The sequence below is a fragment of the Microtus pennsylvanicus genome, chromosome 11, assembly GCF_037038515.1.
Source record: "Microtus pennsylvanicus isolate mMicPen1 chromosome 11, mMicPen1.hap1, whole genome shotgun sequence".
NCBI lineage: Eukaryota > Metazoa > Chordata > Mammalia > Rodentia > Cricetidae > Microtus > Microtus pennsylvanicus.
Genome location: NC_134589.1, coordinates 58,695,668 through 58,760,853, shown reverse-complemented (window position 1 = coordinate 58,760,853; position 65,186 = coordinate 58,695,668). Strand labels below are relative to the sequence as shown.

The 65,186-nt window shown below is 42.5% G+C and overlaps 1 protein-coding gene and 2 non-coding genes across 6 annotated transcripts; all 3 read right to left on the bottom strand.

The window, feature by feature from the left end:
- Positions 1-6,495: 6,495 nt before the first annotated feature.
- Positions 6,496-6,567, bottom strand: Trnaw-cca (transfer RNA tryptophan (anticodon CCA)). The gene has a single exon. It is a non-coding gene; the product is annotated as a tRNA-Trp (tRNA).
- Positions 6,568-30,934: 24,367 nt separating this feature from the next.
- Positions 30,935-31,061, bottom strand: LOC142832056 (small Cajal body-specific RNA 4). Its single transcript, XR_012907147.1, has one exon.
- A 3,289-nt stretch (positions 31,062-34,350) lies between these two features.
- Positions 34,351-45,932, bottom strand: Znf286a (zinc finger protein 286A). Of its 4 annotated transcripts, XM_075992172.1 has the most exons (7): positions 45,686-45,760; positions 45,205-45,372; positions 44,674-44,818; positions 44,244-44,329; positions 40,497-40,611; positions 39,373-39,465; positions 34,351-35,746 (listed from the first exon to the last, which is right to left on the bottom strand). In XM_075992172.1, exons 5-7 carry the CDS (start codon positions 40,603-40,605, stop codon positions 34,497-34,499), a joined length of 1,452 nt encoding a protein of 483 aa, XP_075848287.1. In that variant the 5' UTR covers positions 40,606-40,611; positions 44,244-44,329; positions 44,674-44,818; positions 45,205-45,372; positions 45,686-45,760; the 3' UTR covers positions 34,351-34,496. The 4 variants fall into 4 exon arrangements, with proteins under 4 accessions (XP_075848287.1, XP_075848286.1, XP_075848288.1 ...); XM_075992171.1 differs by lacking the exon at positions 44,674-44,818 and having other exon boundaries at positions 45,686-45,932; XM_075992173.1 differs by lacking the exon at positions 44,674-44,818 and having other exon boundaries at positions 44,244-44,315.
- Between the last annotated feature and the right edge of the window lie 19,254 nt (positions 45,933-65,186).

The window sequence follows — 65,186 nt, the reverse complement described above, 5'->3', positions numbered from 1 at the left end:
CATGTGATAACCATGTCTTTCTGCTTAAAATTGATTAGTAATTGATTATAACCATTCTGATCGGCATAAGAGTAGCTATAATTTGCTTTTCTATATTGATTAAGGGTCTGAACACTTTACAAAATGTTTGCTATCAATTTGTATTTCTTATTTGGGGAAAAATCTGTTTAATTCTATAATTAATTTTCTGATTGGGTTGGTTGCTTTCCTGATGTTTAGTTTCTTGAGTTCTTTGTATATTCTGTATACTAGTTCTCCATCAAATGGTGAAGACTCCTTTCCTTTCTCTCAATTAACTTGACTTTGCTCTACAGAGGTCTTCTAATTTCATAAGGTCCCACTTGTTGATGGCTGGCCTTAATTTTTGTGCAACTAGCCTTATTTTCTCAGAAATTCCTAACTGCATACCAAATACGTATTCTTATACCCAGAGATAAGCATAGTCCCCACCCCTCATAAGAGAAGCTTTAGTTTTGAATAGATGAAGCATTACAGCAAACCACAACTGATCAAAATGCAGAGAACAATTGATTATGGCGTGTCCAGCCCCAATGGATCCATCTACAACACAACTCCTGACCCCAAGGCTCAGGGAACACTGCAGAAAGGTGGGGTGGACAGACCGCAGGAGCCAGAGACCAGGACATCTGTGAGAGTGGGCTGTTTCTAAATGACAAGAAAGCTTTACACGTGACATCCAACAACATGGCTTACCTAAACAAGACCTGAACACGGTCAACACCAATAGACAAGCTAACAGAGAATGGGTAAACATCACGGGTATTCACTCTTAAAGAACTACGGACAACCAGGGAATGCTGAGAAAGGGAGCATTCGTCTTACCCAGGGATCTTCCCCTTTAATTGGTTATCAGATATCAAGTGGTTAGCCCTGGAATCATAGACATACAAGCAACACTAGAACAACTCAGCAGGTTTTATGTGTGTGTGTGTGTGTGTGTGTGTGTGTGTGTATGCTTGTATGTGTGTGTGTATAACAATTAAAAAACAGGAGGCCAAGCATTTGAAAGGGAGTGGGGGGTCATGAAAGGGGTTAGAGGAAAGATAAGAGGGGGAATTATTTAATTATATTTTAATTAAAATAATCAGGTGGCTGTAGATGTGTGGGCTCCTACCTGGCTCCTCTATTCTAGCCCGCAGACCTACCTGTCTGTTTCTGGTCAGTACAAAGCTGTTTCTCCTACGACTGTAGTATGGCTTGAAATCAGATAGCATGCTACTGCTCGCATTATTGCTTTTGCTCATGGTGGTTTTGGCTGTCTAGATTATTTTATGTTTTCATTTGATGCTTTTCTTGGATACAGGGTCTCACCATGGGGCTCTAGATATCCAGGAACTTGCTGTGTAGACCAGCCTGGCCTTGGACTAAAAAGGATTCCCTTGCTTCTGATTCCTGAGTGCTGGGATTAAAGGTATACATCTCCACACCTGATACTCCGTATGGACTTTAAGATTGCTTTCTCTCTTTCTGTGAAGACTGGCCCCAGGATTTTGATGAGTGTTGCTTTAAATCTGTAGATTGATTTTGGTAGGACGTCATTTTTAGAGTATTAATTCTTCCAACCCATGAATATGGGAGGTCTTTCCTGTGTTTCCCTCAATTCCTTCCTTTGCCATTTTAAAGTTTGCTTTGTATAAAATTTTCACTTCCTTGGTTAGGTTTATTCCAAAGTGTTTTATTGTTTTTGAGGTTATTGTGAATAGAATCATTTCTCTGATTTCTGCTTCTGTATGCTTAGCATTGGTGTATATTAAGGCTTCTGATTTTGTATGTTAAATTTGTGCCTTGTCAGTGTACTAAAAATGTTTATTGACTCTTGACAGTTTCCTGGTGGAGCATTTAGCATTTTACATATAGAATCATATCATCTGTGTCTTAGTTAGGGTTTCTATTGCTGTGCAGAGACATGGTGACCATGGCAACTCTTATAAAGGAAAGCATTTAGTTAGGGCTTGCTTATAGCTCAGAGGCTTAGCCCATTATCATTATGGCGGGACACAGTAGCACACAGGCAGACATGGTGCTGGAGAGGGAGCTGAGAGAGGAGGGGCTACATCTTGATCCTGCAGACAACACAAAGTAGTCTGAGACTCTAGGTGTGGCTTGAGCATATGTGAGACCTCAAAGTCCACCCTCATAATGACGCACTGTCTCCAACAGAGCCACACCTCCTAATAGTGTCACTCCATATGAGCTTCTGGGGGTCAATTACATTCAAACCACCACAGTCCGTAAGTGTCCTTGAACCTCGCCCTTTCCTGTGTGTATTCTCTTTATGTTTTCCTCATGCCTTGCTGCTCTCAGACTTTAAGGACTATTTTGAACAGGGGTGGAAAGTTTGGACACCCTTGTCTTGTTCTTGGTTCTGGTGGAAATACTTCCGACTTTTCTGCCTATAGAATCGTCGTAAATAGCCTTTATTATGTCTATATGTGCTCCTTCTCTTCCCAGTGTCTTTTTTCTTTAAGATGAAGGGATGTTGGAGTTTGTCAAAGGCCGTTCCTGCATCTGTTGAAATGCTTGTGTGACTTTCATCCTGGAGTCTATGTTATTATGTTATTTATTATAGATACTAATTAGGTTGTCTCTGCAACCCTGAAATGAAGCCAAATTGATTGTGGTGAGTGCTCTTTTTGATGTGTTCTTGAATTCAATTGTATTTTATTGCATGTGTTTTTAATCTCTGCTTATCAGGGAAGATTGTTGTGTGATCTTCTTTTTTACTGTGCTTTTATCTGCCTTTGGTATCAGGATAATACTGAAAAGAGTTTGGAAGTAGTCCTTCCTTTTCTGTGTTAGTTCTTTCTAAGAGCATGGTCAGATTTTGTAGTCTATCTGGGCTGAGCCTTTCTTTACATTTCTTTATTTTGTGTATGTATGATTATATACACACACACATGTGTGTGTGGTATGCGTGTGTGTGCATATGCATGTGTGTATGTGCATGTCACACACACCTATAGCATATAGGTAAAGATCAGAGGAGCTTTTGGGAGTTATTCTCTCTTTCCAGACCTGAACCGGGAGGATCTGACTTTTTCTTTACTGGTTTGGGTCTTGCTTTGACGCGATCGTTCCTTGATCTGCCTCCATCCTTCCCTTTTGGGATGAAATGCTTATTCTACACCACTGTATATCATAACTATGTAGCTTACTTTTGACTGTAAGGTATTCACAGTTCAGGAACTGCCTTAGCTCTCAGGTGAAACGGGGACTTTTGAAGAGTGTTGAACTTAAAGATCATGGGGACTTTTGATGACTACATTTTGCATTGTGAGATGGATGTGAGCCTATGGGGACAAGGGTGGAAGGTGATTATTTAAATACCATATTGTTTGGGTGTCAAGTTGACAAGGGATGGACAACTTACTGTCAACTGGAGAGGATCTAGACCTCACCTACAAGACAAACTCTGATCCCTGCTTGTGAGAGATTATCTAGATTTAGATTTAGATTATCTAGATTTAGATTATGGGGGTAACCAACCATTCTGATTGGATTTAAGACCCACTCCATGAGAAAGAACCCATACCTGACGCTATTAGAGTGTCCAGGAGCCTGAGACTAGACAAAGCGCTGGGCCTAGGGGAAAAGCAAATACTGTTAAACTCTGTTAAAGGAACATAGCAATAAAATGACTCCTACAGACGTACCGCCATACCTGTAGATCAGTGCCTTCCTCAGTTCACATTAGAGAAGCTTTTCCTTGCTGTAGATGGGAATTAACACAGGGACTCACAATTGGATACCGTGCAAAGATGGACTTTGGAGCGCCCTCGGTCCTAAATGGGATGTTTTCATCAAATCCCGCCCTACAAGACTCAGGCAGCCGCAGAGAGATTGTGAGAGCCAGAGGCAATGAATGATTCCAAGGAAACAGGCTTCCAGACACAGCAGAAGTCATGTTCACATGAACTCACAGAGACCGGCAGCATGCACACGGCCTGCACAGGTTCAGGTTAAACCGGGTTCTAGCACTGAGAGGGGGAGCTCGATAAGACTCACACTCTGAACCAGGTCCCTACCTACAACTGACACCCACTGGCCAAGGGAAAACCAGTGTTCTCCAGTGGAGCGTCACGGGGCAAGTCAACCACACTGCAGGGCAGGTGCTATGCCGAGGAGTAATTGATGGGTTAACACAAAATGAACAAATCAATTCAGTGGATTTTTTGTTTCATTTTTCTTTTTTCTTTTTGATTCTCTCTCTCTCTTATCTTATTGATCTTTTGCTTGTTAATTTTGACTTTTATTTTTGTGGGGCTTTTTCTGGAAAAACAGAACAACGGGCTATAGCCTCCTGCTAGCAGGCAGTCTGGCTCAGGGGGATACCTTGCACCTGAGAGATTGGCTTATGCCCTGCCCAGAATGAAAGGAGACAGGCAAAGTGGATCGTGTAAGGTGTAACCATACACAGCTGTGATGGTAACCAGGCCCCGCTAATTCTGTGACCCAGGTCTTGACTCTGGTTCTCATAAATTCACTCTGACAGACTACTTTGGAACAGTGGCTTCTTCTAGAAAGCATTTCTAAGACATTGAATCTTACAGACTTGGAAAAGATGTACCAGCAGACAGGTGAGGATACCCTGGTGTGCAAGTTGGTTCCGTGTGTTGTTAAAACCGTGGGCAAGCCTAGTGGTCATGTCGTTTTCCCATTAGCCACCAGGGGGCAGTGCTAGACTGCAAGTTGGGCTCTCTTCAGCTTCCGTCTTAAACCTTAGAGAATTAATTTCACTTGGAAATACTCAGTAGTTTTCCCACCTTTAGTATAAGTTGGAAGCTCGAAATCCCTCCAATCAAAAGGTCATAATGTCAACCACTCACTGGGCACCCGTTGAGGCGGCTGCCCTGGCTCAGAGACATAAGCCTGAAACGTGTTCCTGCGGGGGTGTATCTCGTCCTCAGTGTGGTGGGATCGGAGGGGCAGAACGGAACGCGCTTTGCAGAATGCATGATTGGAGCAGGGACAGAACCTTAGGAGAAGGGGCCTTGTGGAGGTCTGGCAGCTACTGGAGATGGGAATTGTCCTACAAGCCCTGGGTAGTTAGTTCTCATGACTGCCCTGGCAATGCTGAAGCATGCATGGGCAGCCCGTATATGGCGGTTCTTTTGAACTGTCCATATTGAGTTTCATGGTCTAAGTTGATGGGGATGACTGACAATTTTCTTCCTAGTTCTCATGACTGCCTTGTTATGAAAGGAGTGAGCCTGTCTCTCTCGATCTCTCTGAGTTTAGTGCTTAGAAAGTGACCATTCCTCTCCTACACGATTCTGGGACCTCTGTCAGAGTTCCTACTATACTGTTTGCACCTTCAGCCTCCGTGGCTGTGAGTTAATACGTCGGGTTTTTTTTCTTTATGAAATTAACCCCTTATTGTAGTGATGAAGCTGACTAGAGTGCGTGTGTGTAAATACACATTTTTGTTTCGACTTTTATAAAATGTATGATTATTTTGATATTTGTATAACCGGGAAACAAATCCTTGCTAATTTTAAATGAGTTCAAGTTTAAAACCGACTACTGAAAACCTGTACACACACATACACACACATACATACCAGCAAAATCTGCTTTTGTAATAAAGAGGAAATTGCAAAGATAGAATATTATCTGACGAGGCCTTCTAGAATCTCATTTATTCATAAGAGAAGGGGAAATTTTTATCAATTCACAATCTTGAACATTAGATATTAAAAGCGTTTCCACAGAGTTAATCCTTAGGGTAGAACGCTGAAGAGAGATTCATTGACTATAAAAAGTTTGAAAGGTTGAAGAGTCTAATGAATTTAGAGTTTATATTTAGCACTGAATTAAACATGAATTATAGGAGTTGTGAAGGAATGCAAAGCTGTTTCCTGTCTTAGGGGACCAAGACTTAGAATCCACTTAAAACCTGCTACTTTAGTTATGCTAAAGAAAACACCAGCGTCACGAATGTGCCAGAAAACCTCCCTAAGCCAGCTGAGTGAAAAAAAAATTCTTTTATCATCATTTTAATTCCTTTCATTCCTGTTTTAGTCTCCGCTGTACTCCACAGCTTGGAATGTGGAGGACTTGAAGTGGAGAGCAAAGGACTTCAGCGAAAAACTTTTGGTCCCCAACCTCCGCTTAAATGTATTAAGCCCCGACACCCAGAATAAACCTAACCAGCCAATCTAACACAACTCAGAGTTTAATTTAAAATTTAACTTCCATTCTGTTGTTTCTGTTCATATAGTTTTTAAATGACTTATACAAGCACTCTGCCAACGTTTCTAGCTCCTGTTTGTTTCACCTTCGGTGAACTGATTTGGTCTTTTCGCTTAATTGCCATAGTAGTCGGTGGGGGGAGGGGGTTTGCATTAAGGAGTCAAGTTCTCTGTCAGGGTAGAGAAACTTTAGGTAAGTCTTTTCTATATATTTGAAAATATCACCACTGTGGCCTCTCTAGTTCACTGAAACAACAAACTCTCACGGGAAAAGAGGTACATATGACCCCGACGTGATTTGAACACGCAACCTTCTGATCTGGAGTCAGACGCGCTACCATTGCGCCACGAGGTCCCAGACGCAAGAAGATTTTTGATCCTCTAACACTCCAACATTCTGGCAGCTTCCTGGTGCAACTCCTCCTCCTCCTCCTCCGGGACCTGCGCGGAGAGTTGCGGAGGCAGCCGGGAGGCAGGTTCTGTCCCCAGGGCGGGGGAGCAAGGAAAACTGCCCAAGATGACTGAAACAGCACTGGAACAGAACGCTCCGAGTTGTGCCATTTTTTTTCTCTTCCGTCTCTAGCTATAAAACTTAAAAGTGCTGAAAACTGGATATCATGGAAAAGAGTAGCATCATAAAAAATAGTAACCGCACCCACCGCCATAAGCGTTCCGCTGCTGACAGCCAGGTGAAGGGGCGGAGCCAGCTCTGCAGTCTCAGCCCTGCCCGCCAGGCGCAGCCACCTCTCAGGGCGTGGTTTTACCGCCACGGGAAAACCGTGGCTTTGTCTGAGACGTAGCTCACTTTTAGTCTTCGGGAGGTTTACTATCCATCTGCTTTCCCTCACATTCTCCCCTCCTCATCCTCTAAGGGAATGGCGTGCCCATCTCAGCATCCCGAGGCGGAGGAGGTGCACGCCGTTAGCAGGCTTTACCACTTCGATTGCGTGGTTGCAAGGGGTCCGGCTGAGTTTCTGCATTGTAAAGCCACTCTCCTCCCTTTTACAATAATAAAGAGCTAGGGGTGGGCATACTATCGACCGCGCACGTTTCTTCGCACGCTTGCCGCCACGGATTGAGTATACATTTTGCGTGTAACAACTATTACTGTGGTATTTGACTAATGGCGAGTTTCATTTGCAGTTATTTTTATATTTCTCCTTTGAGAGAAAGCTGGCTTTGTATGTATTTGTACTGGCTAGATTTATGTCAACTTAATACAGTCTTTAGCCATCTGAGAGAATGCCTCCGTAAGATCGGCTGCACACCAGCCTATAGAGCATTTTCCACTGTGGGTGGTGCCGCCCCTGGGTGGTGGTCCTGGGTTCTATAAGAAAACCGGTTTATAGCAGTGTGGGTAAGCAGCACCCTCCATGGCCATGGTGCCTGTCCTGTTTGAGCTCCTATCTTGGCTTCCCTCAGTGATGGACTAGCCTGTGGAAGTGTAAGCCAAATAAACCCTTTCCTTCCCAACTACTCGCTTTTTGGTCATGGTGTTTTGCAGCAACAGAAACCCTAACTAAGGCAGCAATTCAATTACTTATTTGCACCGTACAGACCCATGGATATTGTTAATTCATAGAGTTTTATTCTTCATTCCGTTGCTGAAAATGTTTAACTCCAGCCATTATAAGCCCCTTTGGGTGGGCTCTTGTCCTTCCGGTATACCACCACCTTCTGACTAAAAAACAGTTCAATGTATTTTATGTTTTGGATATCCTTTTCTTTTCTAAATGTACACTACAAATTTTCTTCACAATAAGTGATTTGCCATTTCATTGAGCATCTAACCCAAGCTTGTTCTAACACAGTCTCTGTTTAACTGCAGTGTCTTCTCATCAGCTTCTAAGAATGTTTTCCCTTTGCCAGCACAGAGTGGTGCAAACTCTTCCCCATCCTGGATGCTTCTCTTCTTAGGAGGCAGCATCTTCTGCATCTCTGCTGCCACCTCAATAGAATCTCATCGTTTGACTGGCACACTTGCGGGCACAGCACGAGACAGATGCTAGCAATATCCTTTCTGTGAGCGAAACCCTACCCTCAAGGAAAGGGTAAATTTTTCCAACTCTATAAAGTAGAAGTTTCAGTTTATTAGTTTAAATTTGAATTTCCCTGAGTACTAAGTAGGTTAAAATCTTTTCATAGGCTCATAGTCCTTTTGAGTCTCATTTAACAGATATTCAGTCTAGATTTACATTTAAAGATGTAAATACTAAATTATCAAAAAATGTCAAACAAATCTAGATTATGTATAACTTAGGCACCAAAGATAGGCTTTCAAATAAAAAAATCAAGAACCCAAGAAGATGAAAAATTTCACTGTAAAAATGAAAAAGTTGAGACTTTACTATATAGGAGTTTAAAGACAAATGTTAAATTAAGAGAAACATTTGTTACATATGAGACAAAGAATATAGAAAAATATACAAAGCATTTAAGAAAAGACAAACCCGTAGAAAAACAGGCAGAAATATATAAAGGCAATTAACTTTAATTTGTTGAATAAGTAACGTATGAACTATGGATGAAGGTTTTCATTTGTCTATTTTTAATCTCTTTTGAATTATTTCTAAGAAAATAATTAAATTCTTCTAACACTCATATTTAGAGTTTTTAATTTAGTGTACAGGAGCTAATTAATTTCTGCTGATAAGTTCCCTAAAGTTATTAAATACAGCTCACAAGACTTTGTCATTGAATATTCCTATATTGGCTGAGTTCCTCTCTGATGTCGTTTCTGGTGCACGGCCAGGCTTGAGCTGCTCCTGAAGGCTTTCCCACAGTCAGCGCACTTGTAGAGCGTTTCTCCGGTGTGCATTCTCAGGTGCGCAGTCAAGTGGGAGCTAGTTCTAAAGGCCTTTCCACATCCCTCACATCTGTACAGCCTTTCCCCAGTGTGCCTTCTCTGATGCAGGATGAGGTAGGACTTGGTCAGGAAGGACTTCCCACAGTCGGAACACTTACAGGGCTTCACTCCGGGCTCAATTTTCTGATGCTCCCTGAGAGCTGTCATTTTGGAGAACGCTCTCTCACAGTGAGTGCATTTGCTCGGCTTCTCCCCAGAATGAACCCTCTGATGCACGGTTAGGTGCGACTGTATCCCGAAAGACTCCCTGCACTCCTTACACAGGTAAGGTTTCTCATCAGTGTGAACAGGCTGGTGTATAAGGAGCGATGAAGACCGCGTGAAGGCCTTTTCACACTGGCTGCACTCATAGGGTTTCTCTCCTGCGTGCATCCTGTGGTGGACAGTGAGGCAGAAAGAGTTAATAAATGCTTTTCCACACTCATGACACTTATAGGGCTTCTCCCCTGTATGGATTCTCGGATGCTCTGGGAGATTTGCTATCCGGCTGTGCACGACGAGGCCTGAGTTGCTCCTATAGGCCTGCCCACATTCGTTACAGGGAAAGGGTTTCTCTCCGGTGTGGACTCTTTGAGGGACATTAAAAACTGTGGTATTCTTGAAAGATTTTCCACACTCACTGCACTTGTATGGCTTCTCCTCAGTGTGGAGCTTCTGGTGGACACTGAGATAGTATTTACTTCTGAAGACTTTCCCACAGTCTCCACATTTGTAGGTCTTCTCATCGTTGTGTGCTTGCTGGTGTCGTGCAAGTTTGGATTTATCGCAAAACGCTTTCCCACGCTGGATGCACTTACAGGCTTTCTCTCCAGTTTGGACTCTTTGATGCTGATTAAGGCGGGCACACTGGCTAAAGGATTTTCCACAGACATTACACCGGTAAGGTTTCTCCCTAGTGTGAGTCCTCTGATGTACCGTCAGTGACGAAGAAGCAATGAAGGCTTTTCCACACTCACTACATTTATAGGGCTTTTCCCCAGTGTGGACTTTTTTATGCTGACTGAGATATGAGAGCTGGCCAAACATTTTCCCACATTCATTGCATTCCCAAAGCTTTTCTTTAGTGAGAGTTCTCTGATGCTGAGTGAGCAGTGACTTATAACAGAAGGCCTTCTCACACCTGTTAAATTGACAGGCCTTTTCTTCAGTACTGGATTTCTTTGTCAAAATTAATTCTGAAGTCTGCCTTATGGTTTTGTGGTCTTCTGTATCCTTGCAAATCATCTTCCCCAAATGGGTATCTGTAATCAAATCTAAATTCTCTGTGAAATTTTCCTCATGTATTTGGCATTTTCTGCGCAGTTCTTCTGCGACAATTTCTGGTTCTGGAAAAGAAGCAGATCCAAGTCTAAAGCCCCTTTGAGCAGCAACAGTTTTCTCTGCTGTGAGTCTCTGGCTCAGATGACTCTTCTGAATATTTTGGAGTCTTAATATGCTGTTATTCCATTTCCCAAACCTTCCCATTCTGGAGCTCCACGGGCCATTCTCTGTCAGTTTCTTTACAATGATCTTCTGTGACAAGTCTTTTTCAATAACATTCTCTGGTAGTATAGCATCCTTAGTTGAAGAATTGGTTTCCAAGTCTGAGGGAAAGAAGAAAAATAAATCAAATTGCCTTTATTTCCTAAGCTGGGGAACTCTTACTAAACAGGATTTTAAAAAAAGTAAAAAAATGGGCATACAGTGAACATATAGTTTTACTGCTTGATATTTAACTTTATTTTCTAGGAAAATAGAAAGTAGAACTGATGAGAGGGTGGAGTTGAATAAAGGAACAAATAATGAAATGTTTGTATATATGAATGTGTATGTATGAGACATGGATCTCAAGTTGGCCTCAAAATGTGGAGCCAAAGATGACCTTGAATCTTCCTGCCTCCACTTCCAGAATGCTGGGCTGATAGCCATGTACCACCACATCTAGGTTACATGTTGTTGGGGACTGAACCCAGGATTCATGCACGCTAGGTATGTACTCTACCACTTGAGGTACAAGTTATACCCTTATATTTCAATTTTATTTTAGTTTTAGAATGGCCAATTCAGTAAGGTATTTTTCTATTAAAAATCATTCAGGAGGAGGGCCAGAGATAAGGTATTTCATGACATGAGCATCTGATTTTATGATATTATCTTTATATGTTGCCAGTTATTCACCTGAGTGGACACTCTTCAGATCCCTCAGGACTCAAATGTTTCCCCACAGTGGCCTCCCCTGGCCACTCTATTTTAAGGAGATGGTGTGTGTATGTGTGTGTGTGTGTGTGTGTGTGTGTGTGTATGTGTGTATGTGTATGTGTGTGTGTTGAGTGCCATCCTCAAATGTTCTCCATCTTATTTTTTTGAGCCAGTCTCTCACTGACCCTGGAGCTCACTGATTTGAACAGACAAGCTGGCCAGCTAGTCCCAGGAATCCTCTTGTCTCCAGCTTGCCACACTGGGATTACGAGCACACATTGTTTCATTTACTGATGCTGGGGACTTCAAGTCCTCAGGCCGGCACAGCAAGCACATTACCCATGGAGTCATCTCCCCAGATCTAGGGAAGACAGCCTCGTTCTCATCCCCACTATTCCTTCATATCCTATTCACCTCACAGCTATGAGGCATCACCCAGGCTAGTTTTTTGTCTACTTGTCACTATCTAGTCGTTGAATTAAATGTTTACAATGATATCTTGTTCATTTTTTGTTGCCTGAGCATCTAACCTAAGTCATAGTACTCAGGTGTATAATAAATATTAAAAGTTATTTTGATTTCAGTTGATTCCTTGTTTAAATTCTCAATTAGTTAAGAACCCAGAGAAGGATAAAAAGAGCCTTGTTGGGGACCCTGCAGGTGAAGAACACATACATCATCAGCAAACAGCTCAGTTTGGAAGGAATCAGTGGTGGCCCTTACCGCATTTTTAGAAGAGAAAAAGATGATGGTGAGATAATGAAAAGCGGGAAAAAGCCCAAAATTAACTGGAAAGAGCAGAAGGAGTGTGGTATGGAATGTCTTCACACAGAAGGAATAACTGTGAAAATTATGCTCCCAAGAAAATAGGGTTGGACAGGGTTGGGACAGAATCAAAAGCAGAGAACGGAGGAGTTGGAGAACGCAAAGAGGGAGTGGAGGTGATGAACACAGGCTGAGGAAGGGACTGGGGATGTTTTCCTTTGAGAAAGCTGTGGGAAAATATTTCATATCTTTGTTCTGTATCCTCCAATGACTGTTATTGGAAATGAACCCATCTTCCTGATTACACTCACTTACCTCCAAAGGAAGTTCTTGACATTTCTCTCACCACTGCCCATGGACCTTTCCCACTTTCCAAATGAGATATCATGTCTGGTTTACAAACTACAAGCCCTGGTCAGAGGGAAAACCAAGAAGATTATTGGAGCTATAAACGAATACTGATAAATTCAGTTTCAATTTAGCCTCTGCCTGGGGTGCCCATTATAGGAAGTTTCACCATCCAATACAGTTGCCAGCAGACGCACATAACCGTTTAAATTAAAACTAAAGTTAGTTATAATGAAGGAAATTGTAAAGTTCAGTTATTCAGGCGGGCTGGCCACGTTTCATACGCACAAGTGGGTAAGGTACGTGGAATGAGAAAGCACAGCACAATGTCCAGAGCACAGGACACAGCGGTGCCCTGCACAGATGGAGCACAGGACACAGCGGTGCCCTGCACAGATGGAGCACAGGACACAGCGGTGCCCTGCACAGATGGAGCACAGATGGCCTCTGGGAGTTCAACACTGGACCTGGTTGGGTGGGGTGACAGATCATGGGATAATCTGAGTTCAGAAGAAAAATGAATACACTCATTCTGTTCTTTCCCTTTATGGAAATGACCAGAAAAAAACTGGTCTAAAATCTATGAGACTTCAACAGTTTTCAAGATTCCAAAGAAATATGTGTTTCTTAATCTACAATGAGAAGATTATCTAGTTAAGTGGCGCACGCCTTTAATCCCAGCACTCGGGAGGCAGAGGGAAGCGGATCTCTGTGAGTTCGAGGCCAGCCTGGTCTACAAGAGCTAGTTCCAGGACAGGCTCCAAAGCTACAGTGTTGGGGGTGGGTACTAGTAAGGATAAGTATGTCTCAGTTATTATTCAAGGAATATTCCAGGGCTGCTCATAACACTGTTTTCTTCCAAACCTGAGATACTATATCCTTACAAGGGCTTGATTTTCATGACTATCATTAAAATTTACCATATTTTCTAGTAGTGCTTATCCATTTTATATTTTAGGCCATTGTTTAAAATTTGGATAATAAAAACATTTCATGAGAAAATGTTATCCTAGCTATGTTCTCTTTAAGTCTTTAGCTAAAAAACTAGCAATACCCAGCTTCCAGAAAAAGGGTGACAGTGTGAGCCACAGCTCAGGAGACAGGCAGGGTGTGATGATCCAGGATGTGTCACTACCCAGAGCTGGACCTGCCGTCCACGTATGAAGGCGTAAGTCACAAACAATGCCACACCAGTTTGGAATTATGATTAATAGGGTGGTATTTATTTAAAGGGGAAAAAACTTACAGATCACTGTCAGCCCTCTGCGTAACCAGGAAGGAAGTCAAGTCACCGGCGGAGCAGGAAGTGAAGAGAGAGAGGAGAGGGAAGTGGCCGCTTTTTTAAAGGGAGAGAGACCACGCCCCAAGGGGCTGGTATCTCAGCGGCAATAGGCTGGAGGAGTGGGAGGACCTCCCGTAACACCTCCCCCTTTTGTTTAAATAAGAGAGTTCTAAACCTACTATGAAATTATATACAATAAGTACAAATATCCTATTCTAACTAGCTTAGGTCTTGTATAATAAATAACTTGGCCAAGTCATGAGAGAAAGGTAACTACATCTATATAGTCTTCAACCCCATCGAAGATCTGAGAAGGGAAATAATGTTACTTGGTTAATTAGGAAGTTCAATAAAACAACTTCCAAAACATGCAACAAATCACAGAGACAACTAGCTACCTAGGCAATCACCCAAAGTCACATTAGCAGCGTTGAAGCAACCAACTTTGGCTAAGGCCTAACATAACTGACACACCATTTTCAAAGGCAAGCAACTTTTCAAAACTATCTTACCCTGTCTTGGCAGGATAAGACAGCCCTGTTTTATCCATTGATGCACGCTCTGTATCTTTGTCAGTGGTTGAGGTATGGGCATTTCTTTGCCCCAAGGCCAGTTCTGCCAAAAGGAAAGGCTCCAGGTGGAGTGTCTTTGGTGCTCAACATTCTCTCGGGAATAGAGTGGTGTTGCCAGGAGCAATTGTGTCTCACTACCACAAAACTCTGAGTTAGATTAAAGGCCATTTTCTACAGCTCTTTGAAGAAGTTGAAGATTATCTATCTATACTGAGTATAATCTCTATATATCTAAAGAACCTGATTAGTCTAATTATAAATGACAAACTTAGATGACTATTAGTCTATATAATTCTCAATATCTATCTAACTTAAAGATTAAGACAATAAACAACTGTGAAACAAATGAGGACAATGACCTCCAAATATAAACAATGTACAAATATACATTGCAGTAGGTAAATATATATCAATACACAAACATTATATAAGTATCTTAATCAGAGGTAGAAATGTACACAGCAATATGGTAAATATATACAATACAATATATGTCAATACATAAAAATGTTTTAAACAAGGTAGAAACATGCATGCATCCAATAGTCAATATAATTTAACTTTGTATCAATATACAAGAATCTATACCAATATATTTGTCTAAAAACAGTAACTCACAATTACAAATCTATTATCCCATCATCCCTCTTTTTTTTTTTTTCAAAATGATCCCTGAGCTTATAAAATTCCTCCCCCAACCCTCAATCGTATACTAATTATAATCAACCCCTAAATGATGTCCCTAAACCCAAGAGCAAACTTTACTGGGAGAGGGGACGTCGTCCTCTAGAATTACTTCCAGCTGTCATGGGGGCGACGTTCTTTCTGGGGGATCCTGTGAAAGTAAAATGATGGTTAAATTTCAAGATCAATGTCTTTTAAAATTGCCAATAGTCTCTGAGTATTTTGTGCAGGTCTGGCCAAAATGTTGTATAAGATGTGCACCATTTCAGCTAACCAAGTTGGAACTGTCTTGTGCAGCTGGTACCCAAAGCAGGTCTTGTTGTAGCGCTATCAGTATCATGACGTCATATCAACCAGGTGGAGTTGTTGTTATGGGGCCCCATCTTCTTCCTGGAAACTTCAAATGTCACTTCAGGAAAAACTCATTGTTCATTATGAGAAACTTAAGCATTAATCATATAGACATATATATATATATATTCAATGAAAGACATGATAGATATATTCAATGAAAAGTATGATAGATATGAAGAAAAGCAAAGATGTTTTCTAAACTCATATTTCTTTCTGTCCCACATCATGGCTCTTGACATGAGACAGAAACTCCAGAAACTCTGGGTTTTTCTCTTACTAACAGGCTTGGAATTGGAGAGGGACTGAGCCAGAGTCCAACTTCAAAACCAGCTTTATAAATTTAGAAATATGGTTTAATATTACTTACACAACCCATTCAGTTTTCTTGATATTTCCTATCGGGCAGGTATTTTTCCATCTGTCAGTATCCAAACATCCAGGGTCCCTTGAATTTCTCAAAGATGAGTGTTTTCCTGTGGAGATAAGAACAGAACCCTGCCCCCATTCTATATGTTTTTCTTACCACCTGTATGAATATCATCATTATGGATGAGTTGTCATTTCTCCTTTCCAAGAGGTTTCTCTTCTTCAAATCGAAACTTTATTAATTTTGATGGTATCCACAATTTTTCTTCTCCTGTGGAAACAAGAGCAAAACCCCTTCCCCAACGTAGCACATCTCCTGGCTTCCACTGAGAGGTCAGCACATCTTTGAAATAAATCGGTTGATTTAGTTCAGCAGACTTTTCCATTATCCAATGTCTCTCTGCTGCTGTCGTTCCTTTCTCATTAGCGTTAAGAAAATTCAAGGTTAATAAAGCATTATGTAATCTATTTCTGGGGGTATTTTCGGTCCCTTTCTGTTTGTTCAGCATATCCTTTATAGTACGATTTGATCTTTCTATAACTGCCTGACCTGTAGGATTATTTGGTATACCTGTAATGTGTTTTATATTATAATAATCAAAAAAGCGTTTCATTTTCTTAGATACATATGCTGGACCATTATCTGTCTTTATTTGCGCAGGTATACCCATGATGGCCATAACTTCCAATAAATGTGTGATTACTGAATCAGCCTTTTCTGAGCTCAGGGCAGTAGCCCATTGAAAACCTGAATACGTGTCTATGGTGTGGTGTACAGATTTTAATTTACCAAATTCTATAAAGTGGAACACATCCATCTGCCAGATTTCATTTCTCTTAGTGCCCTTTGGGTTACTCCCTGCAGGCAACGGTGTTTGATTATAGAAAGAACAAGTAGGACATCTCTTTATAATGTCCTTAGCTTGTTGCCAAGTAATGGAAAATTCTTTCTTTAGGCCTTTACTATTGACATGATGCTTCTTATGAAATTCTGAGGCCTGCAACACACTTCCAATCAATAATTGATCAATCTCAGCGTTGCCTTGGGCTAGAGGACCAGGCAGACCTGTATGGGACCGGATGTGTGTTATGTACATCGGACAAAGCCTGTTCCTGATTATGTCTTGTACCTGGATAAACAATGAAGTCAACTCTGTGTCATCTGGTATAAATTCAGCGGTTTCAATATGCAAGATAACTCTTTCTGCATATTGTGAATCTGTAACTATATTAAGAGGTTCTTTAAAATCCCTTAGCACCATAAGAATGGCATATAATTCTGCCTTCTGGACAGAATTATAAGGGCTTTGTTCCACCTTACTCAATTCATCTGACTTGTAACCTGCTTTCCCTGATTTATTTGCATCAGTATAGAACGTACGGGCTCCAGTTATTGGAGCATCACGTATAATTCTAGGAAGAATCCAAGAAGTTCTTTTTATGAGGTTAAGTCTACCACTTTTGGGATAGTTGCTATTAATTTCTCCCAAAAAATTAGCACAAGCTCTTTGCCACGGTTCATTGTCTTCCCATAACTTTCTTATTTCTTCAGTAGTAGAAGGCACTATAATTTCTGCTGGGTCTATACCTGCTAGTTGACGAAGTCTCAGCTTACCTTTTATAATTAATTCAGAGACTTTTTCCACATAAGTTTTTAATTTTTTACTTGGTTTATTAGGTATAAATATCCACTCTAAAATAATATCTTCCCTCTGCATTAGAATCCCTGTAGGAGAAATTCTGGAAGGCAATATGACTAGGATGCAGCTAAGATTTGGGTTCACCCTATCCACATGTGCCTCCTGTAATTTTTCCTCAATCATTGTCAGTTCCTTTTCTGCTTCAGCTGTCAGTTTTCTTGGACTATTCAAATCTTTATCACCATCTAAGGTTTTGTTTAAATGAACTATTAGATCAGGTGTTATCCCAACAGCTGGTCGTAGACTGGAAATGTCTCCTAACAATCTTTGGAAGTCATTAAGAGTCTTTAACCGGTCTCTCCTAATTTGTGCCTTTTGCGTTTTAATTTTCTCTAACCCTATTCTGTAACCTAGGTAATTAATAGAATTTCCTCTTTGAATATTTTCAGGGGCAATTTGTAATCCCCACCTAGGCAAGACTTTCTTTACTTCTTCAAACATCCTTTCTAAAGTATCTTTATTTGAATCAGATAACAAGATGTCATCCATGTAATGATAAATAATGGACTTGGGGAATTGTTTACGAATTATTTCCAATGGCTTACTTACAAAATATTGGCACAGTGTAGGACTATTGAGCATACCCTGTGGGAGGACAGTCCATTGATATCTCCTATTGGGCTGAGAATTATTATAAGTAGGCACTGTGAAGGCAAATTTTTCTCTATCCTTTTCTTGTAACGGTATAGTGAAAAAACAATCTTTCAAATCAATAACTATAAGAGGCCATCCTTTTGGTAACAGAGAAGGCAAAGGAATTCCAGATTGTAGTGAGCCCATAGGTTGAATTACTTTGTTGACAGCTCTTAGATCTGTCACCATTCTCCATTTACCAGATTTCTTTTTTACAACAAACACAGGAGAATTCCAAGGGCTGGTTGATTCTTCAATGTGGTGAGCATCTAGTTGCTCCTGCACCAGCTGTTCCAATGCCTGTAGTTTATCTTCAGCTAGAGGCCACTGTTTGATCCATATTGGCTTCTCAGTTAGCCATTTTAAAGGTAGGGCTGTTGGTACCTCTAAAGGTTTGGTATTTGCTGTATGTTCTTGTACAGCCTGAATGGCTAGTGACCTTTTTCCATAATACCTCATCATATACTTCCCAGAATTATGAGTTCCTGGAACTACAGGAATGTTAATCTGGGTATTCCATTGCTGTAGCAGGTCACGGCCCCATAAATTTATGGCAATATTGGCTATATATGGCCTTAGTCTTCCTATTTGCCCTTCGGGCCCTATGCATTCAACCCATCTTGTGCTTTGTTTTACACGAGATAGGGTTCCAATTCCCAGGAACTGAACATCTACCTCTTTAAGAGGCCAATTCGGATGCCAAGATTCTGGGGTAATGATACTTACATCCGCACCTGTGTCTAATAAGCCTTCAATAAAAGTGCCATTTATACAGACTCTTAGCTTTGGTCTTTGATCATTAATAGAAGTCTGCCAAAATATACGTTTACTCTGTCCAACTGGGTTTTTTGACTCATCCTCCACATGGATTTCATCATTTAGACCAGTATTACTTTTTACAGCAGAAATTGGAGCTTTTAATTTTCTTGGTGAGGCACGTTCTCCACTGTGACTGGGAATGACTGGGCCACTGTTGGCTTGGGGGCCTGCGAGAGGCCCCTCAAGGAGTTTCCCGACGGTATCGGGTTGCCTTGTTTGTCTGTTGTTGACCTGCATTCATTGGACCAATGTCGGCCTTTACCGCATCTCCTACATATACCTGAAGGCCTAGGTCTCCTATCTTTGTCATTCCCAGAGGAGATAATATTCCTAGAAATTCTGTGCCTGCAATCCCTTTTCAGATGTCCTAATTTACCACAATTAAAACACCTGGCAGTTTGATGTCTCCTCATTGCTGTGGAAATCGCTTCTCCTACCCAAGATTCATCGTTATAGCTAAACGTCTCAACATTCATCGTATGCTGAATCCATTCATCCATAGGTGCTGATCTAGACTTTAAAGGCCCAATTATCTTTTTGCATTCTATGTTTGCATTCTCAAAAGCTAGAGATTCAAGAAGTATTCGTCTAGCTTCTGGGTCTGTTACCCCTATGTCCAGAGCCTTAATTAATCTTTGCAAAAAGTCAATAAAGGGTTCTCTCTGTCCCTGCCTAATTCTGGTATATGATTCAACCCTTTTTGCTGGATCTTGTATCCTATTCCAAGCATTTAAAGCTGCTTGGTGACATAGACACAGTACTTCATCATCATAAAGAGCTTGGACCTGTGGATCAGCATATTCTCCTGCACCAAGAATTTGGTCTTGGGAAACCTCAATACCTTTTGCTCTTCCTTGCTGTTCCATATGTTTGGATTCTTCTCTGAAATAAATTCCAAACATCAAGGAAGGTCCATTATCTAAAACTGCAGACACTAACTGATGGAAATCATGGGGGGTAGCTCTAGCATTAGAAGCCCAAGTCCTTATCATTTCCTTTACGTATGCAGAGTGCAAGCCAAAATTAACAATAGCTTGCTTAATTTCTTTTAGATCATTCATTGCTATTGGCGTCCATCTAGCTTCTCTGACTCCCTTTGAGCCTTTAGAAGTTGACGCTTTGTCAGAATTAAGTATAGGGTATGCTGCTAAAACCTTTGGTAAGCCAGTTCTAATAGCTGGTGTTGGCATTGTATCCTGTCCTTGTGCCTTATTACTCTGTTCACCAGCTCCAATCATTTCTTCAATCATTTCAAGTCTTTTTATTATTGTCTCTTTTGAATCCTTAATCTCCTGACCTGCATGAGTTTCTAGTAAAGATTGTATGGTTCTTAGGAGTGCCATGATCTTCCTAAATGATAGAATATGCAAAAGAATACTAAAACCTAGTAACCAGTAAATTAAGTTATCCCCATAGTCATATAAACCTTGCATGATATAACCCATTGTATTGGTAACCAGAACAGTAAAATTCGCGTTGGAAACGGGAACTGCCATATTACCTATTATCCAGCAGGTGGCGCTGTTGCCAAGTCTCGACGAAAACACGGTCCTGTTTCAGAGTCCGCCTAGTATTTGTTAAAAACTGGAAAATGTAAGTTGCTCAACAAAGTAAATGTAATTAAATCAATTCCAGAGATGGAACCAGAAACCAGAATCCAGGGGTAGAGAAGAGCAACCTGGAAGCCGCTTATGCCTCCACGTGACAGAGTCACCCTGAGGGGTTGCAGCTTTCAGCAACCGCGTGCTCTGGTTCGCGTCACTTAAGAGCTGTGCTTGCAAGGGAGATTTAAAAACGACTCAGAAAAGAGCAAACCAGGCGGGCAGAGACTACGCGGGCCTGTGGAGTTTAAATCCACAGGCAGCGGCTGAGGAAGCAAGGGCTCCCGCCAAGCTGAACAAGCGCCCGCCAAGCCGAACTTGCAGCCGCCAAGCCGAACTTCCGGCCGCCAAGCCGAACTCGCGGCTGCGAGCCGGGAGAGGTTCTAAAACCAAACGTTGGGCGCCAAATGAAGGCGTAAGTCACAAACAATGCCACACCAGTTTGGAATTATGATTAATAGGGTGGTATTTATTTAAAGGGGAAAAAACTTACAGATCACTGTCAGCCCTCTGCGTAACCAGGAAGGAAGTCAAGTCACCGGCGGAGCAGGAAGTGAAGAGAGAGAGGAGAGGGAAGTGGCCGCTTTTTTAAAGGGAGAGAGACCACGCCCCAAGGGGCTGGTATCTCAGCGGCAATAGGCTGGAGGAGTGGGAGGACCTCCCGTAACACACGTACAGCGCTTTGGTGTTCATTTATGCGTTCAGAGGCACCCTTCGACAAGTACACATGCACTATACAGTCTGACGACAAAGATTAATAATCACCAGGACAGGTTTGCACGGATCATCTTGTGGACAACTTTATACTTGCCCATATTATCTTTCTTCCAAGTTGCCACTTCACAGTGACTGGTATAATACAGTTTTCACCATGTTAATACCCATCCCATACACACTTGAGGACACACACATCTGCAGGGAAACACTAAGATATCCAGTTTTATCTGATTTTCCGACCTATCTTTTACAACTTCCCACTGAAGTCTAACACTGCCATTCTTTCCGTCCTAGGGCCTCAGCCTTGCATCCCCTTCTCATGGCAGCATTTTCTCAAGTGGACTCTGACTCCCAAATTCCACTTGTGAGTGCAACCGAAATCTACTGATTCCCATGAGATTTCCATAACCAACTTAGCATCAATATTCTACTTCTTTCCTTACACAGCATCCGTCTTTTAATATACCATTTGCCTAAACACATTATATAACTTTTTAAGTTATTGTTTTCTCTTAATGAGACTGTAGTGCCTGACGGCCAAGCACCGTGTCTTACACACCTTTCTATGTCATTTACTAAGCTTGAGACATCTTAATGGGTAGAAAATAGAGATCACTAAGCATGGGCAGGAGAACCTGTGAGTTAGGGGAACACACATGTGTGCACGTGTGTGTGTGTATGTATACATACCTCCCCCCAATTTCCTGTCAGTTGAAGAATATTCCATCCTACTACCTTAAAATCAGTTTCCTCTAAGGCATTCCAAAATAAAATTTCAAGACTGGTATAATATTTAAAAATAACCCAGAATTTTTTGAAAGACCAGGTATCCTGCGACTTTATTTCATATGTAGAGTGAAGGGGCCCTGTAGGTGTCCAGTAGGGAAGCAAACCACAGAGAGGTGAGAATGAACCTGCTCTGATTGGCTCTGCCAACCTGGATTAGACGTGGGGCACCTGATGCCACATGGTTCATTAGCATACTTCAAACAGGATAATTTGGAAGTGGTTTCCATTCACCCCAATTCCAGGTGCACAATAAACTACTGAGAAACTCCATGACATGGGACCACGTGAGTGGGTTCTACAGCTAGAATCTAGTGAAGTCTCTGACTGAGATAGTACAGACAGAGGTCAGCAGGCTATAAAGTACATCACCCCTAAGGATAGGCTTAACTGTGAGCTAAGGATAAAGGGTCTAGGGAGGGCAAGCCTGGGATAAACCTTCTGGGGGAGGTCTGCCACCACAAAGAGCAGACCTCCAGAATGTTTACCAGGCCATTAACGATATCCATTCCCCAGCCTTCTGGGTGGGAAAAGAGGTGGTCCATTGAGGAGAGGGCTCTGTATTTAACATCCTGATTTCCTAGTGCTCCATAGGTATAAGGACCTTTGTGCCCCCAACATACAGTGAATCACCTGCTAGATTATGACATTTGTTGCGGTGGCTCCACTTTTTATGGGTCAAGACATTTGGTTCTGCTCTCAGCTGAAGGCGTGTGGATGAGGCAGAGAAGCGTCACGATTTCAGGACCTGCACACATATTCTTCAGCCAGTGCAGCAGGTCCGGAACGGAAGACCCTGACTTACCAGAGGTCCAAGCGCAAACAGCACAGTATCCATAATGTCTGCCCCTGTGATCTGCTTTCTGAAAGGGAGGCTGTCCTGCCAAGAGGTGTGAAGGGAAGAGAAGGAAGCCATGAACACCAGTCCTGCCTTGGGAATTTCAGACTCATCAAGCTGATATAAGTTTGTGGGACCCCTACAAGGAAACACACGAGAGGCCTGCGAGGGAACACAGGGAGCACCCCATAAGGGAACACAGAGAGCACCCCCACGAGGGATGAGCCCATGAATGACCACAGGGATGAGCTGAATAAGGACCCAGCAAGGAAACACAGACATGAGCCCAGTGAAGGCTACAGGGAAGATTGCAAGATCAGTGGAAAACCAACTTTCTTTTCTTTTTTCTTTTCTCTTCTTTCTTTTTTTTTCCATTCTGGAGTTTATAATATTATTAAGTGTAGCTATAGCTGGTAGCTCAGATACTGTGCAAGCAGCTTTAGAAACACATTTTCATCTAATCTTTAAATCAATCTGATGGGCGTTATTGTTCCAGTCCACAAATGAGGAAATCAAGGCTTAGAAAATTCAAACCACTACTCAAGGCCTTACAGACACACCGGCTTTAAGTCAATTTAATTCCTAAGTTTACACCTTTCCTGCTAGATCAGTTTCCAGAGTGAGGGAAAATAATCCATTTTCCTTTGCCATATCTATCAAATGCTCCATGCTCTCCATTCTCCTGTCTCCCTGTGAGAAGCGAACTGACTGACATTTTCAGGGGCTTCAACTTCTTGTAAGGGAAGCACTACAATTTTAAGTCAGAGGTGCTGACCTGTTGCCCCCCAATCTCATATTCAAATAGGTTTTAACTTGCCCTTCTTATATGAGGCAAACCTAAATAAAAATCGAGAATCATGGTAAAGATTAAACACTAGTCCTTTTATACTGAAAGATGATTAGTGAATATGTGGAGAGCTGGTGTGCAGACATTGTTCAGGCACGCCTGGCGTGGATCCTGCTCTTCCATTTTACTGAGAAAGAAACTGACTTATACCTAGTAGAATTAGATGTAATTCTAAAAGGGGAGAGAGGTGACTTACCTGGAAATAAATGTCAACCCTTCATAGTAGGGATAGAGTCAAGAGGAAACGCCAAAAACAATTGCTAGTGAGTTTTGAAAAAAAAAAAGGGAGTTATTGCCAGGCGGTGGTGTCACGCGCCTTTAATCCCAGCCCTCAGGAGGCAGAGGCAGGCGGATCTCTGTGAGTTTGAGGCCAGCCTATAACTTAAAGCCTCTGAAGCCATCAGAGCTGGTGAATGTCCAAGCTTTTGTTTGAGAGCAGAGAGGCACAGGAGTGGCCAGGCCCCTCCCCCCCAGGATCTCTAACTGCCAAGTTCCACACACAGAATTCTCTAACTGCTCTAACTGCTGGACCCCGCCCCCATCCTACAGAGTGGAAAGTCCAATCTATGGACATGAGATCCCACCGGTCTCCACTCTGGAAAGCTCCACCCTCTTCCCAAGAAACTCTCTGTGGGTTTGCTGCTGTTTATCACCTAAGCAGAGGCGGCCACCCTCCTGGGTTTTTCCCTCCCAATGAATCTCTTTTGCGAGGTTTGTTGTGCTGTGTAACTTTGTGACATTTCTTGGCTCCCGGCTGCCAGGATCCCTTTCTACTGGAGCTCTGATGCTTATACACACAGCATTGGGTCTTGCTGATGTTTCTTTTTTAGTATCTCTGTAGCTAAGGTCAACTGACACTGATGTGGATTGTGGCGAGCCTGCAGAGATGCTGCCAACTCTCTATAAATAGGTTTCTTTCCATCATGCTAACCCCTGGGCATCTTAGAGATGCAAAAACATCGGGAGAAGCAGTAAAGACAGCAGAGAAAAGTTTAAATGACAGTGCCCTGCATGTGTAGAAAGGGGTTACTTCTAAGATTCATAAAAATGGTTGGGCAGCAATCCAGTATCGGAGGTGGATGACCCCAGAAGGAGTTCTTGGCCAAAGACACTGTCTCCCAGCAACAGTTGCTGTGATAAAACACACGACCAAAAGAAACCAGTGGAAGAGTTAAAATATTTTGTCTTACATTTGCGGAGAGAGATCCTATAATGGAGAGGAAGGTAGGGCAGAAGGGAGCTAGAGCCCAAAGCTGGCTGATTACAAGAGAGTGAAGAAAAAGTGGGGAAAAGCTCAATCTCTCAAAGCCCACCCCACATCCTGAAAGTGCCTTAATTTCCCCAGAGAGCCCTTGCTGAGTCTTACGGTTTTTGTTTCTTACGTTTTGCACAACTGTTGCAGGCTACACGCATTCCAGGTCTCCCCTTTCCTGTTGTTTGATGTGTGAGTCGCCCTGGTGGGTTCACCTGGATTTGTGTGCATCAGAAAAGCCGATTGTCACAGTAACTCTCAGTTTGGCTGGAGTCCCACTGTTAACTGCAAGAGGAAACACTACGCTTTTGTACTGTGTCCCTTATAAGGTTTGGAGAGAGGAAACCCAGTTGCCCAAAATATAGTTTATAGTTTGCTTTTTCTTTCTTTTTTCCTGAGCTAGGAATCCCAGTGTTTTGACAGGGGAATGTTGGAGGGAGTAAAAGCTGAGGATGAGGAGAGTACTTATACGGGGTTGGTGGAAAGAAACAACAAGGAGGACATTGTTTATTAGCCTTGGGGAGGACGGAGCCTTTTCTAGCAGGACACAAGTTAAACACTTAAAGTGCGAAAGCATACATACGGAGAAAAGAACGGAAAATGTAAAAAGGTATATACAAAACAAAAAAAATTGAAATGAAGTTTTTAAGGACAGGTATTGCGCCGCATGCCTTAGAATACATCCCAGTACTTACGAGACAAAGGTAGATGGGTCTCCAGGAGTTCAAAGCCAGCCCAGCTGGACACTCTGTAAAACACATACATATGTGTATGCACACAAAGAAAGAGAAGGTATTGGGGATTCAGTGCTTCATCATTGAGAGAGCTCTTACTGTGTGTTCCTTAGTTTTGTGTGTCGGGATACTGTGTTAAGTTCTGCCGCAAACTTCCAAAGACCCAGATAGCACCTTCCTGCTAAGGCCAGAGAGAGATGCTGAGACTCTCTTAGCTTGACTCTTCCGCCTCACTTCTGCTGCCACACCCATGGTTTGTTTAGCTTGTGCTCTGTTGCTTGGATCCAGGTGCTGTTCCACATTCCACATTCTACTGCCCTCTTGTCAGGGTTCGGATAGAGCTTTGGTTCCATGGGCAATATTGGGAGTGGGAGGATGATGAGTAGGGCCAGTTTCTCAATTCTAGGGTTCCTTACCCTTTCTCTAGAGCTGTGTCCGTAGGTTCCTGAGTTGTTCTTTGGTGGTGGACTCAGCTGAGCTAAGGCAGCTCCTGTCCTGCCCTGAACTTAGACCCCATGCTCCCCTAGGCCATGGTGAGTTAAGGGGATTTTGAGCTTTGGAAATCTCTCCACTTCAGATTCCCCAGGCCTGCTCAGCCCTTGGCCGAGATTTGTTCCCTCAAAGTTCATGACATTTATGTAGCTCTCTCTAGAATGGCTTCTCATTGGTACAGCGAGCTATGGAAAACGTTCCCATAATTGCTGCTGTTGAGGGCTTCTTTCTAGTATAAATTCATTGATGTTTGGTAAGTTCTGATGTCTGACTTAATCATTTACAACATACATGACATACAAAGGCTTCTGGTATGGGTTTTCAGAGGTTGGTTAAGATGGCCATATTCACAGATAATCTATGCATCTCGTTGGCACAAATTCCCTGAAGAAAAAAAGAAGAGCTTAGAAAACAATTAAGTTTTTGTTTTTAAAATTTTCGTTGTATTTATAGTTTTTCCTCTACTGTGTAGTTTTAAATGTTAAGGATTCAAGTTGACTAAAAAGTTTCTCCTTGTTATGCTCAAATTGCAGAGTCCCCCCAAAACCAACAAGGAGACTGTATGTAAAAGCAAAGAGCCTTTATTTAAGCTTAAACTTGGACTCTCCATGTGTCCAATGCATTGGCATAACTGGAGAGCCTTGAGCTCAGTTGGGTGGGGTTTTATCACAGCAGAGGTTGGGGTGAGGGATTTCTAAGGCTCAGGACCCCTGATTGGTTGACATTGTCTAAGGCTGTCTTGGTGAAAGGGATGGGTGTGAGCTGGGTAGGGGACATCAGGTGATCCTATCTATAATGGTTGGAGCGTTAGGAGTTTCCTTTGGATGGTTAGATACTTTCCCCTCGGATGGTGCATTCCTATGTGCTGCCTGGGTGGTCTCTGTTGAGCCTGTCATGGCTGGGTCCTCCACTCCTATTTATAGATTTTACATTGTTTCTCATTAGTATGATTTCTCTGATATTAAAAATGGCAACCCTTCCCATGTACAATGCATTGAGTTTTCTTTATTCTACCAATTTTCTCTGAAGTCACCACTCCCTTTATTTCATTGAACATCAGGCTTTACTTTAATCTGTTTATCTCCTTGAACACAGGACTTCCTGGTGTCTTTTTTCTCCTCAACTGTTCATTTTGTATTTTTTCTTGTTCAGCTTGCTCTTTTTCATTCTAGATCTGCATATGACTAACCACCGATAACCACGTGACACATAGACAGGCTGTTCTGAAATCTCCTTTGCCAATGCTGTTAATCCAAAACTATTCAGTTTAACCTCAGGCAGATTTTTTTGGACAAGGGCAAAACAGTCACATTCTTTACCAAACTATCACAAGAACAGTCTCTGGGCCACTCACTAATACTCTTCTCCTCTGAAAACTCTTGAGCCTGGCCCCCATAGTTCAGAGTAGATGAATTTTCCTTCATAGTAAAGACTGAGGGAAATATAACTGACATAGAGGAAACAATAGCAGAGAGTTTACTTTATTATAACAATGCCTGGATCATTTTCCCCACATACTCACAGGCATGAGCTGTCATCTGTTTAATTGATCTTGGCCATTCTGACTGGGGTAAGATGAAATCTCCAAGTAGTTTTAATCTGCATTTCTCTGATTGCGAAGGATGTTAAAAATTTTAAGTTGTTTCTTAGTATTACTTTCTACTGCTGTGATAAGACAGCATGACCACGGTAACATATATATATATATATATATATATATATATATATATATATATATATATATTAAAGTGAGTTTACAGTTTCGGGGGTTAGAGTGCATGATGGCAGAGCAAAGAGGTGGTGGTGAGAACAGCTGTGAGTTTGTTTGATCTACAAGTAGGAGGGAGAGAGAGAGAGAGAGAGAGAAAGAACTGAGAATCTCACGAATGATGAAATCTCAAAGCACAATCCAATGACAAACCTCCCTCATCAAGGCCCCACCTCCTAATCCTTTCCAGTTTCAACAACTGGTGGCCAGCTATTCAAATATAAGAGCCTATGTGGGCCATTCTTATCCAAACTATTACACTCGGCCATTTATGTTTCAATCTTTAGACAACTGTTTAGTTCTAGACCCCATTTTAAAATTTGCTTGATTTCTTTTTAAAAAATTATATATTCTCAATGCTAAATATCTGATGTATAATTGGTAAGGTTTTTCCAATTCTGCAGGTTACCTCTTTGTTCAGATGATTTTATCCTTTGCTGTACAGACTTGTTTTTAGCTGTATGAGGTCCCATTTATTAACCGTTAGTGACTGTGATTATCCATATCCTGTTCAGAAATTCCTGCTGTGCCAGTTAGTTCAAGCCTATTCCCTCTTTCTCTCCTACCAGATTCAGGGTATTTGGTACTATGTTGAGGCTCTTGAGACATTTGTAGTTGCTTTTGTGCAGAGTACAGATGCAGATCTATTTAAATTCTTCTTTGACCAGCACTATTCTCTGAAGATGCTACCTTTTCCCCACTGTGTATTTTTGCTTCTTTGTAAAAAAATCAAGCTTCTTTAAGTGTATGGAAATATCTGTATCTTCTATCCCATTCCACTAATCAACGTATCTGTCTTTATGCTAATATCTATGTGGTTTTTATTAGCATAGCTCTGTAGTAGAGCTTGAAATTAGGGATGGTGAGATCATCAACAGTTCTTATTCAGTATTGTTTAATATAACCTGGTTTTTTTTAAAGATTTATTTATTATGGATACAACATTCTGCCTCCATGTATGCCCGCACGCCAGAAGAGGGCGCCAAATCTCATTACAGAGGGTTGTGAGCCACCATGTGGTTGCTGGGAATTGAACTCAGGACCTTTGGAAGAGCAGCCAGTGCTCTTAATCGTTGAGCCATCTCTCCATCCCTATAACCTGGTTTTTGTGTTCCTAATATGCAGGTAAAGATTATTTTTGTAGTTTCTGTGAAGAATTGTGTTAGGATTTTGATGTGTATTGCATTGAAACTGTAGATTGCTTTTGGTAGGATGGTCATTTTTACACTCAATCCTACTGATCGATGAAACGTGGCATCTTTCTATTCTCTAGTGTGTTTTCCAATTTGTTTCTTCAATGTATTAAAGTATATATTACAAGTCTTTCACTTGCTTGGTTAGAGTTATACCAGGATTTTTTTGAAGCTATTGTGAAAGGTATTATGTTCCTAATTTCTTTTTTTGTATCTTTGTCATTTATAAATAAGATTTACAAAGGCTCTTGATTTTTGTGGTTAATTTTGTATCCTACTACTTTGCTGAAACTGTTTATTGCTTTAGAAGTTTCCTGGTGGAGTCTTTAATGTATAAAACCCTATCATCTGCAAATAAATACTTTGATTTATTCCTTTACTATCTGTATCCCCTTGATCTCTTTCAATTGTCTTATTTCTCTAAGATTTCAAGTGTAATATTAAATAGGTATGGAGAGAGCAGACATCTTTGTCTTGTTCCTGATTTCAGTGAAAATCTTTTGAATTTCTGTTGAGGATGACGTTGGCTTTGAGCTTGCTGTAAATTGGCTTTATTATGTTGAAGTACATCTCTTGGATTCCCAGTCTCTTCAGGACTTTCAGTCACGATGGGATGTTGGATTTTGTCAAGGTCGTTTCTGCATCTAATGAGATGATCATGTGATTTTGTGTTAGTCTGTTTATATTGTGGGTAATGTTGATTTATGGAACCATACTTGCAAGGGGATGGAGCTAGGGAAGAGGGGCCCAGGTGGGCAGACTGCAGGCAGGGAGAACGCTAAGTCCAGAGAGACTAGAATGGAGAAGAGGAAGGATGATAAAGGGTAACCTCCCTGGGTCCCAGGCAATTGTGGGTCCCTGGCAGAGTGATTCTGCAGTTCAGTGAGAGTCACATAGGAATGGCGATGCGCCTGTAGGAAAAGCTGAAAGGGGCAACAGGGAAAAACTATGGGGATCCTGGACCCACACCAAAAGGCTGAGTCCCAAGTGGATGGATATAAATCAGCATAATCTTAAGGCAGATTATCTCAGAATAAAGACAATTATATGATGAAAATATCTAATTACTTGACAGCAGCAATCAAATTATACAGAAGCCCATAAACACCATGTTACATATATGACCACAGGGGAATAGACCCTCCCCACATCTTGCCAATAAAAGTTATGGTAAGGGTAGCTTCTGTGGCTCTGGGCACCAAATGATCCAGGTGATTTCTTAAAGGAATTAAATAAAAGTATTGTGGCTAATTTTAATGTCAACTTGATGCAGGCTAGTGTCATTGGGAAGAGGGAACCTCGACTGAGAAAATGCCTCCAGAGTGGTCTGTGGGACATTTTCTTGATTAATGATTATTGGGCCCACCTCACAGGGAGTGGTGTCGCACCGGAGTGGGTGGTCCTGAACAGCATGAGAAAGAAGGCCGAGCAAAGAAAGCATAGGGAGGAAGCCCGTAAGCTGTACTACTCCGCGGCCTCTGCATCAGTTCCTGCCTTCAGAAAGAAAGCATGGGGAGGAAGCCCGTAAGCTGTACTACTCCGTGGCCTCTGCATCAGTTCCTGCCTTCAGGTTCCTTCTTTGAGTTCCTGATCTGATATCTTTGTGATAGAGTGTGATTGGGACACTAAGGCTGAAATAAACCCTTTCTTCTCCACGTTGCTTTTGGTCATGTTTTATCACAGCAATAGAGTCTAAGACAGAAGAGAAAATGAGAAAACATGGACATAGAGCTCCCACCTTGAGAATTTCTGTTTTGTTAAAAGTGAAAAATACATATGAAAAAATAACTCTGAAAGACGTGATAACTACACTAGTTACCTGACAAATCTGTACAGTTGTTTTTTTTTTTTTACAGTTTGGCATAAGCATACCCCCTTCTCTTCAACTGATGTTTAATTTAAAAAGAATAGCACAGAGAGTGCTGGAAGATGTTGGGTTGTAAGTCATCCCTGTGGTTTTCTCCAGTATAGGCAGCTCTTTCCACCCGTTTGTCTAGAAAGAGTGTATCAGCCAAGTCCTGCTTCATCAGACTCGGCCTTCCTGGCCTTCCAGTTACAGCTGGTAGTTTTATGCAATAAGCTTTATATTCTGAATTAGTGACATTAGCTTCCTCAAGTTAGATGTAATTAAAACCATAACACTAAACCTTGGGTGTGTTCATGCACATGCGTGGGCACATATCCATTTGTGCTGGTGGCCAGAGAGCAATGCCAAGTGTCCTCCTTGGTCATTTTCCACCTTATTTTTTGAGATAGGCTTTCTCTTGCTGAACCTGGAGTTCACTGATTTGGGTAGGCTGGCTAGCCAACAACCCCCAGGAACCATCCAACCTGTCTCCCCAGCACTGGGGTGACATGGGTATACTGTCATACTTGACATTTTACGTGTTTGAGTGCTGGGCCTGACGTCAGGTCCTCAGGCTTACTGACTCAGCCATTGATCACCTGATCCCCTAAACTATTTTTTTTTTTTTTTTACCATGTAAAGCCTACTGTAGCTATGGTTCCCAGAAAACTCCTCTCTCCTTTCCTTACTCATGCTAAGTGAGTGGTACTGTATCTGGCCTGAGGAACCAAGTACTGTTTGGTAGAAACTCCTTTCCCTTACTCCATGATCTCGCAGACATATGGCTTCCTGAGGGCTATCCTGACTTGATGCCTCCAGAAGTTGTGAAGGTCAAATAAACAATTGCAAATGTAACTGGTTTCTTGAATGATATGGAAATGTTTATGTTTGGCCTTTCTTTACATTTTAAAATAAACTTTAAAATATCATATACAAGCTTCTGATGATACATATACAAACAGCATGTTTATCGACAGGCCAATAGAACAGTCAAATTCAGTTTATAAGTATCAAGACATTGAAAATGAAATAAATAAAACTTCCAGGATTCATATTCGAATCCAAATACGTCATTAGAATGAATATAAGGCATAAAAGGGGCAAACACTGAAATACGAAGGACCAGAGTTCCCCAAGGAACTAACTTAATGCAACCCCCTAAGAGTGATTTAAGCTGCACATTCAAGCCCATGGAACCATAAGATGGAGCCCGCTAATGATATTCAAAAGGGAAGAGGTGGTTTCTGTAAGAATGGAAGCAATGGAAGCAGAGCCAGAGCTATGGAAGCACCATTCAGATGGGCCAGAGAGCAGTATGGACACACCTAAGTCAGTGAACCAAGAGTGATGTGATGTACTGAAGCAATTCGTTCTGACTGATACACAGCCACTTCATTAAAACATGTATTTAAAATATGTAATAAGTCGTGTTTATGTAAATAAAGAATGAAAATGCTTGATAGCACACATGAGCAAGTGGGAGGATATGGTGGTGGGTTGACTAGTTAATGTGTACTAGGCCCTTTATAAGTGCTGTCATCTTATTATTTACATAATATAGGATTTTGAGATCATCACATACTTGCTAAATAAGAATGGGAGAAATCAGACTCAACTTTGAAAAGCCCACATTGGTCTTATTTCACTAGTCAGACCCTGCACTGGCTGGTTTTATGTCAACTTGACATAAGTTAGGGTCATCTGAAAGGAGGGAACCTCAACTGAGGAAATGCCTCCATAAGATCCTGCTGTAAGACAGTTTCTTAATTAGTGATTGATGGGGGAGGGGACAGCTCTCTGTGGGTGGTGCCATCCCTGGACAGGAGTTTCTGGGTTCTATAAGAAAGCAGGTTGAGCAAAGCCATGAGAGCAAGCCAGGAAGCATCCCCCTCCATGACAACTGCATCAGCTCCTGCCTCCAGGATCCTGCTGTTTTTGAGTTCCTGTCCTGACTTCCTTCAATGATACTACTATGATGTGGAAGTGAAAGCCAAATAAACCCTTTCCTCCCCAAGCTGCTTTTGGTCATGGTGTTTTATCACAGCAGTAGAAACCCTAAGACAGATACTAAGTCTTTCCACCCAACTTACCCTCCTCAAGTGAGTTTCTGTTCATTCCAAAATGTCTTTATGAAGAGCCCTTTCCCCGACTTCTTGTGATTTCCGTCACTACTGAATTTATACTCCATTCACCCATCAGACAGTTCTTTCCGCTACACCACTTCTTTAAAGTAGCCCCTAGCTTGTCTTAGTCATAATATGCAAAGTGTAGTGAAATGCATCATAGTGGGGAGGCAAGAGCATGAACTGGAAGAGTAGGACCCAAGAGATGAGACACTAAAAAACAGTGACTATTTTTTTCCTATAGTTTTTTTTATATTTTCTTCTTATATAACTTGCAATACAGAATAGAATAATGAAAACCCAACATTGTGTTATTGTTTTACTAAACACTTACTTGAGCTTTTGTTTGTTTCCCATCCTCTCACTGGCTTTTGATCATCTCTGTCACACTAACAGATCAATATGATTTCATGCCATGTTTACTTAAGAGATCAGGAATAAAGACCAACCAATGTATGGAAGAATAACAAAATAATGTGAGTAAAACATGAAATCCAGATAAATGGAAGGAAGAAAGATGTTTATCTTCAGGTAAGACACTTCAGGCTTGTTCTGTGAGCTTTTCCCATACTTGACAGGAAAGTATGCCATGGTGCCTCATAGTTCCTTCAGCTCTCTTCTTGACTGGGACCCCAAATAAAATAATGCATTGACCCCTATCGACTTTTCAGATATATTCAAATTACAATACACTTAGGGAGTTTTCTAAAAGTGACAGAGCATAGTTCTGTCACAGAAAGCCAAATAATGTAGAGGAACGAACTCTCCCTGATGATCTGATTATAAAAACCGAGTGCTCCATCAGTGCCAAGATGGGCAGAGAGGACCCTGGCAAACAAAAGTGAAGACTCTGATCCATTAAGTACTTTAGGGTAACTCCAAGGGAACTAGAAAATGAATCTTCAAAACAAAGGGATAACAGGGTGATTCATGAGAATCAATGACCAATATTCTTCATGTAAACCTAACTTAGAACCGATTATAAATACATGTTAGTTATGTTCATCAGATTAGACAGCACTTTGTAGGGGTGGAATCCTAAGCAACGTTCACCTCTCAACCTCTCCTTTCTAACACAGAAATTACTCTCTAAGAAAATAATAGCATGTGTCTGTCTGAGTTCAGAGCAATGACTGTGTCTTCCCAAGGATAAGGCTGTTAAGTCTCAAGCCTAACCTACAAAAAATGAAAGGCTCCAGCAGGCCCTGCTCTTACTAAAAGCCACATCACTACTGTCTCCCAAACATTTCTTGAATCAAAAAAGAACAGGGTATTTGAAATTTTGGAAATAAAAAATTTGAGATCTATAGCCAGAATTTTAAAAATATTGGGTATTTGGAAAACTGGGAATAAAAAAATTTTGAGACCTAGATCCAGAGGTTTTCATTATCTGTTGTTCAAATTTATACACTGGACGAGTGAAATCACTTACATATACAAAAGCTCCCGAGGGTCCTATTATAGACCTTCCACTTAAATATTCAAATATTAAACACAGTGATAAAGCCAGCTTACATCTCTTAACGGTCAGTAAGTTTTCCGGGTTGCTCTTCAGTGTGAACTCTTTGATGTCGGATGAGGGATGACCTGCACTTAAAGCTCTTCCCACATTCGTTACATCTAAAAGGTCTCTCTGCAGTGTGAGTCCTCTGGTGCTGAATAAGAGCTGACGAATGAATGAAGGCTTTCCCGCACTCTCCGCACTTGTAGGGCTTCTTTCCAACATGAATTCTTTGATGCTTGGCAAAATTTGAGCTCCTGCTAAAGGTTTTCCCACACTCATGACATCCATAGGGCTTCTCCCCAGTGTGAATTCTCTGGTGCTGAACGAGGTGCGTGCTCTGACTGAAGGTTTTCCCACACTCGCTACACTCGTAGGGCTTTTCTCCGGTGTGAACTCTCTGGTGCTTCGTAAGGGAGGAGCAGTGACTAAAGGCTTTCCCACACTCCTGACACTTATAGGGCTTCTCTCCAGTATGAGTTCTTTGATGTTTGATGAGTGCTGACGAATGAATGAAAGCTTTATCGCATTCGTTACATTCATAGGGCTTCACCCCAGTGTGAATCAGCTGATGCTGGGCGAGGTGTGTGCTCCGGTTAAAACCTTTCCCGCACTCGCTGCACTCATACGGTCTCTCTCCAACGTGAACTCGCTGATGGACAGCGAGGGATGAGCTTTCCAGGAAGGTTTTCTTGCATTCACGGCACTCGAAGAGAATTCTGGTGTGAGTTCTCTGGTGCTTAGTTAGATTGGCTCTGTGGCTAAAGGACTTGGCACACTCACCGCAGGTGTAGGGTTTCTCCCCAGTGTGAACGCGCTGGTGTCGAATGAGGACGGAGTGGTACGTGAAGAGCTCACCACAGTCACCGCACTTATGAGGCTTCTTCTCCTTAGGAGCTCTCTGCTTTTTCATTAAGCCTGATTTCTGCTTCAGTCTTTTCCCAAGCGTCTGAAAGTCATAGGGCCCTTGGGGAACTCTCTCCTCGGTCATCAGGAGAGACTTCTGACTGTCATTTTCCCAACAGATATCCTGTTCGCGATGCTTCTCCACAGGAAGTGAGTTCAGGTGAATGAACATTTGTCCTAAGTCCTTTTCCCGGCTCCCTTGCTGACGCTCTAGCCAGTGTTCTCCATCATGAGCCGTTTCCAAGGTGCAGTCAGAAACGGGATTTCCTGTCCGCTTTTTTGCTCTTGTAACCTGGCTTGATTCTTCTGTGGAAAACTCTTGCACTGAAGTTGAATCCTTGCTTTCAGGTCTAACTTCCACATCTGAAAAGACATTGCAAATGCAAATGTTCTGTGTTTTCTGGGCTTAACAAAAACACAGTTCTATAACAGGTAAGAATTAATGAAGACGAAAGGATGCTTGTGTGGAATTGGTAGAGCTGACTCTCTTATTGAATGGTTTTTGAAAAAGAAGGAAACTGAAGGAAATAAATATGAAAATTAATAGACTTTATCCATGAGAATCAGATGGGGGAAAGTTGATCAGAAATATAAGAGGGAAAATGATGAAAAATGTGTCCGTAAGGAGCAGGCAATGAGTACATTAGATATGGAGAGTAAAAACCACATGTTATAGAATACCTTCTATCACAACATCGAGGAAAACACATACAAAGATATGTATAGCTAAATATATATCCATTTAATGATATGTAGCATAATAGTTTAATACTATGCTATAATAAACACTATTCAGTAGAGTGATTAGAACAGTGTGGTACTGGACCATACTGACAAATGAGTCTAGAAAGAGATTCAAACATATCTAAGGGAACTGGGTGTTGTGGAATATTCCTTTACATTGTGTGAAGGTGTGTTGTAGCACACGACGCCTGTCTGCGCTCAATGCGCCGCCATACAGTTAGTGAACCGGGCAAGGAGCTGGAGATTTGAGACATACAAACACACACACAGAGACAGGGATATGGGTCATCCTTGAAACAGGAATGCCCCAAGAATGCCCCCTTTATTGTGTCCAGGGGCTGCTTATATAGGGATAGCCACGCCCCAGCCCAACGTACCAGAAACCATTCCCCTGCCATCAGGAACTCCTGAGGGTTTCATGCTCAGAGGAGCTGTAGGCACTCAGATCAGTGAAAAACGAGTTGTTTACAAGAAATTCAGAATCTGGGGGTTCAGAGCTCCCAACAATGTGCCACGGTGATTGGTTTAATAACGAGCGGAATGGCCAGTAGTTAGGCGAAAGAATAGGTGGGATTTCCTGGGAGAGAGGAATGCTGGGATGAATCTCGGCTCGAAAGAGATGCCAGCAGGACACTGAAGAAGCTGGATGTATGGTACAGCAGGGAAGTAACAGAGCCACATGGCAGAAAGTCGATTAATAAAACAGGTTAATTTAAGTCATAAGCATTAATTGGGTACAAGCCTAAGCTAAGGCCAAGCTTTCATAATTAATAATAAGTCTCCATGTCATTATTTGTGAGCTGGTGGCTCAAAGGAACGTCCGACTGCAGTCAGGTTTACCAAAAGGTAGCATTACAAATCCCTGACAAATGATTACTCAATCAATGATGCTGGGTTATAGGCTGTGAGCATGAAAAAGATCCACTTTACATCATTTATAAAAATAAATACCTGCACAATAAAACTTGATTATTTTGTAATAAAATTCTGATCATCTTTCTGACACGGGCATGACAAAACAAGCCACGAAAAGCAAACTTAAAATTAGTGAGAACTTAGCCAGGTGTGGTGGCGCACGCCTTTAATCCCAGCACTCAGGGAGGCAGAGGTAGGCGGATCTCTGTGAGTCCAGGGCCAACCTGGTCTAAGACAGCCAGAACTATGACACATAGAAACTCTGTCTATAAAACAAAAAATTAGTAAACGCTGGGGCTGGAGAGAACTCGGTGGTTAAGGGCACTTGATGCTGTGGTAGAAGACCCAGGTTCAGTTCCCAACACCCACAGGAGGCTCCTAACATGCTATAACTTTAGTACGAGGGGATCCAACACTCTAGCCAGGCCCAAACTCATACACATAAAGTAAAAGTAAATGTCTTAAAAAATTATCTTTAATTATGTATGTGTGTTTATATGTGGGCGTGTATGTGTGAGTTGGATGCCCACAGTGGCCAGAGGCTTTTGATCCCCTGGAGCTGGAGTTATAGGCGATTGCAAGCTGCTTGATGGGTGCTGAAATCCTGCCCAGGTCCTCAACAAGAGCAGTACCTGCTTCAGCTGCTGAGCCATTGTTCTAGCCCCTAAGATGATGCTGGCCTAGCCTCCACAAGGCTTTGGGTTCTAACCCCATAACTAAAAAATAGAAATCAGTAAATCTGACCTTAAAATTGTTGTATACATAATAAATAAATAAATATTTAAAAAAATTTAGAAGTTTAATATCCTAAATTTGGGGTTTATTAAGAAGGCCCCAAAGTGGAAGAATCAATTCCTCCTCATTTGTAACACTTCTGCTATCATATATTAGAATCTAAAATATACAAAGAGCTGCAACAAATGAAGGAAGCTTGAATAGGCAAGAATCTCAAATGCTCATGAGGCTCATATTTAGTCCTCAGAGAAATGCAAATAAAAAATACGAAGTGGCTATATATATATATGGACAAGAGCTACTAAGTCAACTGTGGATAAGATGGGGAAGGACCTTAACAAATCTAATAAAACTAGCATTTGACACTAAGATCCACATATCTCCTTCCAGTCATCTACTTTAACGTCAGCTCTCAAGGGGAACACGAGGAATAACGGTCATGCAACTCTGCAAGGGCCAAAGGGAGAAACTAACTGCCCAGTTTATTCACACGTCGCACCTACGCCAAACTACTTAAAAGAAATATATACAACTCATGACATACTAATATAGATTGTTAACAAAATGAAATGCTGGAGCTTCCAAATAGATTACAGAAGGAAAATTGTAAAAATATACACATTTTAATGTTCATGCGTGTGTGCATATATATGCCTGTACATGCAAATACAAGAAGAGTCACACCAACTTCAAGACAAAGTGGTTACTTCTAGAAAATGAGACAATGAGAGGACTTTATCTGAATCTCTAAAATTTTTATTTCTTAAAAAGCAAAAGACATCACATAGCTATAGGAATGGCTAGAGTAAATACAGATAATATTAAGTGTTGGAAGTGCATGGAAAAACTAGAGGTTGTAACTTCTCTCAATGGAAATATAACTGAAAATATTTTTGTAAACCCTCTTTGGCAATATCTATATCACACACACACACACACACACACACACACACACACACACACACACCAAAACACATATATGTGTTCATAAAAAGACATGTGAAAGAATGCATACAGGAGCAGTATTCATGCAACCGAAACTGCACACTATCCAAATAGTTGTCTATAAAAGGCTACACAGCACTGAGAACGAACTAATCTCAGCAACATGGATGGATCTCACTGTGAAAGCTCAGAGAAGGAAGCCCATCTCAAAAGAATATACAGTGACTGCATTTAAATAAGGTCCCACAATAATCAACACTAACTATGGTGTTACACGTGGGGATAAGGCTACCTGTGGGGGAGCGGTGACCGCACAATGGGCACAGGGCGCTTCTCGGATTAGTGCTTTCTTGATCTAGGCAGCACTTACATGAATGTGTTCAACTTGTAAAAATTCACATAAACATTATAATGCTTTTATGTATTTTACTGCTGCAATAAGAAGGGAAGAAGGAGTGGAAAGTGAGAACAGTTTTAATTTTGGTGGTGGCTGTATTACTTTATTTTGACTTACATATTTAAAAGCTACAAACTTTAAAATATTTGAAAATCAAGGTGCGTAGGCCTCTCTAATACTCACTCTCAAGCTCGGCAAAGTGCTATTCCGTTGCTCTTCTGCGGGACTGAAGCGCCCCGTGGGGCTCACCTACCTGAGTGACTGCCTTTGGGAGGTTTTTTCTCAAGCTTCAACAGTTCTTTTCCATCATCCAAATTATAGTTATCAGGCTTGGAAACGGGAAGCCCTGTTTATTAAAAAGAAGAGGAGAGGAAGAGAGTGAAGTGAATGAAATATGGTGGGTACGAAGATCTCTGCTGGAATTCAGTTCCATGCCTTCGTCTGGACAAGATGCCACATCTGGAGTGAGGGAGGAAGGACCTCTCAGCGGGGCTTAGAATATCTGCAAGAGTCTAAGGCTGGTGCAAAGTTAAACGGCGTTTATAAAGACAAATTTGTCTGTGGGAAAGGAACAGAAAGTCTCTCAATTTCCTTATTGTTTGTAGGGGTCACAGATAACACTGCAGACTAATCTTCACTTCAGAAAAGAATATGTATAATATGGGACTTTAGCGGCACCCCAAAATTGTGGCTGTTGAACTAGAGTTTTTATCTTTTAATAGTTTTTTCTTTCTTTTTCAATTACTAAAATTTTGATTTAGTACATAGGGTTTGACATTGGCCACCACAGCCTGTAATTCAAAATGGGCCACAAGCACCGCCTCTTTGCCCTGTGCTGTTTATCTGATGGATATATGCCCGTTAGTTGGATTTTCAAAATAAAAGTATATCTTTGCTCAGCTCTCTAACTGGAAGAATAACCTAACCTGACCCCTGCACCTGCTGATGCCATCTCGGCCACATAGAGGTATCCTAAATTAATAGATACAACGGCAAAGACAAGCTAGTTGACTTTAAGCAAACAAACAAATCAAATTCCACTGACTCCTTTGTTTCCCTAAGTTCCTCCCAGTGAAGCCAGTGTACATTAGGCTGCCACTTGAATCTTGATAAATAAGAAGCCCAAACATCTCACCAAAGACCTAGGACAGGAAGGGGGTGGGACAGAGCTCAGTGGCAGTGGGCACGTTCAGCCTACGCAAGGCTCATTCAATTCGCAGCCTCCAGCAAAACAAAGCACGTTCTTCCTCTATGCCAAAAAGAAATACTTTATGACTTCTAAATGAAAGCTGAAGGCTAACAAAAGCATTTCGTTTTCACGATGTCATGCCAGCCCCATGAGCGGCTTTCCGAGCCACGGGAAGAAGCTGTTCTTACAAAGCGAGACCAGGTTCCTGTAGTTCTCCAGCATCACGTCCCTGTGGGCAGGATCCAGTTTTCCCCACTCCTCTGGTGTAAAGTCCATGGCCACATCCTTGAACGTCATGGTTTCCTAAGACACAAACAGACTTTGTTCATCACCTTGCGGTTGATACCTGTGATGGCTCTCCTTGCTTGTCAGCTTGACTACATCTAGAGTTAACTATAAACCCAAGCAGCTGGGCACACCTGTCAGGGATTCTTCCTTAACTGGATCATGTGATGTAGGAAGCCCCACCCTAAGTCCAGATCTCTTCAGGTCAGAAGATCCACCCTAAATCTGGACCACGCTTTCTCGTGGCAGCTGATCTAAGAACAAGGGAGAAGGGAGCTTTTGCTTCTCGCCTGCTTGTCCTCATTCTCACTGACAAGTTCTATGGCCTGCTGCTGAGGCTCTCCTTCACTGGCAGAAGAGCCCACTTCTTTGGGATCCTGACATCTACTGAAGACCAGCTGAGACGTCAACCCTCACGGACTGAAGAACTACTGGATTCTTGGACTTTCTGTCAGGAGGAAGCCATTGTTGGACTAGCTGGACCAGTCTGTAAGCCGCGCTAACAAATCCCCCATATATATATATTCACTCTATCAGTTCTGTTCTTCTAGAGAACGCTGACTAAACAGAGCCCCTTCCTTTTATTCTGTTCCTGATGGACATAGTGCAGACGGACAAGATATACTCATTGAGACAACTGAGGGGCTTTCTAAGGGTGCTTAGATCCCAAACAGTCTGTGCACTTTCACTGAATACCAGGCACACCGTGAGACTCAGCAGAAACAAGACCGCTTGCACCACTGGGAGACTACCATTTTCCTGTCAAAAATAGGCTATAAGCACTGAGGAAAAAAGCATTATCTGCACACTTCCCCTATGTCTTTAATAAACACAAAACATGGCATAATCTTCCGAAGAATTACAATACAGAAGTTGCAAACAGAGAGGTCAGAGAATGAAAAAAAAAACTGGCAGGGAACAGCAAATCCAGCTAAATTTGCAATTAATTTAAGATAAAAGACATTCAATTAGGAAATGTGATAAACTGATTAAGGTTACAGATGTAATTAAAAAGTAGTTATAAAGATGTCATAAGGTTACATCTCAGTGACATTACAAAAAAAAAAGGGAGAGTGATGGCTACATGGTATTGAGCGTGCGCCTTGAAGCAAAGTCACAGAGAATGGGAACAACATTCCAGGTTTGCTGAAACAAATGCGTAACAAATGCTTAATTGGACATAAGGCACCTTCTATTAAAAGATCCATGAAGCATTTGCAAACACCAACAAAGTAGATTTTAGTAAATTCCCAAATAGGAATAAAGCTATGCCTGATGAAAATTGTAAAACTCTACTGGAGCATAAAAAATAAAGAAACAAAATGCAAAGTCCAATGCTAAATGGCTAGAAACTCTGGGGATGCACAGCACTCCTGAAATGTCTTAGATTTTAAACATGTTTCCTGTGGTTTTGAAATATGTAAATACATGAGAAGAGCATGCAAATCATAATAAAGGACATGAACAAACTCAGAAAGAGAATCACAGGACAGAAGCAGAACTTTTATATACAGAAAAATAAGACAGCTGGGAAATCTGGGAAAGGGCAACGTTGATGTCTCAATTCCAGAAACGAGATCAATGCAGAGTGAAATGTTAACTTCTGGAGCTTGGATGAACCGGAGATGAGAGATTTCCATGTTACTTGTTGTTTGTAACCTTTTCTATGTCTAGGTTTTTCTCAAAGTAAAGTTTTCAAAAAATAATCCGAGATTTTAGAAATAAAGGAATCATGTTTGAAAAGGAAATAACAGGCAAACCCAACCCCCCAAACAGCCACAAAATAGAAAAGACTTCATAAAAAAAAAGTGACCTTGATCCCAGAATCTAAGTACACAGAGCTCAATACTCAGTGGAAATTAACCGCTCGTCAGTTCAATGGAAAAACAAAACAAAACAAAGCAACAGCAAAAATGAAAACGGTTATATGTAAGACAGGAAAAGCTTAGCAGAAAAAACAGCACTGCGTGCTGACTGTGGGGGAGCAGAATTCCTTATAAAAGGATCTTGCTAAAAGCTATGAATATTGTTAAGAGCTGTAAATCCCATTTACAGAGTAGGTTAACCAGGACACCACACGGGTGGAGACAGGGACGGAAATGGAGGAAATACAGTGTACCCCGAGTCCTCTGGACAGTACTCTAAACTCAGCAAAATATAGAAAAACACCACACAGAGATTTTCTGTAGAAAGAGGTGAGGGGCTGATTTGGGGAGGAGAGTTATCATACCTATATATTTCTATATTCTGTGCTGCTTATTAAGCTAAAACTAATATACATATTTTCTAAACCTAGTAAGAAAAGATTAAAAAAACTTAACCAACTCAGATCTGAACACAAAAGTTCCAATATTAGCATTAAATAAAATCTAGTAAAATTAAAAAAAGAAAGTCTTTAAAAATATCCATAAAAGACAATCCACCATGATGATATAACAGTTTTTAATCTAGTATCAAGATAATGAAATGTACCACCTGTCCACCCTTCTTTTCCTATCTGTCTCCGTGCTGAGCCACTCAACCCTGTGGCGAGCGGGTAGAACTGATCTGTTGGAGTCAGGGCTGGAATGTGTCTACTTATGTATGCACTGGTATACTCCACAATTTCTTCTGGCCAAGTCCAGCAATGGTGTAGGAAAGACCTTAAACACTGCTAGAAGTCATCCCAGCACTAGGGGAACAGCTAGCCTTCAACCTTGAAGATGCAAGCCTATGCCTGTTTGATGAGGGCACCAGAAGAAAAGCCTGTTTAAGAGCAAACCTCGTAGAGTTTTGGAAAAGGTTAACAAAATGGGCAAGCTGGCTCTCCGTGTTATGGCCTAAATCCTTCACTTCACTTGTGTTGGTCAATAAAGATCTCTCTCTGCACAAGCCAGTTTAAGATGTCAGCCTCCATTGAAGACTCTTGGGTTGGTAAAGTCTGCGAGACTCACAGCGCAGTCGAGAAAAGTACAAAAAGGGCCACAAGTCATTTCTACAGCATTAACATCCAGCGGAGGCTGACGGGAATCTCTGGGCTGCAGAACAATGCAAAAGGAACACGGTCATCAGTGTCACCACCACCCACTGTGTATCCCATAGTTCTCCCTTGACACACTTGCTCTTTGTGGGAGGGACAAAATAATAATAGGAAACGGGAGACCTACTCCTTCAAAGCAGGAGGGAACTAGCCCTAATGCTCCAGATTCATCCCCAGGGAGGACCGCTTCCTATCCCTGAGCTTTGAAGTCTTCAGAGCCTTTCTTCTTCCAGTATCAGTTTCAACCGAGTACATATTATTATTCTAATCACTTCCGCATTTAAGATGCTTCCTAAGTTCCCCCTTACCGTCACAGGTATGCTGTTTCCCATAGAGAAATGTATGTACTGTACCCTTAAAATAGCTTTCCACATGACCAAATACAGAAATTAGCATAGCGGGGAAGCGGGGAGAAATGTGGCCCACCTGCCTTAGAGAGACAATGAAGATGGAGAAGAGGGGTACCTATGAGTAAGCAGAAAGTATTTCCTACTGAGTCCATTAGTCTCTTGGAATTAGAACTCAGGTCTCTAAATGGGCTCTGTGGACAAAGAAATCCCACATCAAAAGGGGAGTGCCTCGGTGCTCTGAGACACAAGATGGAGCTGACTCTTAACCCGTGGAGACTCACCTGGGACTTGGCTGTGAGTCTCAGAGTGGCCAGTTCTCCTTCTGCACTCTTCTCGTGGGAAAGGAGGGAGTCCTGGGAAGACAGAGCTAAGGGCAAGCAGCCAGCAGTGACAGGGTCGAGGCCCATCTCGCTACTCAGACTACAATCTAAGATTCCCTTCATCACACCACATGCCCTCCCTGCTAACAAAGATTGCAGGGAATCCAAACCAAACTGTTACTTTGCAGTACGGTGGGGTGTGCCCAGGGACTTGGCTTCTCTGGGCTTAAATCCAGTTGCTTTATACATCCCAGAAACCAGAACTCTCCAGTCTACAAACTAGAATAAGTAAGTTCCCATCATATTCTACTTAAAGTCTTCGAAGCAGACGCAATGGTTTTAAAAAAAAATCTCTTAAAGCTTTCTTAAGATGTAGACTGCTAAGTCTCACCTTTAAATTATGATTGGTTGATTTTGAGGTGACATCTTGAAATCCGAAAAGCACCCTTGAAGGGAATTCTGGCACAGAAGGTCATAGACTAAAGTTCAAGATACACTGATCTAGTAGTGTTGATGCCAGCCCCACACTTCTGTGCCTGCCAAACACATTCTGAGTTATCTGTGAGACCGCACGGTTAACTGTGTGGATAAAGTGGGATAATGGGTGTGGAAAATATTTTTGTCAATTACAAAGCTGAATTTTTGTCTCCATGATGGAAACCAGGATGGGACAATAATTTCGAAGAACTTGTGCCTAAAGTTCGATAATGTCCCCACTGCCCCCAGTGCATTCCATTGTGCACCCATTAAGTGGATGGGGACTGACCCTCACATTTGCTGCAGCTTCTCAGAGCCCACTAATCCTCAAGACAGTGTTGACAAGTCGCCACCTAACTCGAGGCAAAGGTTGGCTCTCCCTTCAAAGGGAAGAATGCAACTTTCTTTTTTCCACTGTGCAGAACCAACCCATGAGCAACTCTACCTCCTTTCTGGGGCACTTCAACCAAATCCATCTCCACAATCACCACCTCTTCAATGTCCCCAAGCTTCCACTTGTCTCCGGTTCGCACAATTCGGCATCAACGGAGCCTCGAAGAGCTTCTTCTCTCTGAGGGCTCTGCGGAAAGCGTCACTCGGATCACGTTGGGATCTGGAAACCAGGGAAAGCATCCTGAATAGGGTCCTCGCATGCCTGTCCCTGGCGTCTGGAGCTGTTCTTAGGGGACCAAGCACCTGAGGGATGGCGCAGGGTACAGACAACAGCGCCTGGTGCCCAGCACCTCCCGCTGCTCCTGCTGCTCCTGTCTGCACCCGGGATCTGTAGGGAGCGATCTCCGCGGCGCGTGGGGCGGGGAGGGGACGAAGCTCAAGAACTATGAAGTCTAGTTCCATCTGGCGTGGAACCACTACTGGACCACCACCGAGGCAAACGGAGGACCTTAGCACCCCACCAGGCAACTCACCTCCCATCCCGGGCCTGACAAAAGGCTACGAACTTCTCGGGTTAGCTCCGAGTCGCGCATGCGTGACATTCTGCGGGGACAAGGCCAGAAACTACGACTCCCAGAAGCTCCGGCGCGCAGTCAGACCCCTTGTTTCTTGACAGGTGGGACCACGCGTGGCTCCGCGGCAAGGCGGGATTCCTCTCTCTCGCGAGAGAAAAGGGTGCCTCGTCTGTGGTTAGCTTCCACAGTTACCCGAAAGTGGGACCTGGGAGACGCGGGCTCTGTGGCTATCTATGCACCTTGTCTGCACAGTTACCTCTGTGCAGCTTCAGCCCAAATTTCTTTTCTGTAGGCATGAGTATGTGGCTTTTAACCATGGTTTTGCCTTCCGCAAACTCATCCTTTGTCTTCAAACTATAAGAAAGCTGTAGTTTAAGATCAGGATCCTGGTTGTACACTCATTCATTCCCATGGTCTTGTATCCAGAGACTATTTGCAATCCTAAAATCTCATGTGAGCAGGATTCAAAATATTGAGCCAGTTTCCACACACTTGAGCAGTAAGTCCTTTGCAAGAAAAAAAAAAGTTCAGCATTTATTAAAAAAAAAAAGTTGGTTTCTCAAGGGACCATGGTTAAGCCACTCTGGTTGTGGAACTAGCCTACCCACTTCCAATTCACCATGGCTAAACAGCCCCACCTCAGTGGGCACATTTCCTGCCAATGCATCATTCGCATCTGCCAGAATCAATATAACCAACTATTGGTTCTCACCATCTAATCACCAGATCCTATTGTTGTATTTTACCCCCCAATTTGTTCATTTCTATTTTTGCTATGGCCTCTATCCTCTTCCCCACTTCCTTTCTTGTACCTCCACTCCCTTCCTCCTCCACCTCTTCTCTAAGACCATCACGGTCCCTTCTGATGAAGACATCCATTTCCTCCACTTCATTCCCAGTGGCCTTCTGCTTGAAGTCCCTTTGTGCTCTAGAAGCCTTAGACCCAGCCTCTGTCTTTCCATTGGGAGAAGCCCTCCCCTTCCTGAGTCAGAGGAAAATTCAAGGAGAGAGGGGACTCAGAGGGAGGCAATGGCCCTTCCTAATCTCCTAATCTTACTTCAGATCTATATAACTGCAAAACCCCAACCCCTCTTTCTCTGAAAAAAAAAATCCCAAGCCCTGACTTTTCTCCTAGAATTTGTCTTTTTCCCCCCACTACCTCACCTGGGGTGATTGTCAACAACTCCTTAGGACTCTGTTGACTTCAGTGGATCTCAAACAAGGAGCAGAAGCAAAGAAAGCCTTTTGTCCTTGGCTGCTGGTACTAATGGGAGCTGAGAGGCTGCACAGCTTTGAAGAAGCCTCCCCATCCAAATGCCCTGATTGGGACTGTAAGGTAAAAGGGCTAGGGAAAGAACAACCTGGCCCCCCACTTGACCCCAAGACCAGGTACAAGTCAACGAATACCACCAATCCCTGAGCTTGTCCCAGAAACAGACCACAAAAAATCACCAATCCCAAGCCACCCTGGGAAACTCTGCCACCTCCCCTCCCCATATAAGCCCTGTATTCTGTTCAGTTTTCTGCTGCTTCTCATGATAGCAGAGGCAGCCCCCGTCCTGGATTGTTCCCTCCCAATAAATCTCTTGAGTGAAGTTTGTTGTGTGGGACACTCTCGCTGGAGCATCAGCTGTAACGCCTTTTTTTTTTTTTTTTGGTTTTTCGAGACAGGGTTTCCCTGTGGCTTTGGAGCCTGTCCTGGAACTAGCTCTGTAGACCAGGCTGGTCTCGAACTCACAGAGATCCGCCTGCCTCTGCCTCCCGAGTGCTGGGATTAAAGGCGTGCGCCGCCACTTACCATGGCAGCATAGAGCTATAACTCTTCTGTAGGCGCAGAGCTATAATGCTTACAGTGACTTTGTGGTATTGCTTGGCTCCCGACTGCCAGGGATACCTTTCCATCCGAGCTGCAACACTTACAATATGTCCACCAGTTCTCAAGACTTGATCCCTTTTTGCTGCTATCTTATGTCTGGAATTTTGGGTTCAGATCGAACATCCACTAATTTGTCTAAGACAACTGAGATTCTCCGTGGACTGGGGGAATCTCCTGTGGGTGTTTCTCCAGTGATTACAAGAAGGCTTTCAAATTAACATGACTTTGCACCCACTGACTCTAGAGAACCACAGGGTATTAAATTTGGCTTTTGTAACTCAGTCTGCTCCTGATACCTGCAGAGGGCTACAAATGCTAGAGAGTATAGCTGAAATGAATACCTCCTAGCTCCCAGAGGTGGCCCAAAGGGTTTTCTGTAACTGAGATACTGAGAAGCAAAAACAAGTAGACATGACCACTGATCAAGTCACACATAGACAGAAAAAAATCATGATGGCTGCATTCCAGTCAGCTCACCCTGAGCCCCCAACTGCTCTTACCTAGAGAAGAGACCCACCCAAAACAAAAAGTGGGGAATATGGGGAACCCTGCACTGAAAAGCGATCCATGTGCCTGTAGTAAGGAAAAGGGACACTGGAGGAACCAATGTCCGAGCCATGCCAAACCCACGAAAACACTGGCCTTCCTGAACACAAGGGAGCTGGATGAGGTAACCAGGGTTCTGTTCTCTTAGGCCTCCAGAGCCATTGGTTGAAGCATCAGTAGGTGGTTCTCCAGTTAAGTTCTTGGTAGATACCGTGGAAGAGGCTTCTGTTTTTAAGAACTCTCATGGGGTCATTTACAAATAATAGGAAGGTGGTTCAGGGAACCGCTGGCACAGTTAGGAACTACCACCTTACACCTGAAAGGACACGTAGGTTGGGCCACAAACAAGAGACACTTCTTTGTAGTGGTCCCAGGTGGTCCCTTTCCCCTTCTGGGTAGAGATTTTCTTTTAATTTATTATGTATACAACATTCCTCCCATGTATGCTTGCATGCCAGAAGAGGGCACCAGAACTCACTATAGATGGCTGGTAGCCACCATGTGGTTGCTGGGAATTGAACTCAGGACCTCTGGAAAAGCAGTCAGTGCTCTTAACCTCTGAGCCATCTCTCCAGCCTGAGATTTTAAAAAAACTAAGTAGAACCATCACCTTTACTCTCCAGGAGACTAGAATTTCCTTTGTACCTACCTACCAGCTTAACTGCTCCTCTGTCTGAAGAATATCTCCTACTCCTTCCAGACTCCGCAGCAGAGGCAAACACAGATCCTGGAAGCCTGCTCTGGAACCTGCAACTACAGTTTCCTATGGTATGGACTGAGACAAATCCTCTGGGCTTGGTGGCACACCACCCACCCTTTGTGGTAAGTCTTTTGGCTACAATTATACCCGTAAGCATCCTGCAATACTTCGTGAACCAAAAGGCCAGACCAGGAACTGCTCTTCATATCAGAAGGTTGTTGGAAACAAACATCCTTCCCTGTGCCATTCAACCTGAAATATGCCTTTCCTGGTCCTTAAGCTGGGACCTCCCAGTTCAGGATCTCTGGGAGGTTAGTAAACAGACTGAGACCATTCATCCTACTGTTCCAAACCCATAAACTTTGCTCAGTCTCCTCCCACCAGATCACCAGGTCTCTATGGGTCTGGACATTAAGGATATTTTGTTTTCCATTTTCCTGGTGCTGGTGAACTAGCCCATGTTTGCATTTGAACATATCCAATGTCCTGTGAGATAAGTCAGCTAACCTGACGCAACTACCCGAAGGGTTTAAAACTTCCTCTATGCTCCTTGGGGGAAATGTTTCAGAAAGACTTGATAGGGTGCAGAGTGTCCCACCCTGACTCCACTCTCTCCAGTATGCAGAAGATTCCTTTCTGGTAGCGACCAACACAACCACCTGTTTGAGAGAAACCTGCTCCAGCTGTTCTAGACATTACTGAGTCTTTGTGAAGAATGCCCAGCTTCGCCAGAAGTTTCTTATCTGGGGCACAAGCTTGTGCAAGGTAGATGAACAGTCAGTGCCATCCAGAAGGAAGACATCTTCTAGTTTCCTACATCCCGAACTAACTGGCAGGTGTAGGAATTTCTGGAGTCAGCAGGATCCGACTCTGGATTCCAGAGTCTGTCCAAATAGCCAGCCTCTTTGTTCTGTCACAGGAGACTAGTCTTTAAACTGGACAGAAGCAGGCAGAGACGCTGTGTTTTTAAGAGATAATGCAGATCCTAGCCCTAGCCCCAGGGTTCATTCTATGAGATGTCTCCAAACTGTCTCACCTTTTCATTTATGAGACTCAAGGGCTCACAAAGGGTGTCAGCTCAGATCCTGGGACCTTGATGGAGGCTCATAGCACATCTGTCTAAGTGTTTGGATCTGGAGGCTTTAGATTGACCATTCTATTTGAAAACCATAGATGAAATCAGTGCACTAGTAAGGGAAGCTGAAGAGCTCACTTTAAGCTAGGGTCTGCCAGTGACAGTCCCTCACAATGTGGAGACCCTCCTACAGGGGGCAAATGGCCAAGGGATGTTGTCTTACCTTATAGAGCTCACAATACCTTATCTTCTATGCCCTCTTGGTTAGATATCTCAATTGGATAAGTCTCTAGTTGCCTTCCCACCTTCCCTGTCTAACAGGAGCCTAAATCCTCTGCAACTGCAGACCCATGTTTAGCAACTCCTGGGACTATGGTAACTAACTCCACCCCTACTTGGATTCCTGCAGTGTCTGACCACTAAATTACATCCAACCTGAAATGGCTCAATATTGCTGCATCTGTTTAAAGGCCTGACCTTCTTATTTTGTCAGGAAACAAAGAACCCTGCAGCTGCGATTTCCAACTGCTCTGCCTGTCTGCATCCAGAAACCATCATTATTCATTTTGGATTAGAAGGGACCAGTTTTTTGTTCCCTTTCAGGCAACCCTATTGGAGGCATAAGAGGGCCACCCCATTCTTCTTCTCAGTATTCGTAAGGATGGAGGTGGCAAGAACCTCTGCCTTACATACTCTGGCCCTAATCAGAGGAGAAGAGGGCCTAAAACAGATGGATATAGACATTAGACATCTCTGGTTTTCCGTTGATACACACTTCATGCCCAAGTAGCGTCCTTGGCAGAAGTAGTCTTCCCAACCAGCAAGAACTAAGGGGTGGCATATGCCTTTAATCCCAGCACTTGGGAGGCAAAGGCAGTTTGAAGCCAGCTTGGTCTACATAGTGTGTTCTAGGACAGCTAGGGCTACACAGAGAGACCTTGACTGGAAAAACGAAACAAAATAAAAAACAAAATTAAAACCCAAACTAGGAAGGTTTAGACTTGATCTTTATGCCAAGAGATGGAGGTGGTGTGGGATCTATGTGAAGCTTGTTGCTTCTATGCTAACAAATCAGGACTTATGTAGGAGACTCCACAAAAGATTAGAGATAACCTAGATAGAAGACAAAAGGTGCAAGAGTCAAATAACTCCTGGTACTCCAGACTGATTGGAACCCATGACTCAACCCTCCTCACTGCTCTCGCTGGCCCTATAGTCTTCCTTTGTGTAGGACTTGCTGTGGGGCCCAGTTTAATAAATTGCTTTTTAAAAATTATAAGACAAAGATTGACTCAACTAAGCTACTTATCCTCAGGACCCAATATTTACCCTTTAGCCAGTTTGAAAGTAAATAAAATAAATGGGGAAACAAAGTGACAAAGGTAACACCATCTTGTCCTGGTTCTATTTTTGTGACTGCTTGGACATGTCTTAACACTCTACTCCACCCCCATCCCAAGCAGCCATGTCAGTCTTGGCAACACATTTGGGATTTTCCATGACTCTGATTGTGGTACTTGCTGAGCAATAATGCTCTTGTACACTGTAAAGATTTGTCACTCATATTGGTTTAATAAAAGGCTGACTGACCAGGAGCTAGGCAAGAAGTATAGGCAGGGCGATCAGACTAGGAGAATTCTGGGAAGAGGAAAGGCAGAGACGCAGTCATCAGCCAGACACAGAGGAAGCAAGATGAGAATGCCTTACTGAGGAAAGGTACCAAGCCACATGGCTAAACATAGATAAGAATTATGGATAATTTAAGCTTTAAGAGCTAGTTAATAATAAACCTGAACTAATAGTCCAAACAGCTTATAAGTAATATAAGCCTCTGTGTGTTTCTTTGGGACTGGATGACTGCAGGACCGAAACTTCTGTCTATAGGAGATGAATAACCCAAATAATTAATGTTTGTACAAACTAAACATAAACTAAAATAACTAAATATAAATACTATGATATCTGATATAAATACTATATTCTACCAAAGCAAATGTTGCAAAGTTACCCTGATCCTCATCTAAGATTGATGTTAATTATGGTCTGTGTGGTCTTTGGCCTTTAAGACCTCTGTATCCCTGAGTTTCTGTACCAAGAGTCTTTCAGAGGCATTAGCCTGATTTTGGTTGTTAGACAAAAATAAAGGGCTCCTTATACTATTTTTTTCTTATTATTTTCTTCTCTCTCTCTCTCTCTTTTTTTTTTTTTGAGACAAGGTTTCTCTGTGTAACAGCTTTGGCTGTCATGAACTCACTTCGTTAAAATAGACTGGCATTGAACAAACAGAAATCTACCTGCCTCTGCCTCTTGAGTGCTGGGATTAAAGGCATATGTCACCACCACCCAGCATCCTTATTAGACTCTTAATTGGCTTAATAAGTACAATGGTGTGTGACTTTTTTGTGTGCATTACTTCAATAAGGCAGCATCAATGGGTGAGGTATGCCCTGCAGGAGAGAGTGATGGGTAATCCTTAGCATGCCCCGATAGCCCCAAAGTACCACACAGAGCAGGGCCACTCCCTGATGAGAGCACCACTGGATCATTTCTTTGCCCTTCAATTTGAAAGCTACGGGACCCCAGCTTAAAACATTAAATCTAACACTGACCAGAAGCCCACAGTGTTTAGACTCATTCTGAATGGCCACAGGACCCATTACCAGGTGACCTCATGAACGCCCTGAGGTTGACTCCTCTGTCCAGAATACAGCACAGAAGCGGAGACCCTCGTGCTGCCCCCAAAGGCCCTCTGAGTTCCTTACCCCGTCTTTTCATACAGGTGATGGGTGAGTCCTTGACACCATAGATTTCTGTAGACTCCAGTAATGTCACCTCTACTTCCTTGGCCTGCAGTACTGTTCCTCCCAGTGGCTTGCATCTGCTGATGTAGAGAAATACTTAGGCGAGAAGCCAGAGGAAACCTTTTTGCCCATCAATTTTACCACAATGCTGTCACAGCAATACCACTGAGGGACCAATATGTCGGTTCATTACCCAGTAACTCCACCACCATCTGCTGGAGCTTGCCGGTACTCCCTCCCCTTCTGCACCGCAGAGGACCCTCTGCTCTCATCTTCATCTCCATACAGGGTGACAATTGTGATGAAGCAATCCATCTCCCTGGAGGATGATTATGATGACAGGTGTGACTCTTCGGGTTCTAGAACAATGAGCACCTCTTCTCGAAGTGTTCCCATGGGTAGTGACCAGCTGACTCTTTCTGTCCCCATCTGCTGTGCACTCTTTCCTCTTGTGTGACCAAGCGACTAGACTGGACATTCTATACATTATCAAGAAAACGTAACTTGTTTAGTTCCTTGGCCTTCACTGGAGAGTGGCAAATAGCAGCTCTGCTCTGCTTCTCTAATGCTGATCTCCATGAAAGAGCATCCACTGCCAAGAGCCATGTGGAGGAAGGCGGGGGAGATGGAGGACTCAGTAGGGACCTGCGGCTGAAGGATCACTTTACCCCTGAACTCCACATGGAATGTTAGGTGGAACGACAATTGAGTGACATTTTGTAAAAGGATTCCTCAGGATACATGGAATCTAGCAGAGTTTGTTTGGTTTCCAGTGGACTGAACAGGCACAGGATACTCCGACTCTCAGAACCTTTTGCTCCAAGGCAACTGAACTTCAGAGTGGCCAGCTCAGGTGCTTATTTGAGCATTCCCTGTCTTCAGAGACAAACTCCATTGAGAATTGTGTTGTGTGAGCTGGGCGGTGGCGCGTATGCCTTTAATCCTAGCACTCAGGAGGCAGAGGCAGGAGGATCTCTGTGAGTTCGAGGCCAGCCTGGTCTACAAGAGCTAGTTCCAGGACAGGAACCAAAAGCTATGGAGAAACCCTGTCTCGAAAAATAAAAAATAAACCAACCAACCAACCAAACAAAAAACCAAAAGAAAAACCAAAAAAAAAAAAAGGTTGTCTGATAGTTTGGTTGCATTCTGACAATAAAGTTTGTTTTGAATCAGGGAGTGGAACTAGCCCTTAGCTGACCAAAATTAACCATAAAGGTTTTGGAGGACTGAGAACGGGTAGAGAGGCAGGACTTAGAGAGGATCTATGCCTTTTGGATTGAGGAACAGAAGAGATAGGAGGTCACTGGTGGCTTCTCCACTACTTCACTGATCATCCTGGTTCTTACCCCAATATCTGACTCCCAACTTTTTATTGATAAAGAATAATAAATAAACACATCAGAATTATTCTTTTCACAGGAGTGAATCCAAAGCCTGATTATAGCTTGAAGCTAATCACAGTTCTGAACTGCAAGAATCGCACTGTGAGTGAGCACAGCTTTGAGCTCTGTCAGGGTAATGTAGCGAGTAAAGGACTTAGGAAAATAAAGATGACAAAAACCAACAGGAAACAAGCAACAAAAATGATGATTTCTCTTGCCATCTTTGATGAAAACAAGAAGTGAGGTTGGGGAGATCCGTATCAAAGGCTCCTGCCTTTACTCATGAAGATGGCATTGTGCCAACAGCCAGCAAGAAGGTGTTGCTCTTAGTGCCACCATCCACAGAGCCCGGATCATTCCTGACAGTGTTACCATGAGAACCCGGTCCCACCTGACCCTGTGACAGCAGGACACAGAGAGCACAGTTAGCAAGTGATGCCACAGCCACAAAAGTGACAAGTACGAGTTGGTTTAGGTTGGGGGTGGTGGCACACGCCTTTAATCCTAGCACTGGAGAGGCAGAGGCAGGTGGATCTCTGTGAGTTCCAGGTCTTCCAGAGCTACATAGTAAGACCCCAACTACACCAATAAGAGGAAATGATGGGTAGACAAGGTAAGAACACACTCAACACCACAAAGAGCAACACAACACCAACAAAAACTAGTGGCTCTCAAGCAGCGAGATTTGAACACACCAATACAGATGAAACAGAAGAAAATGACCTTAAAAATAGCCTTAGGGGAATGTTTGAGGTCCTTAATGAAGGAATGAAAAATTTTCTCAAAGAAATGGAGGAAAAAAATAAGCAAAAAATTGGAAGAAATCAACAAATCCCTTAAAGAAAACCAAGAAAAAAATAATCAAATAGGTGTAAGAAACAATTCAAGACTTGAAGACTGAAATAGATGCAATAGAGAATACAAAACAGAGGGAATTCTGGAAAGGGAAAATGATCAGGAGCCACAAATGCAAGTATAAAAAGCAGAACACAAGAGATGGAAGAGAGAATCTCAAGCATTGAAGATATGATAGAGGAAATAGGATCATCAGTTAAAGAAAACATTAAATCTAACAAAAGCTTAACACAAAATATCCAGAAAATATGGGACACCATGAAAAGCCCAAATCTAAGAATAAAAGGGATAGAAGGAGAAGAACTCCAACTCAAAAGCACAGAAAATATATTCAACAAAATCATAGCAGAAAAATTTCCCAACTTAGAGAAAGTTATGCATATGAAGATGCAAGAAGCTTATAGAACACCAAATAGACTGGACCCCTCTGCCAAAAAAGTCCCCTCATCATGTAATAATCAAAAACTAAACATACAGAATAAAGAAAAAAAATTAAGAACTGCGAAGGAAAAAGGCCAAGTAACATATAAGGTCAGACCTATCAGAATTATATCTGACTTCTCAATGAAAGCCAGAAGGTCCTGGTGGAGTGTTATGCAGACATTAAGAGACCATAGATGCCAGATTACTATACCCAGCAAAACCTTCAACCACCGCAGATAGATAAAACAAGATATTCCATGACAGAACCAGATTTAATCAATACCTAGCCACAAACCAGCCCTACATAAAATACTAGAAGGAAAACTCCAACCCAAGGAAGTTAGATACATCCAAAAAAAAAAAAAAAAGACAATAGATGATCTCACAGCAGCAAATCCCAAAGAAAGGAAAAATCCACACAGTAACATCACCAGCAATGAAAACCAAAATAGCAGGAACTAACAATTACTGGTCATTAATATCTCTTAATATAAATGGACTCGACTCACCTATAAAAAGACACAGGTTAACAGATTGGATATGAAAACAGAATCCATCCTTCTGCTGCATGCAAAAAACAAACCTCAACCTCAAAGACAGACATTGCCTCAGAGTAAAGGGTTGAAAATTTTTTTCCCCCAATCAAATGGACTAAGAAACAAGCTGGTGTAACTATTCTAATATCTAACAAAATAGGCTTCAAACTAAAATCAATCAAAAGAGACAAAGAAGGATGCTTCATGTTTGTCACAGGAAAAATCCATCAAGAGGAAATCTCAATACTGAACATCTATGCCCCCAATACAAGGGCTCCTTCATATGCAAAAGAAACACTACTAAAACTTAAATCAGCACATTAAACCCCACACACTAATAGTGGGAGACTTCAACAGCCCATTTTCACCACTGGACAGGTCTGCCAGACAGATAATTAACAGAGAAATAAGGGAACTAACAGATATTATGACTCAAATTGACTTAACAGACATCTATAGAACATTCCATCCAAAAGAATAAGGTAAAAGAATATACCTTCTTCTCAGCACCTCATGGAACTTTCTCAAAAAATTGGCCACATACTAGGTAACAAAGAAAACTTCAGAAGACACAAAAATTGGAATAATCCCATGTATCTTATCAGATCACCATGGCATAAAATTAGAATTCAACAGCAACACTAATTTCAGAAAGCCTACAAACACATGGAAATTAAACAATGCTCACTTGAATCACCAATGGGTCAAGGAAGAAATAAAGAAAGAAATTAAAGACGTCCTAAATCCCATGAAAATGAAAACACAACATACCCAAATTTATGGGACACAATGAAAGCAGTGTTAAGAGGAAAGTTCATAGCAGTAAATGCCTACATAAAGATGCTGGAAAAATCCCACACTGGCGAGTTAACAGAACACCTGAAAACTTTAAAACAAAAGGAAGCTAACACCCAGGAGGACTAGATGGCAGGAAATAATCAAATTGAGAGCTGAAATAAACAAAATAGAAAGAAAAAACAATAAAATAAATAGATAAATACACGAAAAGAAAAAGTTCAGAAGCTCAATAGTTAATGCTGTGTAAAGGATTGTGATTTTTATATCCCAGCATGCATGGGTTTTGGATCATTTACATAACACATTTTTTTTTGGTACATGCTCCATCTTGTGACAGGGAACTCACATGTATGTGTGTATGGGCATGTGTGTTCCAATGTTTCTTTGTTGCTGGTTTCTTTCATATACTAATTTTGACCTCACTCTCTCCTCTACAGTCTTCACAGTGAGTAGGTGCAGGGTTTCTAGCCTGGAGGATGCTGTCACAATTCAGACAAGAGGCAGTGATGACTTAGGCTGTAGCAATAGATGTGAAAGTATAACAGGTGAAGGTTTGGGAGATAGTTGGGATGGAAAGTGGTGATGGGATGGAATCAGATTAGGAGGGAAAGGGAAGAATGAGTGTCTTAGTTACTCTTCTATGGCTGTAATAAAACACCATGACCAAGAAACTTGATGTGGGAAGGTCATCTGTCTATCTGTTGCTTTCATTGGTTAATTAATAAAGAAACTGCTTGTCCTGATAGGCCAGAACATAGATGGGTGGAGTAGACAGAACAGAATGCTGGGAAGAAGGGAAGTGAGGGCAGACGCAATGGAGCCAGCTGCCAGGTCAGACATGCTGAATCCTTCCTGGTAAGACACCACCTCATGGTGCTACACAGATTATTAGAAATGGGTTAAGCAAGGTATGAGAGTTAGCCAAGAAGAGGCTAGATATAATGGGCCAGGCAGTGTTTATATGAATACAGTTTGTGTGTTGTTATTTCGGGTGTAAAGCTAACCATGCGGGACCTGGGCAGGACAAAAAACAGGCCTGCCCTCAGCCCACTACAAAAACTTACAAAAGAAAGCATTTAGTTGGGCTTATGGTTTCAGAGGCAGAGTAAAGGCATGGACGAGATCTCACATCTTGATCCACAACCACAAGGCAAAGAGAAGAGAACACAGGGAATGGCAAGTCTTTTAAAATTTCCAAGCCCACCCCCAGTGACATACCTCCTCCAACAAGGTATCATACTTTCTGATCCTTCCCAAACAGTTCCATCAGCTGAGACTCAAGTATTCGAGCATGTAAACCCATGGAGTCCTTCTCATTCTCACTACAGTTAGGAATGCTCCCAGGCTTACTTATATTTCTGGTGAGGTACTGGCAGCAAACCCCGAGAAATGTGAGTGGATCACACTGTGGAAAGATCAGGGAAGGTCTTCAGTTTAATTTGGGGAAAGTGATTCAAGTTCACTGCTTACACCTCATCCTTGCATGTACAGATCTGAAAGTGTGGACTGTGAACATCCATTTATGAGTCTTGTACAGGCGGGCACTGAAGCTTTAGATATGTACGAGCTCATCTGGGGAGAGAGAATGGATCGAGAAGGAAAGGTTACTGTCTTGAACTTCACAGAGTTTCCCACTTTTAACAGTCAGATGGAGAAGCAAGGAAAACGGGCTGAAAGCAATGGCTATTGATGTGGGGAAAGGCAGTGTGGTACCTGTTTGAAGGTTATCCATTCATGATCTCGTTTCCCAACACACTCACATTTAAAAACTTGTATTAGAAGCCGGGCGGTGGTGGCACACGCATTTAATCCTAGCACTCGGGAGGCAAAGACAGGAGGATCTCTGTGAGTTTGAGGGCAGTCTGGTCTACAAGAGCTAGTTCCAGGACAGGCTCCCAAAGCTACAGAGAAACCCTGTCTTGAAAAACAAAACAAATCAAAAACAAACAAACAAACAAACAAACAAACAAAAACCTCACATTAGAAAACCCTGGGAATTAGACAATGCAGATAGTATTTCAACTTTACATGTGAAAACGTGTCTGAGAAAACAAATGACATCTGGATGGTTCTGAAATGACTGAGCTGGACTGCAAACCCAGGTGTCTCAATTCCCAGATTATGGAAGTTCTCTCTGTAGAAATCACCGCAAGCTACCATCGGACACTTGTCAACAGAAGATTGGGTTTTTGTTTTTTGTTTTCATGGTTCATGACACTTGGGAGGCTGAGGTAGGTATGTGACCCATAGAACCCTTTTGTTCTCCTCGGTCATCTCAGAAATAGGTGTTCAACTTCAACATGACCATAATCATTTCAAGCTCTATCCCTGCCAGGTTACAGGGACACAGAATGGAGCGGAGACATTTCCAACACTGGAACTTCTTCAGATCATCACATCTGAGGACAGGCAGCCTGAACCATCTTTTCTAACGTGAAGAGCAGGAATTAGGTCCAGTGAGGAAGGCAGGAAACTTTGAAAGCCAGCCAGGGAGGAGTCGTAAGAGGACCACTGAATGCTTGCAGCAGAATTCATGCCTATAAGGGGCGAGAGCCATGTATTGACTGAGGCGCCACCAAGTGTAGGCTCAGCCGTGTTTGTACACGCGTTATGATCCAGGCTTCTTGGCAGGTGTCATTTCCTCCGGAATAAGACACATGGCAGTGTGGGGGTAAGCTCAAAGTGAGGATTTCCTGGCAAAATCATTTGGTTACTCTCGGAATGTGGGCTTTGTGCAAAAATTCCTCATTAGGATGTTTCAGGCTATGTACAGTTCTAATACAAACACTTTAAAAAGAATCAATTTAAATATCAGTTAAAGAAAGTATCCAAGACAATGAATAATATTTATTTGGGACTAAAAGTATTTGATGGGAATGCTTTTGCCATTACTAGCCATGGGCACATTCAACACAGTTCAGGCAAAGGAGAGTTTTACAGGTGGGAAAGGCGACAGCTCTTACTTCACTTAGATACACAGGTCCCTGGTCTTGGAGATGAGAAGGCTGAGTTCCCAGGGATCACTGGTTTCGGGAAGAGAGCATCTGTGCGCACTGCTGCCATCTACTGAATGTTAAAGGTTAATATTAAACAATGCTACAGAAAACTGTGCTAAGAAGGCCAGCAAGGCTCGCTCTTAGAATCGGAAGTCTCTTGTGGGGCTTTGAAAAGTCCTTGATGCAGAGTTTGTCTCAGACAGGCAGGCTGGCCCTAATTTTGGCTGGGGGTGAGGTGGGTGATGAATTGATGTTAAACCTGAGAATCGGGAGGAGAAGAGACCAAATCTTTGACTGTCCAATTAAAGATGACTGTATTTTGGGGTGCACCTGGGACTGACCAACCGGATGCCTCACCCTAAGCTGGGATTTGAGAGAGTAGCTCCTACTGATATCTTGTGATCTCTTTTATAGGAGAGATAAGATGTGCACAGGGCGAGAGAGTTGTGCATTGTTAGAAAGATGCAATGAAAGAAAGCACAGGCAAGGAGAAACAGCGTGTGAGCAGGGTCGCAAGCCGTTCACATCGGAGAAACGGGAACTTCTCCTTCATTACAGATAGAAACCTTAACTTGCAAGGATTTAATGCAGGACATCAGGAACTTTTTTTCTGTATTGTTCCTTTTATAAATTTGTTTTTAATTAAGCGATGTATTTTTCTCCACTCCCCTCCCCTTCCCTCCCCTCCCCTCTACCCTCTCCCATGATCCCCATGCTCCCTATTTACTCAGGAGATCTTGTCTTTTTCTACTTTCCATGTAGATTAGATCCATGTATGTCTCTCTTAGGGTTCTCTTTGTTATCTAGGTTCTCTGGGATTGTGAATTGTAGGCTGGTTTTTCTTCACTTTATGTCTTAAAGCTACTTACGAGAAAGTACATATTATATTTGTATTTCTGGGTCTGGGTTATCTCACTCAATATGATGTTTTTTAGATCCATCCATTTGCCCACAAATTTCAAAATGTCATTACCCCCACCCCCGTGTAGTACTCCATTGTGAAAAGGTACCACATCTTCTTCATCCATTCTTTGGTAGAGAGGCATTTAGGTTGTTTCTAGGTTCTGGCTATGACAAATAATGCTGCTATGAACATAGTTGAGCACATGTTCTTGTGGTATGATTGAACATCCTCGGGGTATATGCCCAAAAGTGCTATTGTTGGGTCTTAAGGTAGATTGTTTCCTAATTTTCTGAAAAATCTCCATACTGATTTCCAAAGTGGATGTACCAGTTTGCACTCCCACCGGCAATGGAGGAGTGTTCCCTTTACCCCACACCCTCTCCAGTATAAGTTGTTACCTGTGTTTTTGATTTTGGCCATTCTTACAGGTATAAGATGGAATCTCAGAGTTGCTTTGATTTGCATTTCTCTGATGACTAAGGATGTTGAACATTTCCTTAAGTGTCTTTCAGCCATTTTAGATTCCTCTGCTGAGAGTTCTCTGTTTAGGTCTGTACCCCATTTTTTATTGGATTATTTGTTCTTTTGATGATCAATTTCTCGAGTTCTTTGTGTATTTTAGAGATCAGTCCTCTGTCTGATGTGGGGTTGGTGAAGACCTTTTCCCATCTTGTAGGCTGCCATTTCAAACATGAACTTTTTAATGACAAGTAGAAACCTTAACTTACATGGACTTAACATAGGGCAAAGAGGAGCTTTCCTTCTTTCTTTCTTTCTTTCTTTCTTTCTTTCTTTCTTTCTTTCTTTCTTTCTTTCTTTCTCCCTTCCTTCCTTCCTTCCTTCCTTCCTTCCTTCCTTCCTTCCTTCCTTCCTTCCTTCCTTTCTTTCCTTTTTCTCTCTCCCCCTTCTTCTTCTTATTAAGTTTTGTTCTTTTGAGACAGGGTTTCTCTGTAAGGAGTCCTGGCTGTCCTGAAACTTGATTTGTAGATCAGGCTGGTCTTGAACTCACAGAGATTCATCTGCTTCTGCCTCCCAAATGCTGGGATTAAAGGTATGTGCCATCACTGCCCAGCTCAGGAACTTATTCTTAACTGTTTTAACTGCAAACAGAACCCTTAATCTGAAAGGTATATCTTTCCTGTTTTGCTCTCCCATTAACTTATGAAGTATTTTGTCCCTGTTTTTTTACCTCACCTTAACCAGGAGCAAAGCTTGGCTAAGTGCCAGACTAGCTTATTAGGGCCATCAGGGCCCAGGTTTTAACGCTAATAATTCAAGCAACATTTCTACCCTGCCTCAGTCTGGGGCTGTTGCCTTAGTATGTGGGGAGATAAGCCATGACGTGTGAGTGTTGATGGCATGTGTGTTCTCCATTTTACTCACAGGCTTTTGTGACCTGCAGAGTTAGGGTTTCCTTAAGACTTAGAGGCAAGTGACCAGTCTTGGGTCAGTTTCTTCTTTCTTATCTTAAGAGAACTCATTTGAAGAGGGCTTCAGCTCATCAAATTTCCTGGCTATATGACCATATTAATTGCATATGAATTCATTCAGCATTTTTATTTCTTTATTACTGTTTTCTCACAAACCCCAGTGTAAGGAAGTTGCAGTGAATATTGTGTTCCCATTCAACAGATGAGAAAAATGATACACACACACACACACACACACACACACACACACTCCAAAGATGAACCAACCAAGGCTGCACAGCCGGTAGGTGCTAGAACAGGGACTCTGACTTCTTTACACTACTAATTCCGCATTATTTCTCTGTTTCTGTAATGTGCTCATATAGTCAAATGTCCCAATTACAAGCCTACCTCTTCCCCACAAAATGTCCTCTGTGAGACAGTAGTCATTTACTCTCCTTCAAGTGACAGCTCTTGTGCCTGCTGTTCACTGCAAGCCCCGGGCTGGTGTTGAGAACCAGCCCACAAAGGCATGAGGAGCCCAGTGACAGAGGAAAGTGGTTGTGATGGAGCAAGACAGCGCAGCAGCTCCTCCAATTTGTATTCTTGCTGACGATGTTTCCAGGTTTAACTGGAATCTGATCTCTGTGATGAGAATCCCGTGGAAAACTACCAACTCTGGTCTAGGAGCCAGAGGGAGGATGTCCTAGTTACCCTATCTTAGCCTTTGTTAAAACTGCCTCTTCGTGAGGACCTCCCCAACTAATCACTCCTCTTAGCTTTTGTTAAAACCGTTTGCTTCAGACGGCTTCCTTCTGCGAAGCCCCCTGCAGCTGCTGAGCACAATGCCAGGATGTGGTTTCTGCCTTTAAAAATACCGTGTTCTGGATACTCGGAGCCACACCCAGGTCCCCAAACAATTGGGTATGGCCCAGCCAGCTGGAGTAAAGACTTCCAATTGACTATACACACAGTGTCTGAGTGGTCATCTCTGGTGAGCTTCCTGTAACCATTGAAACTGCACAAAGTACAATGTACTGGACTGTAATAATAGGAGCGGTGGGCTGTGGCCTGGCTCCCGGCTAGCTTTACCAGTAATAATTACACGGAAACTGTATTCATTTAAACACTGTTTGGCCCATTAGCTCTAGTCTCTTACTGGCTAACTCTCACATCTTGATTAACCCATTTCTATTAATGTGTGTAGCACCACGAAGTGGTGCCTTACCGGGAAGATTCTAACCCGTGTCTATCTTGGAGAGGAGAGCTATGGCATCTGCCTGACTTCCCTTTTCCCCAGCATTCTGTTCTGTCTTTCCTGCCTACCTATGTTCTGACCTATCAGGCCAAGCAGTTTTCTTTATTAAATAACCAATGAAAGCAACAGATAGATAGAAGACACTCCAATATCACTGGACCTCCAGGTTAAAGTGCCTTAGGCAGCAGCAGGGCCAGGAGGAAGGAAGAGAGGCTTTTATGCTAAGTAAACAAAAGTATATATTCCATGGCAGTTAAGAAACAGGCTATGGGTGGGTTGCACTACACACATGGTTGAGTATCTTAGGATTTTGATAGGCCTGTAGGATTTGGGGTATATACCACGGTCACTGGGTGAACCAAGCGGTGGTTACATGTAGGATGGCTGTAGTCTTGTTAGACTGCATCCCTACTGTTTCTCATGAGCATCTGGGTGCTGTGTGTACTCCCTAAGTCTATTTGCCATTGTGTTCTCCACCCTAGGAAACTCCTGTGTGTGATTCCTCCCCCGGACAACAAGAGGAACAGAAATACAGAAACAGTTTTGACCCCCTGACTTTCAATAATGAAGCAAGAATAGAAACAATTTGAGCAAATGTGTGTCCCAGGGGATGTGGAAGTAAGACCGGAGCTTCTATGGCTCCTGAGACAGAAGCCATCTTTGGGGACTTCAGCAGTGTCTGGTCTAAAGGAAACTTCAATAACCTAAAGTCCAAAAGACAGGCCAAATATCTAGAAAGGGGCTCAGCCTGAACTATAGGATTTCTGGTGGTCAGATAAAAGCCAGCATTCCTCAGGAACTTGTGAAGCTGATTCCCCTCTTGTTAATCCCACTGATTGAGAATCAGACCACTACCACAGTTTAAAGCCAAATTTGAAGCAAGCTTTAATTAAATACTGGCCAGGTCGACGGGCTCTGACCAGGTCCATACCCAGATTCCTGAGAAATCACCCAGAATCAAGCAGGGCAAGGGCTTAAGAAGAAAAATTCACAATTCATTGCATTTCCCATCAAGTCCAATCAGGGGCAAACATATACCCTGACATAGGTCCTGCCTATGTACCTCCCGCCCACACGTGACCAAGCACATCTGGTGCAGATGGGTCAAACCTGATTGTTTAGGGGAGTGACAACATGTGACTTGTTATCTCTCATAAGCAGCGGCCTCCAGCATTTCAGAAACTCCCTGTCCTTGAGCAGGGGCTTGCGATACAGAGGTGTTTTTGTTTCAAGGATATCTAAGGCATAGTGAGAAAAACTTAAAATGCAACTTTGGCTCTGACAGTCTTTCAAAAGATTCATTTCCCTTGCCTCTGGCAAAAAGGGACATAGGGCTCTCCAACTAGCACATATCTAGGATGCCTGTTAGCATATCAAGGTCCATGTTAGCTTCCAGGTTCCCTCAGTCCCTGTTCGCGAGGACTGTACATTTCAAAGTCCACGCTAGCTAGTATCCTAGCCCGTCTCACCTCTTCTCCATCCTAAACTCCCTCCAGCTCTTGGGCTTCCTTCTCCCAGCTGCTCAACCTTCTTATAAACGGGTTGTTCTCTCTGTTTTCTGCACTTGCTATTCTCATTACTTATCCTCTCCTCTCTGTCCCCCCACTATTCATCCTCTCTGTCCCCTGCTATTCTCCCCTCTCACAGATGGCCCTGGCCTTGGCCAGTCTGCTGGCCGTGTTCACTCTACTTCTTTCTCTCTCTCTCTGCTCTGGATTCCTCCAGATGCTTCAGGATCTTTTCTCTCTCACACATCTACAGTAAAAACCTCAACCTTAGCTGGGCGGTGGTGGCGCACGCCTTTAATTCCAGCACTCAGGAGGCAGAGGCAGGTGGATCTCTGTGAGTCTGAGGTCAGCCTTTTCAACAGAGTTAGTTCCAAGACAGGCTTTAAAGCTAC

What these genes read in the sequence shown, in the direction of transcription:
- Znf286a (XM_075992170.1), bottom strand. Translation starts at nt 44,405, where the DNA reads ATGAAGGGAATCTTAGATTGTAGTCTGAGTAGCGAGATGGGCCTCGAC. An exon ending in GACTCACAGCCAAGTCCCAG is followed by an intron (nt 40,612 to 44,243) that starts GTGAGTCTCCAC and finishes TTTGTGTCTTAG; the next exon opens with GAAACCATGACGTTCAAGGA. An exon ending in TCCCAAAGGCAGTCACTCAG is followed by an intron (nt 35,747 to 39,372) that starts GTAGGTGAGCCC and finishes ATGTCTTTTCAG; the next exon opens with ATGTGGAAGTTAGACCTGAA.